Source organism: Papio anubis, chromosome X, assembly GCF_008728515.1.
Source record: "Papio anubis isolate 15944 chromosome X, Panubis1.0, whole genome shotgun sequence".
Classification (NCBI taxonomy): Eukaryota; Metazoa; Chordata; class Mammalia; order Primates; family Cercopithecidae; genus Papio; species Papio anubis.
This window is the reverse complement of record NC_044996.1, coordinates 49,721,954-49,792,696: the sequence shown is the minus strand read 5'-3', so window position 1 is coordinate 49,792,696 and position 70,743 is coordinate 49,721,954. Positions and strand designations below refer to the sequence as shown.

At 38.6% G+C, this 70,743-nt stretch overlaps 1 protein-coding gene across 3 annotated transcripts; it reads right to left on the bottom strand.

The window, feature by feature from the left end:
• Positions 1-21,794: 21,794 nt before the first annotated feature.
• Positions 21,795-53,244, bottom strand: RAB9B (RAB9B, member RAS oncogene family). 3 transcript variants are annotated; one of them, XR_002519433.2, is made up of 5 exons: positions 49,723-53,244; positions 33,508-33,572; positions 31,516-32,408; positions 26,463-26,536; positions 21,795-25,298 (listed from the first exon to the last, which is right to left on the bottom strand). XR_002519433.2 is itself a non-coding variant. In XM_021932489.2 (5 exons), the coding sequence occupies exon 5, from the start codon at positions 25,254-25,256 to the stop codon at positions 24,651-24,653; it is 606 nt and encodes a 201-aa protein (XP_021788181.1). In that variant the 5' UTR covers positions 25,257-25,298; positions 26,463-26,536; positions 32,243-32,408; positions 33,508-33,572; positions 49,723-50,378; the 3' UTR covers positions 21,795-24,650. The 3 variants fall into 3 exon arrangements, 2 of the variants coding, with proteins under 2 accessions (XP_021788181.1, XP_009196302.1); XM_021932489.2 differs by having other exon boundaries at positions 32,243-32,408; positions 49,723-50,378; XM_009198038.3 differs by lacking the exons at positions 33,508-33,572; positions 49,723-53,244 and having other exon boundaries at positions 31,516-31,733.
• Positions 53,245-70,743: the final 17,499 nt, after the last annotated feature.

The following is a 70,743-nucleotide window of genomic DNA, read 5'->3' as shown; positions in this document are numbered from 1 at the left end:
TTCTTACAGAAAATTCAAACATACACAAAAGTAAAGAGGTTCCTTAAATGCAAGGAGCCTCATGTAACCATTACTCAGCTTCAGTAATTATCAATATTGAGTAACATTTTAAAATGAGTTTCTATTCTGTTGATGTCCACACAGATGAAGACATATCATTCGTTCATTTTACTGACAATCCTTAGTGTTCAGATGGATGCCAGAGGGGAGACTCCTTGCAGCAACCACCTCTCATTTTCTTGTCTTATCTTTCTTTCTTTCTTTCTTTCTTTCATTTCTGTGGAAGTGTGAAAGGTGGTCAGAATTGAAAGAAGAAGAAAGAAAGAAAACAGTTCTAGGTCTCTTCTTCCCTCACCCTCATTTCAAACTCTAGAATTCAGAAAACATTAAAACACTGTACTTAGATGTGGTTTTGTCAGTAAGTTAACAGATGGATTCAAGTATGGTGAATTAACATCTTCTCTCGATCATATTTGTATACTCCAGCCCTAATAAGAACTCTAAGCTCTTTACTCATTTTAATACATCGGCGTGAGAGATCTTGTCTGGCAAAAACTTGGAGAAATAGGTATAAATCTGACTTTAAATGGCTCCATGTCAAAAGTTTTTACTTTCACAGGTAAGAAAGTCTTTCGATATCGTTCACTATCTTTTTTTCCCCACAGTAAAAGCCTAGGGTAGCTCATTTCCAGGGCTGTTTTCAACATGCTGGGACAACTCCAATTGTTTCAAGGAGTATTAGGAAAATGATACAAATAAGATTTTAATGCAATTCAATTTTAAATGCATATACCATACACCTTTAGGAAAAGAGAATGAGATAAACTAAAATAGAATAAGTGATAGTTTTCAATTCTGAAGTATTTGGTGATTATTTCTTTAAAACAGGGTTACCAACAGGCATAGATCCATTGTAAGCTCTGCCTCATTCTCTCCCCTTCTGTCTCCCTGGGCTTACAGTGGGGTACAATGATGTTTCCAGGACTGGGTTTTCTGTTACTGTGGACACTCATGACTCCTTCTCCACAGTGTTCCAGCACCCCATTCTCCTAGTCTGAGTGCCCACCTTGTTTACCATTTATAGTAGGGTTGTCCCCACTTCAAATCACTTTACACTTATTGCTCCAGTCCCCTCCCAGGAGTGTGGCTCCTAGGCTCCTATCATTTGGTCCCGCCACCTTCCCAGGTATGCTGTTCCTGCCAAGTGGTGACAGGCCTCCTAAAGACCACTGCCTGATGTTCTCTAGATTTGTTTGTCATTGGGCCTAGCATCTACACTCTGTCCACCTTACTGAGTGTGAATAAATTATTGTTTCACCAGAAGATCCTGGAACTGACAACCTGGGAATCCAACAATGGCAAACAATATGACTTTGATTATGTACCAGCACTGTTGTTTGTACTTTGCAGATATTAACTCATAAAAGCCTCATAACAATCCAGAGGTGAGCACTATTATTATCATCATTCTAATTTTAAAGATGAAGCAACCGAGGCACGGATAGGTTAAGTGCGTTACCCAAAGTTACAGGCTGGTAAGTGGTAGAACTATGTTTTAAAGTTAGGTAGTCACATTTCAGAGTCTCTTTACTTAACTACTGCTCTATGGTTCTCCCAGCACAGGGAAACATCCTATCACAGGGGAGGAAGTCTTTAAAATGAAAGAAAACATTTTATATAACAAACTGTCCTGTTTGTCCTGGGAGAGGAGCCTGTCAAGGACAAAATGAGATTAATGAGAACAGAACACTGAGGGCCAGAACAGGCTAATCAGAACTTGGAACACCTAGTCTCTACCATGAGGGGAGTCAATGCCACTGTGCAAATTATGTAGCCACTAAATACAGAACAAATTTTATCAAGAAATTAACAGCTAAAAAGTACGTAATACATAAACACCAGCAGATAACTTACAAAGATATCAGCATGTTTAAGGACAATATTAAATAGATCAAAGTGGGTGCCTGAGGTGGGAGAAGAAAATAGGGGTAGGGATCATAGAAGAAGAAAGAGAGAGAGAGAGAGAGAGAGAGAGAGAGACAAAGAGAGACAGACAGAGAGAGAGAGAGAGAGAGAGAGAAATGGCGGTGAAGAGAGAGAGAGGGACCTTGCCTGTAATGATAATGAAAATATACTAAGAACTCAGAAATATGATCAACTCAATTCTCAGCCACCTGAGGTCCAAATTCAACAAACAAATGATTGCCCTGGAATGGCATCCTTTGCTCTTGAGGGCACTGATAATTTTTCTATTTGGACACATAGAGTTTCTGATACATCTTAAGGGTAAGCAGAACTACAGTTTAGGAAATGGCTACATAAGAATGAACCTTGATGTAGCCTTTGCTTTACTGGGAAATGACTAGGTTATTCTTTGCCTCTGCTTTTCTTTGCAGTTACATGTGAAAATAAACTCATATCACCGGCTATCAGTGTATGCTAGGTTACTTTTTTACAACTTTATGATTGTATAATTCATACACAATTGACCAATTTAAAGTGTGCAGTCCAATGAGTTTTATGAATAGTATGCTCACAGAGTTGTGCAACTATGACAACAACCAATCTTAGAACATTTTCATCACCCCCAAATGAAGATCCATACCCATTAGCAATGATTCCCTATTCTTTCACCCCCACACCCCCAACACTAGGCAATCGCTAATCCACCTTCTGTCTCTGTGGATTTGTCTATTCTGGGCGGTTCATATAAATAGCATCGTATACCATGTGGTCTTTTGTGACTGGCTTCCCTCCCTTAACATAATATTTTGGAGGTTCATTCATGTTGTAGTATGTATCAGTACTTTGTTCCATTTTATTGTCAAATAATATATATTTCAATTGCTGAATAATATATATTCGATTGTATGGGTATGCCACATTTTGTTTATCTATTCTTCAGTTAATGAGCATTTGGGGTTTACCCATTTCTTTGCTATTAAAGTAGTGCTGCAACAAACACTCCTGTACAAGTTTTTGTGTGAACGTATGTTTTCAATTCTAATGGATTTATGCCTAGGAGTAGAATTGCTGAGTCATATGATAATTTTATGTTTACCTTTTTGAGGAACTGTCAGACTGTTTTCCATAGTGGCTGCAACCTTCTACATTTCTAACAACAATGTATGAAGGTTGTAATTTCTCCACATTCTTGTCAACACTTGTTATTACCTGGCTTTTTAATTATAGTCATCCTACTGGGTATGAAGTGAAATCTTATTATGGTTTTGTTTTGCATTTCCCTGGTGACTGATGATGTTAAACATCGTTTCATGTACTTATGGTCCATTTGTATATCTTTAGAGAAATGTGTATGAGATATTTTGCCAATTTTAAAATTATTTGTCTATTATTGTGTTATGAGTACTTTACATATTTTTATTTACTTATTTATTTTTGAGACTGAGTCTCGCTCTGTGGCCCAGGCTGGAGTGCAGTGGCGAGATCTCAGCTCACTGCAACCTCCGACTCCCTGGTTCAGGTAATTCTCCTGCCTCAGCCTCCCGAGTAGCTGGGATTACAGGCATGTGCCACCACGCCCAGCTAATTTTTGTATTTTTAGTAGAGACAGGGTTTTACCATGTTGGCCAGGATGGTCTCGATCTCCTCATCTCATGATCCGCCTGCCTCAGACTCCCAAAGTGCTGGGATTACAGATGTGAGCCACTGCATTTGGCCTACTTTACATATTTTAGCTACCAGCTCCTTATCAGATACATGATTTTCAAATATTTTCTCCCATTCTGTGTGTTGTCTTAACTTTCTTGATGGTGGCTTTGAAGCAAAAAGATATTTAACTTAGATGAAGTCAAATTTATCTATTTTTTCTTTTGTTGCTCTTGTTTTTGCTATCATGTCTAAGAAATCATTGCCTAATCTAAGGTCACACAGATTTTCACCTATGTTATCTTCTAAGAGTTTTATAGTTTTAACACTTACCTTTACATCTATAATTCATTTTGAGTTAATTTTTGTTTATACTGTGAGGCAGGAGTTCAATTTCTTTCTTTTCCATGTGGATATTCAGGCATCCCAGCACATTTGTTGAAAAGACTACTCTTTCCCCCATTAAATTATCCTGGCAGTCTTTTTGAAAATAGATTGTAATGTAAGGGTTTATTTCTGGGTTCTCAATTCTATCCCATTGATCTATATGTGTATTATTATGTCATTACTACACTGTCTTGATTATTGTAGTTTTGTAGTAAGTTTTGAAATTGACAAACTGAGTCTTCCAACTTTATTCTTTTCTGAGTTTGTATTAGCTATTCTGAGTTCTTTGCACTTCCATATCAATTTCAACATCAATTTCAGCATCAGTTTGTCAGTTTTTGCAAACAGAACAGAACAAAACAAAACAGCTTGATTTTGCCAGAGATTGTATTGATTCTATAGATCAGTTTGGGGAATATTGCCACCTTAACAATATTGAGCCTTTCAATTCATGAAAACAGGACACCTTTCCATTTATTTAGGTCTTATTTAACTTATTTCAATGAAGTTTTGTCATTTTCTGTGCACAACTCTTGCGCTTTTTTGTTAATTTGTTTTCTAAGTATTTTTGATGCTATTATAAATGAAATTATATTTTAGTTTTCTTTTTGGATTGTTTCTTGCTAATGTATAGAAATATGACTGATTTTTATGTGTTGATCTTGTGTCCCTCAGTGCTGCTGAACTCATTTATTAGCTCTAATAGATTTTTGGGGTTTCTTTACAATTTTTTAACATATAAAATCACATCATCTGTGAATAGAGATTATCTTACATCTTTCTTTCCAGTTTGGAGGCCTCTTGTTTATTGCCGCTGCCTAATTGACCTGGTTAGAACTTCCATTACAAGGTTAAATAAAAGTGGAGAGAGTGGACATCTTGTCTTTTTCTTGATCATAGAAGGAAAGCTTGCAGTCTTTCCCCATTAAGTAGAATGTTAACTGTAGATTTTTCATAAGTGCCCGTTATGAGGTTAAGGAAATTCCCTGTATTCCTAGTCTGTTGAGTGTTTTCTTTTATCAAGAAAGGGTGTTCAATTTTGTCATCTATTAAGATGATTATACACTTTTTTCCCTTTATTCTAATAATATGGCGTATTCTATTGACTGACTTTCATATGTGAACCCGCCTTGCATTTCTGGGATAAGTCCTAGTTGGTCATGGTGTATGATCCTTTTTATATGTTGCCTGACTCAGTTTTCTACTACTTTATTGAGAATGTTTGCATCTATATTTGTAAAACTTATTGGTCTGTATTTTTCTTTTCTCGTTTTCTCTTTTACCTGGCTTTGGTATCAGGAGATTACTGGTCTCATAGAATGAGTTGCGAAATGTTCCCTCTATTTTTGGAAGAATTTGTGAAGAACTGGTGTTAATCCTTTTTTTAAAAGCCTGGTGGAATTCACCAGTTAAGCTGTCTGGTCCTGGACTTTGTGGGAGGTTTTTTCATTACTAATTTAATCTCTAAAATTTTCTGTTTCTTCTTCAGTCAGGCTTGGCAGTGTGTGCCTTTCTAGAAATATGTTTATTTCATCTAAATTATTTAATTTGTTTATGAAATTTTTTAAAAAAATAGTTTTCTTTATAATTAAAAAAATTCTGTAAGGTGATACTTTATTCCTGATTTTTGTAAGTCAACTCCTGTCTCTTTTCTTGGTAGGTCTAGCTAAATTTTGTTGATTCTTTCAAAGAACCAACTTTTGATTTTGTTGATTTTCTCTATTGTTTTTCTATTCTCTATTTCATTTGTTTACCTCTAATCTTTTTGTTTGATTGCTTTTGAGAAACAGGATCTCACTCTGTCACCCAGGCTAGAGTACAGTGGTGCAACCAGAGCTCACTGAAACCTTGAGCTCCTGGACTCAAGTGATTTTCTCACCTTAGCCTCCCAAGTAGCTGGGATTACAAGTGTGACTCACTGCACCCACCTCTAATCTTTGTTATTTACTTCTTTCTGCTTGCTTTGGATTTAGTTTACTCTTCTTTTCCTAGTTTTAAGATGAAAAGTTGGTTATTGATTTGAGATCTTTCTTCCTTTTAAATATAGGTATTTACAGATACAGTATAAATTTCCTCTAAGCACTGCTTTTCCTGTATCCCGTAAGTTTAGTCAGGTTGTAATTTCATTTTTATTCATCTCAAGGTATTTTATAATTTTTCATGTGATTTATCCTTTTATCTGTTGGTTATTTAGGTGGGTGTTAATTTCCACATATTTGTGAATTTGTGAATTTCCCAAATTGCCTTCACTTGTTGATTTCTAATTTCCTACCATGATCAGAGAATATTCTTTAGATAATATAAGTCTTTTAAAGTTTATTGAGACTTTTGTTATGGCTTAACATATAATCTATCCTGGAGAATGTTCATTCTGCACTGGAGAAGAATATGTATACTGCTGTTTGGGGGTGGAGTTTTTTGTAGATGCCTATTAGGTCTGGTAGGTATATAGTGTTATTCAAGTCCTTTCTTTGTGGTTTAGTTGCCTAGTTTTTCTACTCATTATTTCAAGTAAGATATTGAAGTCTTTAACTATTATTATTGTTGAATTGTTTATTTCTCCCTTCCATTCTATCAGCTTTTTGCATTATGTATTTTGGGGCTCTATTGTTAGGTGCATATATGGGATAGATTTTTGAAGGTTGTTCAACCTGTTTATCCAAAGTGATAAAAGAATGCACTCAGACCTTAGGAAGAGATTTAACCAGATCTCTTCATGTTGGTCTCAAGGCTAAGATGGAAAAACATTGACTGTTTGGTAATATAGTTATGTGGGCCTTAGCAAATAAGTTCCTGAGGAAGGAAAAGTTAAAAGATGGGGCAGACAGGGGGCGGTCCTCGTGGCCCAAAGTCTGCCCTATCTTCTATATGCCAGGACATAGGCTGTCACTAGATTCCATGCTGGTGGGAAAAGCAGCTCATGGTTGCATTTTACTGTTTCATGTTCCAAACACTCCGAAAATGACATATTTTAAGAGAGAAATGAAAAATTAGAGTTTGCTCAGAAGTGCTCAGAAACCAAAGAATCATTCTAGACTCTTCCTTCATGATACATACCTAGTTCTGTCAGTCCTACCTTTTTCCTCTTATTATAACTGAAACCTGAATGATTGAAACAGCCCAATCTCTGCTCCTCGTGCCCCCTTCTAGCCCCAAGGCTGATCTATCTCCTCACTGCAGTCACAGTACTCTTTAAAAAGGCAATTCTGATCTCCAATCACTTTTCTGTTGAAAACTTTTTACTGAAAGCAAGCATGGTCAGTGATTCCTGTGGGACTTTCCTCCTCTTCACCTCTCTCTACTGCTGTCACCCCAGCCCCCACTGCTCCCATAAGAAGAAGCAGACCTTCCCTGCCTCTTCCACTGTCAAGGGACTCTTCTCTGAAAGAATAACATTCCCTGGGCTTCTTCACTGAATTATTCATCTTTGTTGCCTTGGTATGGCAAAACTTTTCATTAAAAACCCTGGTTGGGAGTGACCTACTCAGTCCAGCCCTCACAACTAGACAGAGAGAAGCCAAGGGGAGGAAGAGATGCAATGGCAGGGATGGGAGGCTCCCCCAAAGGGGTTGTGACAGGGCATCCCCAAAACCCAGGGACTTGGGAAGCTGAACGGCACCTCTAGAGACTCATGGCCATGGGGTGACCATGGTGCTCATCTGGGCTGTCATCTTTCTCCACAGTTGTGGTCAAACCCAGAGACCTATTTCCACCATTGATTCTCAGTCCTAGAATCTTCTGAGTACTGAGCAGTCATAGAAAATCCAGTCATGGGATGGAGGAGACCTCAGCTTTCTGTCTAGGTCACTGGGACTCTAGTGGCTGGGTGAAATGGGATGAGTTATCCCTATTGTACCTTGAGTGACTGAGGTCATGTCAGGAGGAGAGCCAGAGTGGGGGAGAGAAGACCGCATTTCTAGTTCTAGCTCTGGTATTAACTGGCTATGTGACCCCAGGGATATTGCTTGCCTTCTCTTTCAGTCTTTATTTGCTAGTACACAGAAGGTAACACACACGCTGCTGCCATAAAGATCATGGGCTCTGTTGCCAGGCTGCTGGCCTCTGCTTCTTTCAAGATATGTAACTCCAAAAAACCATTTAGCTTGACAAAGCTTTAGTCTCCTCATCTGTAAAATGGGGACAACAACAGTACCTACCTCAAACGATTGTTGAAAATGCATGTAAAACACTCAGCACATGGCCTTAATAAACACCCAATAAATGTCAGCTATTGGTCTCTCATCAGAGAGCCTCGTTCTCCAGAACTTGGTTTGTTGAGCTGTAAACTGCCAGGTCTGTCTTTCTGGAAGGAACGTGACATTCTGGCCATATCGTCTCCCAGAAGAGGCTGTTTGCAGGTAACCTGAGCCATCCCTTCAGAATATGTTTAGATCGATACACATCTCACGTGATGCCATGCAAAGGTACATGGCCCACCCCTCGTTTTCTCTGCACCCTTGAAAACACTGCCTTGGAGCCCAATGCTCCTGAGCTTCAGAAGCCACCTTCTCATGATTCTGTGCACAACAGCTGTAAGAGAAACTCTGAGGGCCCACTCTCAGGAAGGCAGGAAGGCTGGGGAGCCAGAGGCCAGATGAACTGGGGCCAGGGCAAGAGGGTCAGTAAGAAACAGGGCCTCCTTCCCCCTGGGCTTTGGGGATCCAGCTAACTGGCTGGAAATGCACCTTTGCCTGTGGCTTCTTTCCCAAGACCTGGCTAGCTTGGCTTTCCTGTTTGCTGTACATGTTGGGATTGACTTCATATTCTGCCTAGAGACTAGGACCCATGAAGAAGGGGCCCAGGCTCTTTCTTTGTTACCTTTTAAGCCTATTAATGGTTGTTATGGAATGAATGCTAGTGAAATTCATATGTTGAAGCTCTAACCCCTAATAGGATGGTATTTGGAGAAGGAGCCTTTTTGAGGTAATTAGGTTTAGATGAGGTCATGAGGGTGGTGTCCTCACGATGACATTGGTGTCCTTATAAGAAAAGTGAGAGACCAGAGCGTGATTTCTCTCTCTCTGTCTCTCTCTCTCTCTCTGTTATGTGAGGAAACAATAAGATGGCGGCAATCTGCAAGCTAGTAAGAGGGCCCTCTAGAGAGCCTGACCACCCTAGTCTGGGATTTCCAGCCTCCAGAACTGTAAGAGATAAATTTCTGTTTTTTTTTTTTGTTGTTGTTGTTTTTTATGGAGTTTTGCTCTTGTTGCCCAGGTTGGAGTGCAATGGCTCAATCTCAGCTCACCGCAACCTCTGCCTCCTGGGTTCAAACAATTCTCCTGTGTCAGCCTCCCAAGTAGCTGGGATTACAGGCATGCGCCACCACACCTGGCTAATTTTGTATTTTTAGTAGAGACGGGGTTTCTCCATGTTGGTCAGGCTGGTCTTGAACTTCTGACCTCAGGTGATCTGCCCACCTTGGCCTCCCAAAGTGCTGGGATTACAGGCGTGACCCACCATGCTTGGCTTAATTTCTGTTGTTTTTAACCACCTAGGCTGTGATATTTTTTATTGCTACCTGAGCTGACTAAGACAGTGATGCTGCAAGAAACCTTACCACCAGAGCAGCTAAGATGAGCCCCCATGGAGCCACTGCCACGCAGCATGGTGGTTCAAGCTGAGGCAGGCACCAGTGCCTCCCATGCATTCTTTCATGCATTCATTCTATTTTTTTTTTTCTTTCCTCAGAGGCAGGGTCTCTCTTTGTTGCCCAGGCAGGTGTCATACTCCTGGGATCAAAAGATCCTCCCACCTCAACCTCCCAAGTAGCTGGGACTGCAAGTATGTGCCACTGTACCTGGCTTAATTAAAAAATCTTTAGCTGGCATCTACCCTACGCCTGGCACTGTAGTAGGTGCTGTAGGGTGCACAGCAGGCCCAGGCCTCAACTTCGTGGCGCTTAGTGGCTAATAAGAAGGAGCATTGCTGAAGAATCACACACATGGAAAATGAGACACAATAGAATTTTTTAAACCCCAGGATGTTGTGAACACCTGTAAGACTGGGTAAGGGGCCAGGAAAGAACTCCAAGGGGGTGATGTTTAAGTCTGAACACCAAGAAAAAGAAGGCACCAGCTAGGCAAATAGTGAAGGGGAAATTGGTGCAGGTGGAAGGATGAAGTGAGTTCCTGCTTCCCAGCCAGGGCATTTCCAAACTCTTTTGTCTTAGCAGAGTGTGGTTCTCTGAGGTCTGGATGCCTGTTGGCTTCTATTGCCTTAACAAATTCTCTGACTACTGCCATCTGGGCTTTACATCAGAGTCACCAGAAAAACTTCATAAGATGCAGATGCCTGGGCTGCGCTACCCTTAGAGACTTTAAGCAGGTCATGGTGGGGTCCAGGAATCTGCATTTTAACAAAGCCCGCAGGTGGATCTGCTACAAGTGGTCTGCTGTTCTGTGAATGCTTCTTTGAAGGTATTGGCAGGATAAAGTCTAAATGCCATGGCATAACCTGCATGGCTCTTCAGCTTTTCCTGTCTATTGTTCTGGCCGTCACGCTAGTCACCTTCCTCTAGGCTTCTCATACCCAGTCCCACCACCCCTATCCTCCACAACATTAGAGTAATCATTCTCTAACCCAAACCTAAGCTTCCTACCCCTTTGCTTAGAACACCTTCTTTTATTCCTTGTTCCTTTCACAATAGATCCCCATTTCTTAACATCGTATCAATCATGCTTCTGCCACTTCCCATTTACTCTCTTCACCTTCATACCTCAAACAGTACCTAATGCTGGGAAGACACTGAACAGATATTTATTTAATTGCTGCAATAATGAGGGACTTAAATACGTCATATTTCACTGAAGAACCTGGGGATATTTCAAGTCATAAAAATCATGTCCAGAAGGGAAAGAGCTGTCTTCAGTTATTGGAAGTCCTGTGTCATGTGGAATCCTTGTTTTGAGTGGCTCTAGGACCAAGCAGTAGAAGTCATAAGAAGTCAGAATTTACTCAGTATAAGGGATCATGTGCCATTTTTGCAAGATATAATGATCTGCTTCAAAAAATGGTAACTTTTCTGTCACTTGCCCTCTGTGGCAGGCATTTGATGAAAATACTCAAGCATTGGGTGAAAATACTCAAGCATTGGGTGGAATTTGGACAAAACAACCTACTAGTGAAATCATAGGAGTCTATGAGGAAGTAAAAGTGAAGAGGGGAAGAAAACAATCTCTCCATTCCAAGGAAATAGAATGTTGTGGTTAATTATCATGTCACTACGCGACATGCATGAAATGCTTCTTCTCCATACCATAAAATAGAATAATAATAACCCTTATTTTTTCTTTGATGATCCAGAAATTAACTTGGGCTCTTGCGATGTCTAGGGGTCCCCGTTATAAACATTAATTTTTATTATAATAGTGACATGTGGAAATGCCAGTTAAAATCTCCACCAGAATGTCAAATAAACATGCATTTATTACTGTAACTAAAGAAATATTCTAGAAAAAAAATTTTAAAATGTATCATGCAGAGACACAATAGCTCTCCAACTCAATTTAGTATATACGAAAAAATTCCCTTAGGACAAAGAACTATGCCATCACAATCTAAAGAATAACACTACAGATTGGAAGACTCATTTGGCTGAAATACAGCTAATAACAAAAGCTAATGACTTAGTCTTCTTAGGTTGCTATAAAAATACCATAGACTGGATGGCTTAACAAGGGAAATTTATTTCTCATAGTTCTGAAGACTGGGAAAGAACCTTCAAGATCAAGGTCCTGGCAGATTCAGTGTCTGGTGGGGCCCCCTTCCTGATTTGCAGACAGCTACCTTTTTCTTGTATCTTCAAAGCAGAAAGAGAGAGAAAGAGAGGTCTCCTATCTCTCTCTCTCTCTCTGTTTTATGGAAAGTGGGGGCAAGGAGTTTCTCTCTGTCACCCAGGCTGGAGTGCATTGTCATGAACATGACTCATTGCAACCTGGACCTCCTAGGCTCAAACAATCCTCTTGCTTCAGCCTTTGAAGTAGCTGGGACCACAGGTATGTGCCACCATACCCTCTTTCTCTTCTTATAAAGGCACTAATCCCATTATGAAGTCTCCACTATCATGAACTAATAGCTAACTCTAATAACCTCCTAAAGACTCCACCACCAAATACCATCACATGGGAGATTAAGGCTTTAACATATTAATTTGGGAGATACATTCAGTTAGTGGCAACCAAAAACTGCTGCATAGTTGTCAATTAAACAGCAATTTCCACAGTTGATTGCCGATAGCTATTTTTCTTATTTTATCTCTACATGAAAGAAACAAGAAGAGTGTGGGACTGAGTAGTAGGATCCTGGTGATCCTCCCTGTCAAGTATCTCTTTGTTCTATTTAGTAGGGACACTTAGATTATATCATTTAGGTAATTTTTAATCAGACTCTTAAAGACTTGGGTCACTAACAAAAACCAACAACTGATTTTAACAACAATTTTCTGTAGCTTTTGTTTATTCAGTAAGTCAGAGACTATTGCGGAGGCATAACTTCTCAGTAGTTCCTAAGGTTACTTCCTGTTGGGAGGAACAATAAGGATACGACAGACTCTAGGAAAATTTCTTTCAGGCCAAAGCTGCTTGCTACTGTTTGCTTCTGCTCCCTCCACTGTCTGATGCCTAAACCCTGCTTTGCTTTAAACCAAACCTTTCCTTTTTTTGCATCTCAGGTTTCATTACTTCCCCATCCTTATCTCTCTGTGTCCTTCAAACTACAGTGTTAAAACCATAGCCCCAGATTGCCTGTAGCAATTTGCTCAGCTTCTCGGTTCCTTAGGTTTTTTTTTTTGAGACAGAGTATCGCTCTGTCACCCAGGCTGAAGTGCAGTGGTGTGATACACCTCCTGTGTTCAAGTGTTTCTCGTGCTTTCAGCCTCCTAAGTAGCTGGGATTACAGGCACATGCCACCACCTCTGGCTAATTTTTGTATTTTTAGTAGAGACGGGGTTTCACCATGATGGCCAGGATGGTCTCGATCTCCTCATCTCGTGATCCGCCTGCCTTGGCCTCCCAAAGTGCTGGGATTACAGGCTTGAGCCAGCAAGTCCAGTGTCAGTTTTATTATCTATAAAAAGATGGGATTGGATCAAAGCACCTTAGAGTCTGTTCCAACATTTGACCTAAAATGGCACACATCTCACCGTATTTTCTGCACCTCACCCCTAAACTGGACTCAACCTTCCTTTTCTAGAATTCTTCTAAAAAAACTGTTTTTTTTTTTTTTCTCTAATTCTAAGTGTTCTTTTATTCCAGATCATATAGAGCAGTTAAGGCAACTGTAACAGCATTTTTTGAAATACATTGTAAAATAATAAAAGGCAACATAATTAAAATTGAGTGGATATTAAAAAGAAGAAAACAAGCATCAGTATATGCGAGACACTAAATACACTAGAAGAACTAGTATCTAAGAAAAAGAGTTAATATAGCATCTATTAAATACTGCAATCTGTCACCAATGATATCACAAGAACTGTTTTTTTTTTGTTTTTGTTTTTGGTTGTTTGTTTTTGAGATGGACTCTTTCTCTGTTGCCAGGCTGGAGTAGAGTGGCGTGATCTTGGCTCACTGCAACCTCTGCTTTATTCACACATAACAATATTAACCTTAAATGTAAATGGGCTAAATACCCCAATTAAAAGACAAAGACTGGAAAATTGGATAAAGAGTCAAGACCCATTAGTGTGCTGTATTCAGGAGACCCATCTCATGTGCAAAGGCACACATAGGCTCAAAATAAAGGGATGGAGGAAGATCTACCATACAAATAGAAAGTAAGAAAAAAGCAGGGGTTACAATCCTGGTCTCTGATAAAACAGACTTTTAAACTAACAAAAATCAAAAGAGACAAAGAAGGCCATTACATAATGGTAAAGGGATCAATGCAACAAGAAGAGCTAACTATCCTAAATATGTATGCACCCAATACAGGAGCACCCAGATTCATAAAGCAAGTTCTAAGAGACCTACAAAGAGACTTAAACTCCCACACAATAATAATGGGAGACTTTAACACCCTACTGTCAATATTAGACAGATCAATGAGACAGAAAATTAACAAGGATATTCAGGACTCGAACTCAGCTTTGGACCAAGTGAACCTGATAGACATCTACAGAACTCTCCACCCCAAATCAACAGAATATACATTCTTCTCAGCACCACATCACACTTATTCTCAAATTGACCACATAATTGGAAGTAAAAGACTCCTCAGCAAATGTAAAAGAACAGAAATCACAACAAACTGTCTCTCAGACCACAGTGCAATCAAATTAGAACTCAGGATTAAGAATCTCACTCAAAACCACACAACTACATGTAAACTGAAAAACCTGCTCCTGAATGACTATTGGGTAAATAACAAAATGAAGGCAGAGATAAAGATGTTCTTTGAAACCAATGAGAACAAAGACACAACATACCAGAATCTCTGGGACACATTTAAAGCAGTGTGTAGAGGGAAATTTATAGCACTAAATGCCCACAAGAGAAAGCAGGAGAGATATAAAATCAACACCCTAACATCACAATTAAAAGAACTAGAAAAGCAAGAGCAAACAAATTCAAAAGCTAAAAGAAGACAAGAAATAACTAAGATCAGATCAGAACTGAAGGAGATAGAGACACAAAAAACCCTTCAAAAAATCAGTGAATCCAGGAGCTGTTTTTTTTTTGGAAAAGATCAACAAAATAAATAGAATGCTAGCAAGACGAATAAAGAAGAAAAGAGAGAAGAATCAAATAGATGCAATAAAAAATGATACAGGGATATCAAAACCGACCCCACAGAAATACGAACTACCAACAGAGAATACTACAAACACCTCTACCCAAATTAACCAGAAAAATCTAGAAGAAATGGATAAATTCCTGGACACATACACCCTCCCAAGACTAAACCAGGAAGAAGTTGAATCCCTGAATAGACCAACAACAGGTTCTGAAATTGAGACAATAATTAATAGCCTACCAACCAAAAAAAAAAAAGTCCAGGACCAGATGGATTCGCAGCCAAATTCTACCAGAGGTACAAAGGGGAGCTGGCACTATTCCTTTTGAAACTATTCCAAACAATAGAAAAAGAGGGGATCCTCCCTAACTCACTTTATGAGGCCAGCATCATCCTGATACCAAATCCTGGCAGAGACACAACAAAAAAAGAGAATTTTAGGCCAATATCCCTGATGAACATCGATGCAAAAATCCTCAATAAAATACTCGCAAACCGAATCCAGCAGCACATCAAAAAGTTTATCTTCAGCAATCAGGTCAGCTTCTTCCCTGGGATGCAAGGCTGGTTTAACATATACAAATCAATAAATGTAATCTATCACATAAAGAGAACCAATGACAAAAACCACATGATTATCTCAATAGATGCTGAAAAGGCCTTTGACAAAATTCAACAGTCTTTCACGCTAAAAACTCTCAATATCAATGGAAGGTATCTCAAAATAATAAGAGCTATTTATGACAAACCCACAGCCAATATCATACTGAATGGGCAAAAACTGGAAGCATTCCCTTGGAGAACCGGCACAAGACAAGGATGCCCTCTCTCAATACTCCTATTCAACATAGTATTGGAAGTTCTGGCCAGGGCAATCAGGCAAGAGAAAGCAACATAGCATATTCAAATAGGAAGAGAGGAAGTCAAATTGTCTCTGTTTGCAGATGACATGATTGTATATTTAGAAAACCCCATTGTCTCAGCCCAAAATCTCCTTAAGCTGATAAGCAACTTCAGCAAAGTCTAAGGATACAAAATCAATGTGCAAAAATCACAAGCATTCCTACACACCAGTAACAGACAGAGAGCCAAATCATGAGTGAACTCCCATTCACCATTGCTACAAAGAGAATAAAATACCTAGGAATACAATTTACACAGGATGTGAAGGACCTCTTCAAGGAGAACTACAAACCACTGCTCAAGGAAATAAGACAGGACACAAACAAATGGAAAAACATTCCATGCACATGGATAGGAAGAATTGATATCGTGAAAATGGCCTTACCACCCAAAGTAATTTATAGATTCGATGCTATCCCCATCAAGCTATCAGTGACTTTCTTCAGAGTTGGAAAAAATTATATTTCATATGGAACCAAAAAAGAGCTCGCATAGCCAAGACAATCCTGGGCAAGAAGAACAAAGCTGGAGGCATCACGCTACCTGACTTCAAACTTTACTACAAGGCTACAATAACCAAAACAGCATGGTAGTGGTACCAAAACGGATATAGATACCAATGGAACAGAACAGAGGCCTCAGAAATAACACCACACATCTATAACCATCTGATCTTTGACAAACCTGACAAAAACAAGAAATAGGGGAAGGATTCCGTATTTAATAAATGGTGCTGGGAAAACTGGCTAGCCATAAGTAGAAAGCTGAAACTGTACCCCTTTCTTACACCTTATACAAAAATTAATTCAAGATGGATTAAAGACTTAAACATAACACCTAGGACCATAAACATCCCAGAAGAATACCTGAGCAATACCACTGAGGACATAGGCATGGGCAAAGACTTCAAGTCTAAAACACCAAAAGCAATGACAACAAAACCCAAAACTGACAAATGGGATCTAATTAAACTAAAGAGCTTCTGCACAGCAAAAGAAACTATCATCAGAGTGAACAGGCAACTTACAGAATGGGAGAAAATTTTTGCAATCTATCCATCTGACAAAGGGCTAATACCCAGAATCTACAAAGAACTTAAGCAAATGTACAAGAAAAAAGCCAACAACCCCATCAAAAAATGGGCAAAGGATATGAACAGACACTTCTCAAAAGAAGACATTTATTCAGCCAACATACATATAAAAAATGCTCATCATCACTGGTCATTAGAGACATGCAAATCAAAACCACAATGAGATACCTTCTCAAGCCAGTTAGAATGGCGATCATTAAAAAGTTGGGAAACAACAGATGCTGGAAAGGTTGTACAAAAATAGGAATGCTTTTACACTGTTGGGAGTGTAAATTAGTTCAACCATTGTGGAAGACAGTGTGGCGATTCCTCAAGGATCTAGAACTAGAAATACCTTTTGACCCAGCAATTCTATTATTGGACATATACCCAAAGGATTATAAATCATTACACTATAAAGACACATGTACAAGTATGTTTATTGCAGCACTATTCACAATAGAAAAGACTTGGAAGAAACCCAAATGTCCATCAATGATAGACTGGATTAAGAAGACATGGCACATATACACCACGGAATACTATGCAGCCATAAAAAGGGATGAGTTCGTGTCCTCTGGCAGGACACGAATGAAGCTGGAAACTATCATTCTCAGCAAACTATCATAAGATCAGAAAACCAAACTGCATGTTCTCACTCATAAGTGGGAGTTCAACCATAAGAACACATGGACACAGGGAGGGGAACATTACACACCGGGGCCTGTGGGGGGTGGGGGGCTAGGGGAGGGATAACATTAGGAGAAATACCTAATGTAGGTGATGGGATGATGGGTGCAGCAAATCACCGTGGCACGTGTATACCTATGTTACAAAACTGCATGTTCTGCACATGTAACCCAGAACTTAAAGTATATATAAAAATATATAATACATATATACTACATATATAAATATATAATATGTACTATAGATATGTAAATATGTTCTATAAATAAATACATACATAAATAAAGTTTATATTTATAAAGTATATATATATAAAGTTTTATATATAGAGAGTTTAGGCTACAGCAGAACACTAACCGGTCTTTATTGCCCCCTTGTGGTTGAAAGTGGAACTGTTTTTATCTCTGCATTTATATTTAACACAAGGCTTCAGAATAACCTGTTTATTACAGCAATAAACTCAATTCAAACCAGTCATTCGACATCATGCAATTAAAGCACCTGGATGAATGAATATTTTTTATTTTTTATTTTTAGCAATTCTTGTATCATGGCGACCGAAGCTTAGATTCATAACCTTTTTAAACAAAAGCAGTCTCAAGTATAATCAGAAACAAAGAACAAATCAAATAAGCACTTCTCTTTCACATAGTTTTCTAATTTATCAGAACATAACCTTTTCTATAATATGGCAGTATATTTTTAAAATACCATAAACAAAATTAAAAGGCAAGAGCTATGGGAGGGCATTGCAGAAAACCAACAATGTGGATAAGATCAAAGGTTAATACCCACAATATAAAAAAAGATTTCCTTGGAATCAATAAGAAACAAAAAAGAATGTTCCCCAACCCCCATAAGGTCCATTCACTCAAGGAAAAATAAAAATGGCCAATAAATATATAAACAATTACTCTCAAAGAATTAAATAAATGTAAATGACAACATGAGATCGTGTTTTCACCCATTGGACTGCACATATGAAGTTAAAAAGGAAGATAATAGTCCATACGTTTGGGTGTTGGAAAGATAGTCTTCCTCTTATTCTACTGGTGTTGATGTCATTTGGGATAAGTTTCTAGAGGCCAATTTGCCAGTATACATTAAAATTAATAAAAAATTCATACTCTTTGACCTAGAAATTTTACTAGTAGGAAATAAACAGAGGTGAGAATTAAGATTGATATTAAGGAACTTCACTGCTGCTTTATTTTATGAAAAGAAGGCAGCTGTAAAACAACCTAAATGTCTAGCAATAAATGCTTTATTAAATGTTTAGCAATATGGGTAATTGTGGTAAACCCTTCAATACAATATTATGCAAACAGCAAATTACAGGACACACCCTTGGATATGTCGTTTCTAAGGCAGCCAGGAACAATGTAAGAGAAAAGAGATGATATGAGCCTGTTTCTTCCTTCCTCATGAATGCACCACAGGAAGGCATGATTTGTATTTTTACTCTAATCAATATAGCTAACGTTGAACTAAGAGCTATTTCTTTCATTAAGGCAGCATTTCCCAATTCTTTTTATCAATCAATTAACTAGAGGCGGCACAGCTTGGCAGGTCTGATTAAAATTCAGGAGCGCTATAGTGAGACACATTACACATTTACCCATAGTTCATAGAGCACGAAAGGAACTGGCAGATTACTTAAAAATACACATGCTTGTACACACAAAACCCACCGTTTAAAAAGGCTTTTATATATAACTGAATCATCATTCTCTGTGTTTCCTTGGAGAAGGCAAAGAGATTTATGAAGACACAAAGATCACTGCAGCAGTTCCTATATGGCTACAGGTGACGACACCACATCTTGAGCTGTGAAGATGCTTGTTTTCACTGGGAAAATATTAAGTAACTTCTTGCCCCCTTAAAAAAAAAACCTTTCACACATTATTACCACTACTATCACTAGCAGAATAAGAGATCCATGCTCACCAGTTTTTGCAAGCATATCAGTAAGAGGGCATTTAATAATTTTTCTTTTATTTCGTAAACATGCGTAGCTTTTGTCATTATCCCTTCCTTCTCTTAAAGAGAAAGTAGTAAAGAATGAGAGTTCTTTTGGTGATGGAAACTTGAGTAAATTAAAGTGACCAGTTTGGAAAAATAAAACATTAGTGAATATCCCAAATCATGCACATTATAGTTTTATCAAAAGGTGTATGCTATGGTCTGAATGTTTGTGTCCCCCCCCAAAATTCATAGGTTGAAATCCTAACCCCCAATGTTATGGTATTATAAGGAGATGGGGCCTTTGGAAGGTGATTAGGTCACAAGGGTGAATCCCTCATGAATGGGATTAATGTCCTTATAAAAGAGGCCCAAGAGAAACCCCTTCCCCCTTCCACACAGCTAGAAGGTGCCATCTGGGAACCAGAAATCAGGACCTCACCAGATTCTGAATCTGAGGATACCTTGATTTTGGATTTCCTAGCCTCCAGAGCTGAGAAATAAATTTCTGTAGTTTATTGCCTACCAAGCTTATGGTATTTTGTTAAGGCAGGCCAAATGGACTAAGACAGTATATTACAGTTTATCTGCCCTAAAATCAAGTGTAAGAAAAACACTGCACTGTAGTAAATTTTACATTTCTACAGCAAGGACAGAAAAAAAGTGAAATGATTATCTAGATCACTGAGGAAAAAAATTGCTGCAAGATCTACTTTGGGTAACTCAAATGAAAGCAGAGATGTCCATCCCACCTCCCAGCTTGAAATTACTCGAATCGATACCTCAATTTTCCAGTGTGTTTTAAAAATACAGTTACAAGATGGAAGACAAATTATGTATTCCACACCTTCCTCTTTCTGGAAGGACTATCGCCAAATCATTTCCAAAAAATGAGACCATACTGTTTCTTAAGACATCATGAGGAGATTTCCCACTGGGTTATGAATCAGGCAGAAAAACAGCAAGGACAGGAAGTTAGTATTCTGTTTTTAAAATATCAGTTATTGGCCCCGGCGCATTGGCTCACACCTGTCATCCCAGCACTTTGGAGGGCCAGGTGGGTGGATCACTTGAGGCCAGGAGTTTGAGACCAGCCTGGCCAACATGGTGAAACCCTGTCTCTACAACAAACACAAAAATTAGCCAGGTGTGGTGGTGGGCGCCTGTAATCCCAGCTATTAGGGAGACTGAAGCATGAGACTTGCTTGAGCCCGGGAGGCCGAGGTTGCAGTGAGCTGAGATCACGCCACTGCACTCCAGCCTGGGTGACAGAGAGAGACCCCATCTCAAAAAAAAAAAAAAGTCAGTTACGAATGAGCAAATCCTTATTAAGTGGCTTATAAATCTATGACTTTCTATATTCTAAAAGTTGCATCATTATAGACTAGTCAAAATGATTTGGGGTGCTGCATTTGAAGCATGGTCTGATAATGTGTTAAATTATAAACCTCAGAGATGGAAATGGTACATGTGGAAAAAAAAATCTGTTTCCCAACAAATTCCCCACCCCCAATTTCGACTGCCCAAAGTTGCAACAGGCAAAAGTAGACAGAGAAGAGAAGAGAGTGAAATCTGTGGCAGATGGAACCAATGTAATGAAACTATATACGCTGTGGAAAGACTTGTGTCCAATTTAAAAACTGCCATTATGTATATTCAAGTCATTGGGTGCTAATATATCTTTAAAATCCAATATGTGAGAGGCAAGAGAACAGAATATTTAACAAAATTATTCTTTGCTTTTCTTATTTGTTTCACCTATATTTTCATGTTTTCCTAAGGTCTGGACAATTCACCAGTCAGGAAAATAAAGGGAATATGTCTACTCTGTTTATATTTTGCGACGGTTTAACATTTATTTTTTTTTATGTAACATTGTTTATTATAATTTTTTTCCTTTTATTTGTATAAATTTAGGGGGCACAAGTGCAGTTTTGTTACATGGATATATTGCAGATTGAAATCTGGGCTTTTAGTGTACCCATCACCAGAATAGTGTACATTGTATCCATTAAGTAATGGTTTTAAATTATAATAAAGAAAAAAAGTGGAAAGTTAAGATTCAATTTCCAATCCCAATATATATCATGCATTAGAAAGTGGTTGAGCCCATGAGTTTGAGGATGCTGTGAGCCATGATTGTGTCACTGCACTCCAGCCTGAGCAATGGAGAGACCCTGTCTCTAATAACTAAATAAATAGAAATAAAGTGGTATAAAATAAAAAGGACCTCCCTGCCCCAATCTTTAGAGTTTGCTTCACAATCAGTATAGCAGTATCTGATCACTAGGTAGTGGCTGCTTGGAGTACCACATGAAACATGATCCAGAGGCCACATCCAGTGCAGCCTGAAAGAGTGACTTGATTAATAAGTACTGTCCACCACACCCACCCATTGCTCAAAAAGACAAAGGGAGGGAAGAAGCACAAACATTGTGTGTTGGTTATTCAAAATGCACTTTTTATTCACTTTAACACAGATGATTTTTTACAGTTGAAAGAAAATATTGGTACACAATTTTGAGATTCCTTTTTAGCAGCACCTGCAACAAGAGGATTGTGGAATACCTCAGAATAAAGTAGAGATGGCTGGGGCAGGCACAAATTAACCTGATATTCATCAATCCACTGAAGACACATGGAATCTGAGGCCCCTGAAAGTTAGCCAATACATGACAATAAACTAAATAAATATTCTGTATGATGTTTTAACAGACCATTGAAAAAAAGTATAGTCCTAATTAGAAATATATTATTCCAAAAATCTAGTGTTCTTAAAAAAACACCTATTGAAAATATTACACTGCACATTCTAGGGTACACAGTCAATTTCTAAACCTATATGCACAGTTCTTGGTACTCACAGATTTCAGCCTTTGGTGTTTTTTAATCTTACCCAAACTATATGTCAGCACCCCACTGAGTGTTGCTTACCCAAATGCCACTGTTTATGTCACTTAATGTTGAATGCTTTCATTAAGATATTGAGTGGTAATTTGGCAGAAAACAATGGTATGGCTAAGAGGAAAGGGGCTCCAGTTGATAGACCAATAAGATTAACACTTGTCTTAGATGGACAGGATGCCTATGAATCTGACACCCATGTAATTTTTTTTTTTAACTCAAATGACCACATGCCACTCTAACAGAGACAAGTACTTTTGTGAGTTGATGGAGGTCTTTATGATGAAGACCTGAGATCTACAAATAGAAACTAGTATAAGCAGAGTGCAAGTAGAAAGAGAAGGCCCCAGGTCTCATGCACTTGAAAATAATTAGCATTTAACAGTTCTGACGTACAGATTTTCACCCTAACATGATTGTAGCAAAATGATCATAGAACTTGGAAACCAGTGTGGCTGGCTATAGGCATAGGCAGGATAGGGACCAGTACTTAAGAGCTGTGGGGCCCCAGTTCTGGCTTTGACTTCTGGCATCAAAGTTAATTGAACAATGGGGTAAGGATTATATCTTAATTGGAAATATTGAGTATGACTGGGTTGAAATACTGTCCTCTTTTTTCTATTTTGCCAATATGTCCCAGAGCTCTTAAAGCACAAAGGTCCTACATGTAAGTAAGGCTGATTCCATATGTGGCTACAATGGAGAGTTCTAGGCTGTATTCCTATGAAAGCTCCCACCCCCTTCCTGGCCTAGGTCTCTTTTTGGGGTAATTTCTGTCTGTCACTATTTTTTATCATAGATGTTTTAAAGTACAGATTAAAATCTATGCAGGATAAACAGATCAACCAAGAAGAACCACACTGCATATTCATAATACAGTATATAACTGGCAGTCATGGTAATCAAAAATTGTCAAACCATTTTTATATTTAACATGGGAGCTTTAAGATGTTTTTTATCAGTGCACATAAAGATTACTCAGAACTCAAGAATTTTTCCTGCCACAGTGCAAAAGCAAAAGGAAGAGCTATGTAGTTGCTGTTAAAGATTGATCATAAAATGGTTTGAGAATTTTAAAAGTCCCTCTCCATAGTCTTAGCTGTTATCATCAGATAAATCTAACCACAGCATGGCACTGATGTAATTTATAGATTCATAGAACTTAGAGCCAGAAAGGACTTTATACGGAACATGTAGCCAGTACAGAAAATCTTTTTATGGTATTCTAACAGATGGTCATCCAGTGAATATTTTCAGAGGCAGGGAGCTCATTATTAAGGCAGTCCATTCCACTGTTGGACAACTCTGATTATGGGAAATTCATTCTAACACTGGGTTAAAATCTGCTCTTCTGTCACTTTCAATGTCCTAATTAGGCTAGTTTAACATACAGTGCAACATATAAGAAACCAGTTCCTTCTTCTACAATAAATATTTGAGTTAAGGAGCCCTGTGAGAAAAGTTCATTATCCCCCAATCTTTTCTGAAGCCTTCTCCATGAGCCCAGCATGTTGGATCGAAGGACCATCTAAATTATGAGCAGAGAGCACTGCATCCAATTTCATATACTAAGCAGCATTGCTAAATTGGTAAGAGGTTGTCAGAGAAGCAACGTCTCTATGCAGCAAAAGTAGACTTAGGAAGGAAAAGCAGACCAACCATTTATTTGCAAAGGTGGTTGGCATATTTAAGCATAATCCATTCATTAGTATCCTATGACTTCAAACACAAGAAGTATAATCAATTGCCAGGGTCATTAGAGTATCTCTTACTGAGATGGTATTTTTTGAAAAGCTCAGATGGGAGCAAACCATACATAAGGATTTAAACAAGTCAGTGTATATCATTATACTTTTGCACTCCTAATCATTACAACTTCTTTATAGTTCAAGCCTAGGAATCCTTATTTGCATTATTATTTTTATTGTAATACAGCTCAAAGTCTGATTTTTTCCCCTTTGGCAGAAATGTCAGAAACTGCTTGGCAAGAGTCTGATAGTGACATTTGTTAGTTGATTAATGGAACACTTTAAGAAATAGTTGTAGCTCTTTAACTCCTTCATGCAGCTGGGTTCTAGGTCTAAACTGTGATTTAAAAAATATTTAACTGTCTCAGGACTAAAACTTTCTGATATGTCCTGAGACACACATGAAGGAGAAATAGCAGAAATTACACAAAATACACTTGGCTTGATAGAGCTTTTTTTTTCTTTCTTTTTTTTTTTTATAGATCTACACTTCAATTTGAAAGGCTCTGTTTCACAATCAGAACCTTGTCTCTTACCCTCATGTGTGTGTGTGTGTGTGTGTGTGTGCACTCTTAGAGGGGCACAGTTATTCTTACACTACTGACTGACCAATTTGGGGCACATTTTTAAAAGGCTCCCTATCTTTAACAGCACGAAGACCCTGCTTTGGAGCCACTGTTCAAGTCAATGGTGTGACCCAACATGCAATGCTCCAGCTGTTCCTCTACAGCCAACACCTGCCTGACAGCTTCTTCAAAGGCCACTGTCACATTAGTATCATCTTTGGCACTAGTTTCTAAATAAGGGTAATCCCCATTCTCCATGCACCAGGCTTGCGCCTCCTCAGTAGTCACTTGCCTGTCCTCTTTGTCTACCTTGTTACCCAGAACTACAAAGGGGAAATGCTCAGGGTCCTTCACATCTGCATAGTAAATAAATTCTTTTTGCCAGTTACCAAGATTCTCGAAGCTCTGCCGATCATCCACGCTGAAGGTCAAGAGGCAGCAGTCTGCTCCCCTGTAGAAGGGTGTCCTAAGGCTCTTGAAACGTTCCTGCCCTGCAGTGTCCCAGATCTGGAGGGTTACAAAGCGTCCATCTACCTCCAGATCTCGATTTAAGAACTCTACCCCTATGGTGTGAAAAGCCTGGGAGTCAAATTTGTTGGTTACATAACGGTTCATAAGCGAACTTTTCCCAACTCCACCATCACCCAAGAGAATGACCTTTAAGAGCAGGGATTTCCCACTCATTTTTGCAGCACCAGAAGGGAAGGAGTTTGTAACCAAGAGAACCTGAAAATAAAAGGAAAAGTAGGAGGGAAACAGTTAAACCTGAAACTGAAATCAACTTCATAGCAAATTTCTCTGAATTATGAGGCCTTCTCATTCAACTTCTCTTGATTTATGCTCATTATTGATGTAGTACAGCAGAAGAAATAAAACTAATTTTGCATAAGGGGAAAAATAGGTCTTGTTTTTCTGAGGTCTTTTGTCGTGCCAGGAAAATGGCTAAGTGCCATGGGTAAATGGACTAGCAGATGGTCCTATAATTTGGTTCAGTTCTGACCCTATTCTAGGAGAGGAAGCCTAGAACAGGAATGCCACTCAAATGTGTGACAACTTTAGCTTCCGGTTTGGACAGTTCCAAACAATAGGCAAATAGGATGAAATTGACTTGGGGGTTGAAGTCTGCTCCTGATGGATACAAGAATTACTGAGAAGAGAAAGCTACATAAACTGGATTCTTGATTCTGTTGGTAGAGGTCTGGGCCAGAATTAGACTGGACCCCAGAATTTGAAAGAGAGAACAAGGTTTCATTTCTTCAGGCATTTACCCCATTATACTTGCATTGATAGGAACACCCTCTCAAGTAATTTTTTTCTTCATGGAACAATGGCATTTAAGTTGATGATAATTGACTGATATCAATATAACAGCTGTCATGAAGGAAGGAAATCTTGAATAGCTTATTAGTTTTTGGATTTAGGTTTTAATTCTATAATAGCAACACTTGAAAACATACTGTAAAATTTAAAGTGCTAATGTTTATACAGTAACCTACTTGTTACCTCCACAACATGTCTACATATGGAATACCTACAATGTATCTTAAAATAAAAAGATCAAATGCTTACTGAATGAATACTACCTTTTCCTATATTCTGTTAGGTACTTTCACACTAGGCCTATTGTGGGAACTCAACAGTGATGAAGTTAATTGGATGATATTTATACAATAGACCCAAAGGGATGAAAACGAACCACCAATCAAAGGAGTGCATGCAAAACAGTTTCTGGAAGCACACATATTTGAATATAATTTTACAAAATTTAGTTTCCCTTAAAACGATTTTGGAATGCCTGTGTACTAACTATATATTTTTCTAATATTCATTTTTAAGAGATCAAATATTAAAATATCCCAAATCCACAGTGTGTCCCCTTGAAATACCTACCCAGTGGGTTTTTGTCACAATTTAAATATTTTCCTTTTTTTCCTGTTGTTGTTTTATTCTTTCTTTTTAGGGTGCTATAAAACAGAATAGAAAACATTATTTTAAAAAATCTATAATAAAATAATGTTAAGTCTATATATAAAAATATATTCAAGTCAGAAAAAAAGAACCCACAGCAACCTGAGGTAACCTATAGAGGGTGCTTTTCAAAAATAAAAGTTCAAAATACTACCTAGGCTTAACATAAGCAAAATAATTTTATTCCAAGAACTTTAACTTGTCCTAATTTGTAATTTATATAATTTTTTTACTTTTTATATTGTCTCTCAATTGAATTCTCCATTCAAAGTAAAAGCAAATTAAAGAAAGTATACGATATTCATAATAGATGACATTCAGGAAAAGGAAAGTACAGAGCAATCTAAGATATGTTTAAATCCTAAGTCAGAGATGAAACTTCTTCCTTTTATACCTACCAACGTTCCCATCTCCAAGAAAGTTGTTAGTGCACTCACCAGTCTGTCTCAAGGTTGTCTCTGCAATTGATTCCACATAATTAGCAGAAAAAAGTGTTTGTGGGCTTCCTGTTTACAATAAAGTATATTATCTGGGCTAATTATTTTATTAATTAGTTTAGGTCATTTCTCTTTTATTTATTATTTTTTAAAATTTGAGACAGGGTCTCATTCTGTCGCCCAGGCTGGAGTGCAGTGGTACAATCATGGCTCACTGCAGCCTTGACCTCCTGGGCTCAAGTAATCTTCCCACCTCAGCCTTCCGAGTAGCTGGGACTACGGGCGCGCACCACCATGCCTGGCTAAGTTTTGTATTTTTTGTAGAGATGGAGTTTCAACATGTTGCCCAGGTTGTTCTCAAACTTCTGGCCTCAAATGATCTGCCAGCCTCATGTTCCCAAAGTGCTGGGATCACAGGCGTGAGCCGCTGCACCCGGTAGGTCATCTGTCTTAAACACCAGTTTTAATATTTAGCTAGTGTTACTGAATTTAAATATACATTCATTTAGTATTATAACATTATGGCAAGAGTCTTATTTAAGCAGCATCAAGAGTACTAGTCTAAGAAGAAAAACAGTGCCTAGATCTGTGTAGTGTTATTTCTTACTGAGGAAGAACGAAGCTTTAAAAAAAAAAAGAAACTGCTGCTTAATAATCTCATGTTATTTTCTAAATACAGATAAAACTTATAATAAGGATTCATTAGATATCTAAATCAGTAATTATGAATTTAAATAATATCTCCTAAATGGATAGGCTTTATACTCCTTCTCAGTTTATATACACTCTACAGAATTCTCAAGTTTCCTACAATTCCTGATTGTTGTTCTCTTTTTCCTGCTCCCAAATTGCTGTCTTTGGAATTAGCTCAAGTAACAAACATTTCTTTAAATGGAGATGAAACAAGTGTTAGCACACTTTTTATTTTTTTATACCGGTCTGTAGGATAATTTTACAGAGCAGAACTCTTGAACTCTCATTTTAAAAAGTAACAGAAGTACAAACTTGGGCATGATTCTGATGGCATTAAGCATCCGTGCCACATGAGCTTCCTTAAGTTCCTAGCAAACAGGTGTTCACATCATTAAAAGACTCACTGACCCTATTCTCTCAGTTGCAGATAAACTCAATAGACAGGTCAAGGACTGAGTGAATATGGAAACCAAATGCTCAGCTCCAGGAATAATGATGATGTATTAATAACTGTCTGAGATAATGCTGCAGTTGCTTGTGCATTCCCTATTTGGTTTTGTGCACACATAACTTCTGGGCCTATAGGCTCTATGCCAAGAAAAAAAGAGGAAAAGCAATGTGGTTCAGTGTCAAGAGCACTGAGCTAGCTGGCAGCAATCAGGACGCCAGGGTCTTCCTCACTGTTACACCATTCATTTATTTTATGAACTTGGGCAGGTCATTTAATCTTTCTGTTTCAGTATCTTCTTACATAAAAATAGAGCAGATAATACCTGCCCTACTTAACAGGATTTGGGGGAGAATGAAAAGTTATGAAGTTTGCAAAAATTTGTAAGCATGTTTTGAAAAATTTGGTTTGAGATTTTTATTCCTCTGGCTCCTCCACATCCTTTCATGCACTGGTGCGGGCCTTATGGCTCTGTATTAACCCTTCTCAGAAAGGGCCTGCTAGTGAAAGCATAAGAATTCTTCCTTTTCTCTTTCTTCCATATTTGAGAATGCCTTGTTTCTCAACAAGCTTGAACATCCGCATATGGCACAGAGTCTCAGCATTGAAAGGACCTTCAGGGTCTTCTGGTCCAATCTTGCTACTGATATTTGAGAAAACACTATAGTGCCTATTGTGTGTTGTGTCCTTACTAAGGAAACCCTCCACTCTCCTCTACTGTCTCCAATTCCCATTTATTTGCTAGAAGGAAAAATGAATACAGTTTAGATTTGTCTCTTTGCCTTCATTCAATCCTGCTGATTTTCCCTTGAGGTATCATTTTTCTAGTCCTGTGCTACCATCCTCATTTTGGCCCACACCTTCTCACATCTAATCTATTGTGAAAGTTCTCTCCCTGCTTCTGGTTTCTTCCCACCCAATCTACTTTGCAAAGCTTCATCACTCAAACATCCACTGGGTGTAGATACCTTTGGGAATTAATAAATATTTAAGGCAAGGTCTTGCCCTCAGGGAGTTTACAAATTAACATGCAAGCTCAGGATCTCATTGTTTACAGTTGAAATAATATCATTATACTGCCTTATTTTGTTAACAAACTGTTCCTGTCTTTCTTACATGATCAATTTTAAATTCCTGGATAGTAAGCTCACTGTTTACATCTTTGAAGTCCCTTCAGTGTGCAGCACCAGGATCCTCCACGGAGATAATAAATATTTGTTTACCAATTAACTGATTAGGTAGGTCCCCAGAATGAATGCCTCTGAATTGATACCAAGGTACAATAGATCCATAGTTCTGTAAGATGTCCAAATACTATCATTTATAAGGTGACTAAAGAGCAGAAGTTATGAACTTGACTCGATCATTTTCTGGATGGGACGTAATGGGAATTCCACCTGTTGAAAGTCAAGGGAAATGCTCGAGTTTTCCTCCCCTTACTCGTACATTTAAAAATAAGTATATACATTTCCCCATTCCTACCAAAAACAAGAGCAGAATAATGATCTCCACTTGATGTTGTCGGTGGGCGCTGGCATCTCCACAATCATTCATCATTGTTTGAAAATGAATGTGATGTCCTTTAGTACGTACTTAAATTAAAAAGAACTAGCACAGTATAAAAGTAAATGAAATCATTTTTTCCTCCCCCAGAATATGCCAGATTTAATCCAAACCTTTAAACAAGGTAGCATTAAGCAGGCAAATGAATTCTTTGATAACACTAAATATGTAAATAGGAAAGTCAAATGCCTTATGCATCCCTTATGGGTCCTCTATCGGGCAAGCATTTGGACCAAAATGCTTATTCTGATTTTGATCCCAGAGAAAGATCTGGCTCTAACTGAGTCAAATATTAGAGAGATGCAATTGCCCTTTCCTACCCCCACAAACTCATTAATGAGCATGCTCTAAGGATAGTTTATTGACTTTTTTTTTTTTTTTTCCCCATCAGGGTCTCAGTCTTGGACAGAAAGGTGAATTAGGAATTTCTGTAACCAATACTCCCCAGCTCTTTGTTCTTTAACACACTTGAAACCTTCTGAATCTGCAGTGCCTGCCTGCATCCACAAAGCCTTATTTAAATTATTGTATTTAGTTGGGAATGCTTAGAGGTGGGGGTGGAGGTGGGGGAGGAGGCAGTACAATGAAGAAAAAGAAGTTGAACCTTTGAAAATAGTACATTTTAGTATGATAATGGAGAGAAGAGAGGCAGAAAAGCAAATTGGCATCAGTTCAGTTGCCATAGAGTGGAATGATGCTCAAAATCAGTAGTGCAGATTGCTCGGAGGCAAGTCTTGAAAGGCATGTGCACTGCAGGGCTCGGTAAGGGAATAGCAACTGGGGAGGGCTAGGCACTGGATGAGAGTGGCACTGTTGGAAGTCTGTACAGGGGAGGAGCCATGGTTGGACCTGTGGGGAAAGCCCATCTTGTGGCGACACACTGGTAAGGATTACTCAACTCACTGTTGAATACTGGTACAATAATTGGAAATACTGCACTGAAGAATTGGGCGCGGCTATCTTTATGTAAAATTCAACACGGATGAGAAATGATCGAATGTTTGAGTGTGTTTCCAATACAACCCAATACTTGGCGTTGGTGGTGGTGGTGGGTGCTTCGTAGCGGGGAAGCCCTCTGACGCACTGGATTCATTTTGCAGAGCTGACAAGTTATCAGCTACATCCATGCCGACTCCAAATGCCACAGCTGTCATGCCACTGAAACGCTATTCCTACATTCATGCCCACATTTATATTCTATATGCAACTCAAAGGGTCCAATGTGGAATTTCACGTCTAACCTTTCACTCCTCACAACGACAGCTCTAGGGCTATAAGCCCAAAAGCACACTAGATAGCAATTTAGCATCGTCCCCAGGCCACGTCTTCCCCAGTAGACTGCCCAGGGACAAATAGGTAGATAAGGTTTGGATGACATCAAGCGAGCTGAACACAAGGAAAAGAAGCTTCCTTAGGAGACGAGAATGCTGGCATCTCTACGACAGGGGCACTGTTAGCATGACGGACCTAGAAAGTGAGATGTCACACATAGTCCCAACTACCTCCGACCCAGGTCCTCTCACCTCACCCCCAGCTCTTAGAGAGAGTCGGCTGTGGCGCATGCGCACTGAGCCACACCCGCTCCCCACGGAGCCCTGCGCCTCTCTGCCCGGCTCTGGCAGCAGCTCGGGATTACTCAGCAACGCCCCCCTGCACTGTCACCTGCCCCCAACTCCGACCTCGGGAGCGGCTCAGTCCCTTTTCCCAAGCTATGAGTGGTCATCGGGATCAACTACACTTTCCTTTCTCCCTCTTCTCACAGGCCCCCCACCTCCCGGCCTTCCGGGTCCTCCAGCCCCTAGCCCCTGTTCCTGCCCACGCACAGGCACCTTACCCAACACAATGGGAAGGAAACAGTAGAGGGCCGCGGGTGCCAGGTAGGTCAGCTCTGCGTGCCGGGAGTCCGGCTTCTTAGTGTCACCGTCACTGCTCCTGCTGCCTCCTCGTTCTCAATGGGGCAGCAAGTGCGGCTTGGACCTCGGTGGCCTGACAGCTGCAGCTCGCGCCCGCTGCTGCCGCCGCGCAGCGTCTCGCGCCCGCGCCCGCGCCCGCCAGGGGGAGGGGGCGGGGCCCGCGCCGCCTCCTCGTGCCCCTTTCTTGGCGCTGGGGACCCAGTGTAGCTGCCTCCCGCCCTCCGTGTGGCAAGCGCTCCCTGGCTCGCCCACTCTTCTTTCATGCTCATCGTCCAACCCTGGTCTCCCTTGTCCTCCTTCTCCTCCCCTAGCCGATTACTAGGCGCAGTGGCAACAGACCGTCAAATATTGCTCTCCCACTTAGCTCCTCTGCAGCCTGGGGCCTAAGCCCTCACGCAGGGGTAGCCACTGCCCCACTTCCTGCAATTACCCTCTGATCTACCTCATTTATCCTAGCTCAAAATCCTTTAATTTTGCCAAGAGGGTAGTACATACACCCTCTTGTTTCAAATAACTCAGGAAAACACATGATCACAACACATTGCTAGGCCCTCTAGCTGGCTACTGCTCATGAAATTCTCAGGCCATTAAAAAAAAAGTCTACATCTGTAGCGCAGACATAGAGGACACACTGCCCTTTACTCTTACCAGGTAGGGTTCTAGAGGGCCACACAGGGAGCATTACTTTAAGTTCCCGGAATTGCTGCTGGGGCAGAATTCGATGTTTTAATTGTGCCTAGCCGACCAGCTAGTCTCTTCTTGTTGTTTTCTGTAGCCCTCTGGTACCTCCAACTAGTTTGTGATTTTTTTCCCCCTGGAATTGAAGAAGGACAAAGCTTCTGAGGTCATTTAGCCTGCACTCCACCTCTCTGTCAGGCAGATCCATCTCTGAAGCTTCCCTATTGTCTGAAACCCTGTGCCATTGTGGCACAGGCCCTCACTCATCTCATGACCCCTGCAGGCCCTCACACATACCCGCTACTTCCATCTAGGCCACTTTTCCTCTATCTCTTGACAAGGCAATCGTGCGATCAATCTCCGCAGGCCCCAGCTTAAATGTCACTTCTCAGGATAACCTTTCTCGATAATCCCAGAATAGAGATGATGCCCCAGTTTATACTCTTGTAGCCTCCTGTAACTTGCTGTGTTTTTCCTTCATAACACTTACCTATTTTTGGTGGTACATTTAAGTGTATGATTATTTGGTTGATGGCTGTCATCCCTACTAAACTATAGTGGGGAAGGACTATGAGGTCAAGGACAACGTTTATGTTCACCACCGTATGCACAGAGCCTGGGGCAATGCTTGCTGCATAGGAGATGCTCAGAAAATATTTGCTGAATATAAATGAATGCTGTATCACTAATAATGGTTATATTTAAATAAAATAAATGGATGTAGCTGAATCTCGCGTGCTCCTATTTAAACCAATCCCGTTTCCTAACATACACTCTAAAACACTCTTCTGATGAAGAAGAGATTCACACAATCCTCTAAATCAATTTTTCCGCATACATTTTAGTCTATTAAAAAACTATTGAGCATGGGCCCCAATATATGTATATGGATTTATAGATTATATACATGTACTACCGTACATGTATACATTACACATTACTTTAAACATACATTTTAATGAATAAACATTAAAATACTCCAGCACAGAAAATTTAAAAGAATGAGAAAAATAAATATATTGATGTTCCAATGTTTTCTTTTTGCACCTCAATAAATAGTTTTGTGAAATGCTTTAAATAACAATCCTTCATATTAGAGTAACTCGTCTTTAGGTGTAACAATCTAGACTACTTTTTCATTTTCTCATAGATGCCATTTTCCAACAGTTTAATCATCTCTGAGAAACCCCCAAACCTACTGGCAAGTTTTAAGGATCTTTTAGTTTCCAAGCTACCTCGTTCTGTAGTCAGGATCTCACAACTGCTGAAAGCACCACACGTTTAGTGAATGTTGGAACACCTAAGGGTGAGAAAAATCCTTTGTTAGACCAAAGATTACTACACAGAAATCCTATATTAAAAGAGTCTCTAGAGGCCACTTAAAAAGCAACTACTATTGTCTGCCTAGAATGGAAGCAACATGACTAACACTAGTTGTGAGGGATCAGCACAAAATGGACAGCACAAAGATTCAAAGTAACAGCTGTGGATGGTTTTGTGGCTCTCAGATATTCCCAATGGTCAATCATTGAGACCTGTCAAATAGCGCCCTCTACACATAATAAAAAATTCTATTTTTATAACACAGTTATACACACACACACAAAATAGAATTATAGTGTAGTCAGTAGATAGAAGGCCAAACCAAGATTGCTTTTGGATACCAGAGATAGAGTTACCTTCAGAGTCTCTCTCTCTCTCTCTCTCTCTCTCTCTCTCTCTCACACACACACACACACACACACACGCTTTTCAACATTCAATGAACAAGATCTCCCAAAGTCTCATCCTGATCAGTTTGAAATAGATTGACCTGAGCTTCAGGAGTACATAATTGTAATGTGATTAATTTAAAAGTACAGCTTCGTCCAGCATTCACAAGTTGTTATGTACAAAAGGGTTCCGTGAAGCATTCAAATAAGTGTATAAACACTGCATACTATTTCCCTTCCAGAAGAGTCACGTTGCATATTAAAACATTAATGTCTCTTGGAGTCCTGAAGTAAAGAAATCTGTTGTGTTGTTTTTCAATCCTACATTTCCAAAACTTTTGTGAACATGAATTTCTTTTGTTTATGGAACATCTATTAGCAGGACTAGAACAGCTCAGGACCCAATTTAGCAACTGCTGTCCTAATCATTAATATTGAACATGTTCATAGGCCAAAGTATTTGTCATCTTTGGCCTAGAATATTTATGTGGCAACTATACAGGTTATATTTTCCAGATAGTCCTGATTTCAAATACTTTGTCCTATTGTCCTCATTTTTACAACAATATTCATGAGATCATCTAATGTTTTATTCAGAAATTATGGCAGCAATAGGTATGTAAAAAGGAAATTAGACAGTAAGAATTTGTCAACTATTTACCTATCATTGTCCAAGAGCAAGTCACAGTTTCTGGTGATACAATATTTTTTTTAAAAAATCATTTGACACAGGGATACTCTTATGGAATAGGAATACTTTGCCAGATTTTTCATAGCCTGAAGGAAAGACCTCTTAAGATCATCCAATTATGGAAGGCATCAGAATGAACTCAGTTTTGTCATTTAAAAAACATTTTTAAGCTCTGTCCACTAAAAATACTTAGAAACAATGAACATCTCAGTGCCCAAATTCACCTGTAGTGCCCATAGGATGGTTCTAAATGCTATTTCCTAATAAAAGGACCCAGGATTACTTAAATAAATGGCTGACTTCAGATATGTGGCAAGAAATGTCCAAGATGAACATAAAATCTCTTGTCACACCATATAGCAAGGAAGCTAAAAACGCTATTAGAGTTGAGTCAAAAGGACTTGAAGAGACTGTCATCAGTCAAACATGGGGCAATTTGAGCATCAGTAAAGATAATAACTACAATGGATTGAAATATAACAAATATGCTGTAATCCCAGCACTTTGGGAGGCCGAGACGGGCGGATCACTGGATCAGGAGATCGAGACTATCCTGGCTAACACGGTGAAACCCCGTCTCTACTAAAAAATACAAAAAAACTAGCCGGGCGAGGTGGCGGGTGCCTATAGCCCCAGCTACTCGGGAGGCTGAGGTAGGAGAATGGCGTGAACCCGGGAGGCGGAGCTTGCAGTGAGCTGAGATCCGGCCACTGCACTCCAGCCTGGGGGACAGAGCGAGACTCCGTCTCAAAAAAAAAAAAAGAAAAAAAAAAGAAATATAACAAATACGTTTAAATATACAAATTCATAAAAACACTTAAAAACATAATTGCTCAATTTGGCCAAACCTAGAAAGCCAGCTCATTATTTTAAAACTGGTAAATAAAGAGAATGACTCGAACATTTAACCTGCTTTTTTTTAAATACAAACTCTTCCTTGGTGTCATGAAGGAGTTGGCGAGGAAAGTGTTTTAAAAAGATTCCCAGCTAATAAATTACGAAGGAATGATAAAATTACAACCTTTAATGAATTAGTGGATCTAGGTAATAATAATTAATGTCTTCTAACATTACAAAAAGAGTATTAACCATATATCATAAGCCTGTTGATGGAAAAACATAGCAGCACATAGAAAGCATTTTTTGTCAAAAAATGCAATTTGAACCCTGTCAAGCTCCTAGATATAACTGTGAATTTTTAGAAAAATACAAGGAAAAATATGTTAACATTGTAGTGATGTAAGTAACAACATCCAGACTTAGGTTTAGAGTGCAGGTGTGTGTGTGTGTCTGTGTGTTGAGGGGGAGAAACTCTGCAGAAAAACAACATGGTTTCTTCAACAAATACATTTTAAGAGAGAACCCAAAAATAAAAGTTCAAAAGAATGCATTTACAATGACATCAAAGAGAATGAAATATTTAGAAGTAAATTTTAAAAAAGAAGTGCAAAATAAAAACAAGTGCAAAAGTAACACTCTTAAAAACACAAAACTTTGTTAAAAGAAATTAAAAAAGATCTAAATAAATGGAAAGATATCACATGTTTGTGGATTGAAAGACAATATTTATAAGGTGGAAATACTCTTCAAATTGATCTACAGATTCAACGCAATTCCTATCAGAACCCCAGCTGGCTTCTTTGTAGAAATTTCCAAGCTGATCCTAATATTCTTATGGAAACTCAAGGAACCCAGAATAGCCAACACAATCCTGCAAGAGAACAAAGTTTTAGGACTCAGGCTTTTCAATTTCAAAACTTACTATAAAACTACAGTTACCAAAATAGTGTGGTACTGGCATAACGCTAACATGTAGATCAGTAGAATAGAATCGAGAATCCATAAATGAACACATGTGTCTATGGTCAATTGATTTTCAATAAAGCTGCCAAGGCCATTTAATGGGGAAAGAATAGACTTTTTTCAACAAAGTGTGCTGGAATAACAGGATAGCCACATGGAGAAGAATGAAGTTGGACCCTCACCTCACAGCATATACAAAATTAACTAAAAATGGATTATACTATAAAATTGTTAGAAGACAGCAGTAGTAAGTCTGGTCTTGAGTTAGGCAATGAATTCTTAGATATGACACCAAAAGCAAGGGCAACAAAAGAAAAATAAAAAAATAGGACTTCATGAAAATGCAAAACGTTTGTGCTTCAAAGGACACTATCAGAAATGTAAAAAGACAACTTACAGAATAAGGGAAAATATTTACAAATAATATACGTGATAAGGAAGTTACCTAGAACATATTTTTAAAAATCTTACAACTCAAAGGTAAAAAGATAACCCAATTTAAAAATGAGCAAAGGATCTGAAAAGACTTCTCCACAGATGTACAAATGATCAACAAGCACATAAAAAGATGCTCAGCATCACTAATTATAAGGGAAATGCAAATCAAAACCACAATGAGATGCCACATCTCACTTATTAGGATGGCTATAAAAAGTTAGATAATACCAAGTGTTGATGAGTATGTGGAAGAAATGAGGAGCATAACATTCATACACTGCTGATGGACTGTAAAAACGCTGCAGCCACTTTGGAAAACAGTCTGACAGTGTCTTAAAAAGTCAAGCATAGAGATACCATAAGATCCAGTAATTCCACTTCCAGTTATAAACCCAAGAGAAGTAAAAACAAACATCTACACAAAAACTTCTACATGATAGTTTATTGCAGCATCATTCACAACGGCCAAAAGGTGGAAAAATCCCAAATGTACATCAACTGATGAATGCCTAAATAAACTGTAATATATCCATACAATGAAATATTATTCAACCTTAAAAAGAGATGAAGTACTGATACAGGCTATAACACGTATGTATCTTCAAAACATTACGCTAAGTGAAAGAAGCCAGTCATAAAAGACTGCATCTTATATGATTCCATGTATATGAAATGTACAAAACTGGCAAATGTATAGAAAGAGAAATAGATTAGTGATTACTTAGGACTAGGAGACAGGTTAGATGGGGATGTTGGGGGACTGGTAGCTAAAGAGTAAGGAGTTTCTTTCTTAGGTAATGAAAATGTTCTAAAATTGATTGCTGTGATGGTTGCACAACTTTGTAAGCATGCCAAAACCCATTTAACGATACATTTAAAAGGATCAGTGGCACAGTATATGAATTCTATCTCAATAAAGTTGTACTAAAAGAACTCTAAGGGGGAAAATAAGAGATCTGGAAGTGGAGCCTATAGACAAATCTATAGATTAAAATAAACCTAAATAATTCCTTAGGGTTCTCTTTTAAAGCTAGCCTGAACATTGCCTCTCCATTAAACTCTCTAAATCATTAAAACAACAACAACAACAACTCTAGCGACAACCTAAGAGACACATTAACCAATTGAATGTTATTTCCTTTCCTCGAGAGTTCTAATCCTTATTTATGTATGGATCAAACAAGCTTAGAAAAAAGATAGTCAGGAAAATTTGAACACTGGCTGTATATTTTATGATATTAAGTAATTGTTCATTTTCGTTCAGTTGTGATAAAGGTATTGTGGTTACGCTTTAGAAAAAATTCTTATTTTTCAGAGATACGTACGGAAATGCTTGTGGCTTAAGTGACGTGATATCTTGGATTTGGTTAAAATAGTCTGGTGACTAGTGGTCGGTGGTAGAGGTTTAGATAAAGCAAGGCTGGACAGGTGTTGAAACTGTGATAGGTGTATACACGATTATAGTATACTCTTTATTTTTGCATATATTTGAAATGTTCATAATAAAAGAAATATGAAAACGGATGATTTGATTCTATTTGCTTCAGCCTATGCTTGCAAGATCTCCTCTGACTATTGTTACTTTGGTGCATTAATTCTGGAATGGGTTATCTAGAGAGTGGACATGAGAATCCAAGTCTCTGTAAAAGATGATTCCCCATTGTACATGTGGATAAATTGGGCACATGACCATCATGAGCTTGATTAACATGTATCAGTCTTCTTTAAGCTTTTGAAACTTGCAAAACTAAGGATAATATTTTGGCAGTTCACCAGTTTTCCCATCGTTTGAAGTCCCCCTTTAATAGAAAACCTGCCACAATCTGGTATCTTCACAATTCACTATATAGACTCTTGGTTTTGCAAGGATATTAGAGATCATCTAATCCAGTGATTCCCAAACATAGCTGCATGTCAAAATCACATAGAGGATTTACCAAAAGTGCAGATTCCAGATCCCTGCTCTTGAAATATGTGCAGTGGGGCCCAGGAATCTATATTTTTAACAAATTTTTAAGGGGGTTCTAATAAGCTGGCCCATATTCAAGCATTTAGGAACCATGGATTTTTTTCTAGCTTCTCATGGATTGCAGGAATTCCTTCTACAACTCCTTTACTTGTGGGCTGAGCCTCTGTTTGAAAAATGACCTCAGGAGTAGCCCATTCCATTATTTAGATAGTTTGCTTTGTTAAGAAGTTCTTCCTTATAAAGTGATGAAATCTGCAACCTCTAACTCCCATTCATTTTGGTACTAGTTCTGAACTCAGAGATGGCAGAGAGGTTTTGTAGAAGTCTCTCTTAAGGAAAAATAAAGTCAAAAATACAAGTTTCTTCTTTGAGGATGGTGAGTAGCTTCTAAAGGTAGGTTGCTTGCAAGCAAGAATGCAGGTTAAATAGAAAAAATTCAAAGGAAATACAAAGCTTAGTGCATTGTGCAAGAAGTCATTGTTCACTAAGACACTAACAATTTCTCTTTTTTTCCTCCTTTGTTTTTGTTGCCATGAGTCCATAGAAATGCATTTTTCTTTTAAAAGATAATAATTTTTTAGGGCTGAAACATTCAGTATTTTACTTTCTTTTCCTTTTGAGAACATTACAGATCTATTGTTTCATAGTTTTTCCAAATGCTGCAAAACATTGTTCAGATGAATATTTAAGTCATAATGTGATGTTTTGTGTGAAAATTAATGTTTTAAAAATTGTGTTGGCTAATGTAAAACATCCAAAGTAAGCCTGTGCAAGTTTTATTAAAGAAAGCATTGTCTTCAAAGCCTATAAAATGTCAGTTTATCTAGATACTAAAGTTGTAGTTAAGATAAAATTTCATCTTCCTATTGCCTTGGAAATAAAAATGGTTTTCCTAAATTTTATATACAGTATAAAAGTTTGTTGCTTAATTATCTTTGACAGCTCCACCTAATTTGCCAATTTAGATTAATTGATATGTACTACCTAGATTACAATGGGAAAAATGTTGTGATATCTGCTGTGGGGATAGGAGTAGGATGGTGGCAATCTGCACACCATCTACTAACCAGTGCAATCCCTCTTCAACATAACAGACCTCCAAATATCTGGGCCGCTCTCATATACCCTCTAAGTTTTCTTTTCTCTAGGTTAAGCATCTGCGAGAAGACACTAACCAGTCTTCGCGTGGACCTGGTTTTTAGATAGTTCATTTTTCTCTTCCCTACCAAACACCCACAATTTTGTCACTCTTCCTCTGGAAATATGGTGCCTAAGCATGAGGTCAATACAAATATGTTTCTACCACACATATAATATTAACAATCATTTCTGACAAGTTACTTGTCTTGCCTTGTCAATACTTGTTTTGTTTCATTTCTGGTCATTTCTCCCATTTGTCATGGTCATATAAAATTATTATTATGTATTTTAAGATTCTAGCCTTCTATCCCAGTTTGGTTTCATTTACAAATTTAGTGAGTATATATATATATAGATAGATAGATAGAGAGATATTTTTTTTTCTTTTTGAGACGGTGTTTTGCTCTGTTGCCCAGGCTGGAGTGCAATGGTGCTATCTCGGCTCACTGCAACCTCTGCCTCCCGGGTTCAAGCGATTCTCCTGCCTCAGCCTCCCAAGTAGCTGGGATTACAGGCGTGCACCACCACGCCCAGCTGATTTTTGTATTTTTAGTAGAGACGGGATTTCACCATGTTAGCCAGGCTGGTCTCGAACTCCTGAGGTCAGGTGATCCACCTGCCTCGGCCTCCCAAAGTGCTGGGATTACAGGCGTGAGCCACTGCACCCAGCTGAGCATGTTTGTTTTTTTCCTCCTTCATTTAAGTAATTAATTCATCCATCTAATCAACAAATTTGAGTGCCTATTCTGTGGCTGACTCTGCTCTAGAATCTAGGAGTATGATGGTGAGCAAAAACAGGCACGGCACCTGATCTCCTGAGTTTACAAGCTAGTGGATAGAAATCTAAATGCCATAATGTGTATCGGACATCAACAACATCAAATAACATCAGTTATTACAACAAGGAAGCTGGGGCAGTGCTGTCTTGGAAAACCATAAGGATGCTTTAGAGGAGAAGTCTTGGAAAACCATAAGGATGCTTTAGAGGAGAAGCAGCTCTGTTTAGATGGGAGATGTTTTCATTGACCTGTAATTCACTGTAAAATTTAACACTTGCTGAAAAAAATAAAGTTTTACTTCCCTATCAAAGAAAATATATTCAATCTTCTGTCAGTGCAATAACCCAAACACTCAAGCATTCAGTTCCTAGAGTAGGAAATACTATGTATAAATTCTATACTGTAGATAAACAGCAGACATACAGTACACTAAGCCACAGACTGGAAGGGATGCTGAGGGATTCATAGTTATTGTTAATTAAATTTATTAAGGGGGCTAGGATAGAATATGGGTGAAATTTGTTTCTATTGCTACTTGGAAGAGGCAGTTGACCTCATGGAAAATGCATGGAACCAGTTGTCAGCATGCCTGGGTATTGGTGCTGGCTAACTTTGCCATATAGGATATATGAGAACTCTGCTAAATCACTTGACTTCTTGGCCACAATTTCTTCATTATAAAATGAGACTAATATTACCTACCCTGACATCATTATTATGTTACTGGGACCAGCTAACTGAGACAAAGTCTACTAAGCACCTTGGAAAATGAAAAGCAGTACAAATATAAATTTCTTACATTAATTAGTCATTGTGTTTTAATTCTAGACAGGGTAGAAAGATGCCATCCCCATTAAAGAGTTCTGTACTTCTTCCATAAGGGAATTTTACAATTTGTATAATGCTTTAAAGTTTTGAAAGCTATTTTTGAAAAAAAATCATGACCCTCTTTCCCCAAAATCATGCCAACACATGACCAAATGAAGATCAAGTAGAAATAGTTATTTTTCTGATGAATTTCAGTCAAAGGTAAAATAAAGTAATAAAATACTTCATCTTTTGAAATACCTCTTACTGCATAATTATTCCAGTTTGTAGGAAAAGTGTATGTCAAGATCTTTTTGTTAGTATTCTACGTTGTCTATACACTTTTGATACATTTGTTTGAAGCTTTTCTAGGGCCAACATGAGCAGAAATATCACAGAAGTATTTTTTGAAATAAAAGCAAAATTTAACATAATATCACTGATTTTGGGAGGACAACTGTTGGCACCGAAATTACTGAGGATGAGTAAGTTCATGGAAAAACTCAGTCTTCAAAAATAATGAAAAGCTTCAGGGTTTGGAAGATATAACCAGTGGCCTTCAAATACATCCCTCTTTCGAGATTATCTGTCTTTAGCATTCTGAGTTATGAGCTCAATGCCTTCTTGGTCATTTGCAAGGTATCAGACAGCAAATACCAGGAAATATGACGTTACTTTGAACTTGTGCATTATATGGTATTAGTACTGGTGATGATGCCAACAGTTTAAAATAAACTTCAGGTGCACCCACTGTCCCCTTCTCTCTTTTACTCCCAACTGCTACCACAAGATAGAAGAACTAGCACACTAGAACAAGCAATGCAGATTTTGAAAAATGATAGCTATAATCTGAGCCAGTGGTCAACATCAGCCTCACTTAGAAATTGATCAAGGACTTGCATCAATTCACAGAGCATTTATTAAAAAGATCATCTGAATCTCAGTAAGACCAAGGAGCTTTCTGGCATTTTAACTCATCCTATTCCCATCCTCTCTCCTCACTTCTATGGTAACCTTGAAAACCAACAACTCACAATCGCACTGAAAACCAGCAGTCTTGCAGTCACTGGAGGGGTTGGAACAGGATTGGAACACTTCCAAAGCCTCATTCCCAGAGAACTGTCATTATTTGACTGGTCTGGCAGTTTCCTGGAAATCCCCACTCACAGAGTTTCTCTGTAATTCACCTGACTCAGAGCTTGCTCATAGCAGAATACTCTTTTCCTCAGAGCATTTGTCTAAAACAACCAGTAGCAATTGCTTAACACTGCAGTTGCCTGTGGTAATGATAACAATGGGAGAAAACAAGAAATTGACATAAAAACATAGAAGGAAAATCTGAGGAGTGAGATGTCTGTAGGCGGCATTAATCATTTCAATAGACACAGGAAAAGTAGCTGACAAAATCCAACACCCTTTCCTTGATTAAAAAAATCAACAAACTAGAAGAATAAAAGAAATTCCTCAATCTTATAAAGGACATATATGAAAAACCCACAGTTAGCATCACACTTAAGGATAAAAGACTAGATGCTTTTCATCTGAGGTCAGGAATAAGACAAGGATGCCCACCCTCATCTCCAACTTAACTTTGTGTTGGAGGTTGTAGCCAGGGCCATTAGGAAAGAAAATGAAGTAAAAGGCATTCAGATTGGAAAGGAAGAAGTAAAACTATTTTTATTTACAGATTACATGTTCGTAAATACAAAAAAATCCTAAGGAATCTATTAAAAAACTACTAAAGCTTGCAAAGAACCTGAACAGACATTTCTCCAAAGAAGAATAGACATTTCTCATAAGAAAACATAAAAATAGCCATCAATTATGAAAAATTGCTCAACCTCACTAATCATCAGGGAACTGCAAATCCAAACCACTATGAGATATCACCTCATACTCACTAGGATGGCTATAATAAAAAAGACAAGCGATAACAAATCTTGGTGAGAGTGTGAAGAAAGGAGAACCCTTGTGTACTATTGGTAAGAATATAGGTTGGTGCAACCATTATGAGAATCAGTATGGAGAGTCCTAAAAAATTAAAAACAGAACTACCATATGACCCAGCAATCCTACTCCCAGGTATAAACTCAAGGGAGATGAAATCACCACGTTAGAAAGATATCTGCACTCCCTTGTTCATTGTAGCATCATTTGTAATAGCCAAGATATGGAAACAACCTAAGTGCCCATTAATAGATAAATGAATAAAGAAAATGTGGTACCTACACACATGGAGTACTATTCAGCTATAAAAAGGAGACTCTGAGGCCGGGCGCGGTGGCTCAAGCCTGTAATCCCAGCACTTTGGGAGGCCGAGGCGGGTGAATCACGAGGTCAGGAGATCGAGACCATCCTGGCTAACATGGTGAAACCCCGTCTCTACTAAAAATACAAAAAACTAGCCGGGCGTGGTGGCGGGCGCCTGTAGTCCCAGCTACTCGGAGGCTGAGGCGGGAGAATGGCGTGAACCCGGGAGGTGGAGCTTGCAGTGAGCCGAGATCGCGCCACTGCACTCCAGCCTGGGCGACAGAGCGAGACTCCGTCTCAAAAAAAAAAAAAAAAAAAAAAAAAAGGAGACTCTGCCATTTGCCACAATATGGATGGTACTGGAGTACATTACGCTAAGTGAAAGAAGCCAGACATAGAAAGAAAAATATTGCATGACCTCACTTATATGTGAAATCTTTTTTTAAAAAGGTCAAATATATAGAGATAGAGAATAAAACAGTGGTTACCAGGGGTGGGGAGATATAATTCAAAGGATACAAAGTAGCAGACATGTAGGATGAACAACTCTAGAGAGTGAATTATACCATAAAGACTATATTTAATAAAATTGTATTGTATTAGAGATTTTTAATAAATAGATTTTAGCTGCTCTTGTCACACACACATAAGAGTAACTATGTGAGATAATAGGTATGTTAATTTGCTTCACTATAGTAAGTGTTTTTCTATCTATACATATCCCATAACATCATGTTTTATACCTCAAATATAAGCAACAAAATTTATTTTAAAAATGATTAAAGATAGTAAGTGTGTTCAGAAAGGTTTCAGAATAAAAGCCAATATATAAAAATAAATTGTGTTTGCATAGATTAGCAATGAACAATCCAAAAGGAAAATTAAGAAAACAATTCCATTTATAACAGCATCAAAAGGAATGAAACACTTAGAAATAAATTTAACAGAAGTTCAAGATGTGTACACAGAAAGCAACAACACATCACTGAAAGAAATTAGAGAATACCTAAATAAATGGAAAGACACCCCATGTTTATGGATTGGGAGATTTAATATTGTTAAGATGGTAATACTCCCCCAACTAAGCTATGGATTGTACACATTCCCTATGAAAATTACATCTGCCTTTTTTTTTTTTTTTTTACAGAAATCGACAAGCTGATGCTAAAATTTATGTGGAAATACAAGGGACCAAATTAGTTAAAACATTCTTTTTTTTTTTTTTTTCATGTACTGGAATAACGTCCGTTGTTGTTTTTTTTTTTTTTTTAATTATTATACTTTAAGTTCTAGGGTACATGTGCACAACGTGCAGGTTTGTTACATATGTACACGTGTGCCATGTTGGTGTGCTGCACCCATTAACTCATCATTTACATTAGGCATATCTCCTAATGCTATCCCTCCCCTCTCCCCCGACCCCACAACAGTCCCCAGTGTGTGATGTTCCCCATCCTGTGTCCAAGTGTTCTCATTGTTCAATTCCCACCTATGAGTGAGAACATGTGGTGTTTGGTTTTCTGTCCTTGTGATAGTTTGCTGTGAATGATGTTTTCCAGCTTCATCCATGTCCCTGGAAAGGACAGGAACACATCCTTTTTTATGGCTGCATAGTATTCCATGGTGTATATGTGCCACATTTTCTTTATCTAGTTTATCATTGATGGACATTTGGGTTGGTTCCAAGTCTTTGCTATCTTGAATAGTGCCACAATAAACATACGTGTGCATATGTCCCAGTAATGAGATTGTTGGGCCAGATGGTATTTCTAGTTCTAGATCATTGAGGAATGGCCACAGTGTCTTCCACAATGGTTGAACTAGTTTACAGTCCCACCAACAGTGTAAAAGTGTTCCTATTTCTCCACATCCTCTCCAGCACCTGTAAAACACTCTTAAGAAAGAAAAACAAAATTGTAGGACTCACACTTCTTGATTTCAAGGCTTACTACAAAGCTACAGTAATCAAGATAGCATGGTACTGACATAACAATAGACATATAGACCAAATGAAGTAGAATTGAGAGTTCATACATAAATCATAAGATTTATGGTCAATTAATAATATTTGTGATACAGAAAACTTAAAAATACCAGGCATGAGGGTTAGAGTAACAGAATCTATCAAGAGAGAGAACATGGAAGACATAGGAACTTCAGATAGTAAGCTCAGTTATCTAAGCAAAGAGTATTCATTCCTTGACCCTCCCCACTCCTAAGGAGATTCAGCATTGCTCTATTTAGCCAAGGTCTTTTAAGGCCTGTGGCAGAGGTTTTTGGCCTAGGGTCTACGAATAGGATCAAGTGGCTCATGAAACCTCTAAAATTCTAAATAATAATTTATGAATGTGTTAATCTCTGCATTTTTTCTAGGGAAAATTTCTACAGCTTTCATCAGATTCTCAAAGGGGTTCATGACCAGAAAAGGTTAATAATCACTCACTGAAGGGTCCTTCTCTGGGATTTAGGCCAGCCACCAGTCCTGAACTGCCCTAACTGAAATGTAACTGGGTAACTTACTTGAAGCAACTATTTCCTTAGAGCTTTTCTTGGTGCTATGAACAGACCTGCTTGACACTGGCTTTGGGGCACATTTTAAGTATTATATAATGTGCCGGGCGCGGTGGCTCAAGCCTGTAATCCCAGCACTTTGGGAGGCCGAGACGGGCGGATCACGAGGTCAGGAGATCGAGACCATCCTGGCTAACACAGTGAAACCCCGTCTCTACTAAAAATACAAAAAATTAGCCGGGCGTGGTGGCGGCGCCTGTAGTCCCAGCTACTCGGGAGGCTGAGGCAGGAGAATGGCGTAAACCCGGGAGGCGGAGCTTGCAGTGAGCCGAGATCGCGCCACTGCACTCCAGCCTGGGCGACAGAGCGAGACTCCGCCTCAAAAAAAAAAAAAAAAAAAAAAAAGTATTATATAATGTACCTAAATCCTACCTGGTCTTGTTCTGCTGCCATGACTTATGCAGACCTGGTATTGCCCATTACTATGATGGTCATTTCCTGCCTCATCCTGAATCCTGACTAGATCTGTGGTAGTATCACTATCATGCTGATGTCACAAGCACAACCTTTTTCTGACTATTCTGTCAGGACACTTCAGTCATCCTAGATTGATGAATTAGGAAAATTATTATGTCATTGACAAAAAAATTTATAAAGCAGGAGTGGAGGGAGAACTGCTTCAAAAGAAGTTGCTGAGTTTCTTTGTAGACTTTAAATGATGGTGGGACGTACGATTAGAAAACACCAGCCGATGCTGAGTCATTTATGTCTATTGCCTGGCCCCTGTGAGAACCTGAGTTTGTGAGCACTGGCTATAACTGAATCCTTGGGAAAATCCGTTAGGGGACTGGAGGAGAAAGAGGATTGTTTGACAAGATCAAGAAGAAAAAGTTATACAGGTGAGATCCTAAAGAAGGAGACACTGCAATAAATCTTGGATAAGGGTTCTAGAAGAGCATGAGTGAAACAATTAGCTTTGGATAAAAGGAAGAAAGTTTCCAGTATCTAATTAGAGACAGAGACTCTTGGAGTTCCGAAGACACCTAGCCCATCACTGTCATTTTCCAGGTTCATGGTATATTAAAAGAAAATAATAAAGACATGTCAATACAGGGTCTAAACATTGTGAGATGTTTAAAATGTTTATACTTAACATACTGACACTTCTATCACCACCAAAAGTTCCACATAATGTAATATAATATATTTATGAAATAAAAGATTTAAAATGTAACCAGTAATATTCTTTACTGTCTATAGTTTAGTAATAAGACACAAGTTTAAAGTTGTCTAATAAATTTCATTTTCTTTAATATTGTCAGTTTATGTTGGGAATGAGGACTAGACTTTCTGAATTTATAATCTTTCTGAAAAAACATTAAAAGTCTAAATAGAAGCCTTCAATAATATGAGACTGGTCAAAATGATTTTTCCTTTTTTAGAGATGTGAGGCTTCTGAAACTGTAGGAATAAAAGGGATGAGGGAATGAGTATGCTGGTCTTTTTTCTGATATATGATTTATGAACACAGTATATCTTTTTTTTTTTTTTTTTTGAGACAGAGTCTTGCTCTGTCTTCAAACTGGAGTGCAGTGCAGTGGCATGATCTCGGCTCACTGCAACCTCTGCCTCCCAGGTTCAAGCAATTTGCCTGCCTCAGCCTCCGGAGTAGCTGTGACTACAGGTGTGAGCCACCACATCCGGCTAATTTTTGTGTTTTTAGTAGAGACGGGATTTCACAATGTTGGCCAGGATGGTCTCAATCGCCTGACCTTGTGATCTGCCCACCTCGGCTTCCCAAAGTGCTGGGATTACAGGTGTGATCCACCACACCTGGCCAGCATATAGATTTTTAGATCTTAAAGGAACCTTAAAACCTGATAATCAAAGCTAAATTTGGTAATTCAGATTCTCGTTTTATCACAGACAAGGAAACTCAGAGAACTTCTACAAATTTATGTTACTAGTCTAGACTCAAGATGAGAAATCAAGTCCTCTTCAGAGTTCTCCAAATTTGTTTGATCATATGAATCACCAGGGGCCTTGTGAAATATGGATAAAACAAATTCTATCCACTCTGACCTACTAAATCGTAATCTTGAGGCATGGTGCCTGGGAATTTGTGTTTTAACAAGGCCCCACAGCAACATGAGTGTTTATGATCAGGTAATTTTGGGGGACATTGCATCTGGTTTGCAACTCACTCATCTTTCCATCTTGACACTTGCCCTTCATAATTGCCACAATTTATGGCATTTTAAAGACTAAAATGCTCACATTTTATACAATTAATTAGGCAGAGGGTTTTGAATAGTGAATGAAGGCAAAGTTGTGGACTTAACCTTAATCATCCAATTTGCCCTAATTTATGTTCAAGTTGAAGCACTTCAACTTTCAGTCTGTGTCAAATTATTGTGAGGTTGATTTTCATAAGGGTTCTTTTTAGCATGGCATTTGGTTTCTTGAAATCTGAAGACCTCTTGGCTACAGTTAACCCAGTGTATGCTCAATAATCTCTTCCTGGAGAATGTAAACATTCCATTATCCAGTCACCTTTGAAAAAAGACCACTTTCACCAAAAAAGAGCCTCATAACTCACATTTTATAGATGATGAAATGGGCACTCAGAGAAGCTAACTGATTCACCCAAGGTCATATAGCTGTACTGTGGCAGGGCCAAAACACAAACCTGTTCATCTATCTTGTGTTGACTGAGCATCTGCTTCCCCTGGGAAATACACTCACTGATGGGGATACAAAGGTGCAGAAGACTTGGTCTCTACCCCAAAGGAAGCCCGGGTCTTCAGTTGCAAAATAAGTCAGACAGCCTGAAGATGCTGGGCCAACACTAATGTCACTTGAACTTCATCAGAGCAAGTAGCTTTTAATTTTGACTCCCATATTTATTAAAACAGTCCTTGGGACTGTTTCAGAAGAAAGAGATGTTGCAAAGTGTTATCCTAGAGACTTGCTTTGCTTGATCTGACGACCCTTACATATATTTATATTGTCAGTTAAAAATTGGGAAAGTTCACATTTAAAAAATCTAGACTTCTGGATTATATTGAAAAAAGAAAACAAAAACAAAAACACCTCAAGATCTCTTCTTACTGGACCAGCGTTCCCTTGCTGTGATAATTCTTTGGAGGTAAGGCGCTATTGCCTACTTTATTTGGGCTGGTGCTAGCCAATTCAACATAGTTCCTAACCAGCACCTTTTACTCACTCCTACTGCTTACCCTATTCCCAAAGTAATTAAGTTGGCTAAGCCTGGCAACTAACTTCCGGGGCCACAGTTGTTGTCTGAACCATGCTTGACGGCAGGTGGCAGCAGTAAGCTGTTTTATTACCGTTTCTCCTCCAAGTTGGAAGGATGTACTGCAGCCCCAATCGGCTTCAGCGATTTTTCTTTCATTCCTCTGAAAAAACAAAACGAAAACCCAAGGTCATCAGGTTTTAGTTGAATCATATTTTGACAAAGTAAGTTATGAAAAAGAGATTTAGTGTTAGTAGTGAGAAAAAGCCCATTGTGTGTAATAGGAATCTACCAGGAAAAAAAGCTGGCTGGCTACCAGGAAGAAAAGTCTTGAAGCTGAGAGACAGGGTAAGCTGACTTGCAGCCACTAGTTGGGGAATCTCTTTCTCACACCACATAATGAAAATTAACTCAGATGAGTCATAGGCCTAAATGTAAGAGCTAAAACTTTAAAACCCTTAGGAAAGAAAACCATAGGAGTAAACGTTTGTGACCTTGGATTAAGAAATATTTTTTTTAGACATAACACAAAAGCACAAGCAACAAAAGAAAAAAATAGAAAAATGAGACATCAAAATATAAGACTTTTGTGTTTCAAGGTACATCATCAAGAAAAGAGACAGCCTCCAGAATAGGAGAAAACGTTTGTGAATCATTGATCTCATAAAGGACTTGTATACAAAATATATAAAGAACTCTTGTAACAGTACAATAAAAAGAAGACTGACCCAATTAAAAATGGTTAAAAGATCTGAATAGACATTTCTCCAAAGTATACAAAACTTAATAAGCATATAAAAAGATGTGCAACATCATTTGTCAACAGAGAAATGTAAATCAAACAATAATGAGATACCACTTCACTCCTCATGGTTAAGGATGGCTACTTAGGATGGCTAAGATACAGACAATAACAAGTGCTGACACTGATGTGAAGAAGTGAGAAACTTCATAACTGCTGATGAGATTGTAAATGGAGCAACTGTTTTGGAAAACAGTTTGGCAATTTCTCAAAATGTGACCCGGCAATTCCATTCCTTGATATACAGCCAAGAGAAATGAAAACATGTACACGCAAGAGTTGTACACGGAGATAAATAGCAGCATTTGTTAACAATAGCCAAAAGATGAAAACAACATGTCTATCAATTGGTGAATGGATAAACAAAATGTGGTAAGCAGTGCCCCCTTATCTGTGGTCTTGCTTTCTGTGGCTGCAGTTATCTGTGGTAAACTTCAGTCTGAAAATAGTAAATGGAAAATTCTAGAAATAAGCAATTCATATGTTTTAAATTGCATACCATTCTGAGTGTGATGAAATCTGGCATCATCCCACTCTGTCCTGCCTGGGACATGAATCATTCCTTTGTCTAGCGTCTCCACACTATATGTTACCTACCTGCTAGTCACTTGGTCATCTCAGGCATCATAGAACTTATGTTCAAGTCATCCTTATTTTACTTAATAATGGCTCCAAAATGCAAGAGTAGTCATGCTGATTCAGATATGCTAAAGAGAAGCCATCAAGTGCCTCTTTTGACTCAAAAGGTAAAAGTTCTTGTCTTAATAAAGAAAAAAAAGATTGTATGCTGAGATTGCTAAAATCTATGGTAGGAATGAATCTTCTATCTGTGAAATTGTGAAGAAGGAAAAAGAAATTTATGCTAGTTTTGCTGTCACACCTCAAACTGCAAAAGTTATGGCCACAATGCCTGTTAAGGGCTTAGTTAAAGTGGAAAATTCATTAAATTTGTGGGTGGAAGGCATCAATAGAAACATGTTCTGACTGATGGCAATTGAGTTCGGTACCATCGAGGTTTCAGGCGTCCACTGGGAGGCTTGGAATATATCCCCTCCAGATAAGGGAAGTCTACTGTGTATCCATACAACAGAGTATTATTCAGCCAGAAAAAGAATGAAATACTGATACATGCTACAACATGGATCAACTTTGAAAACATTAAGCTAAGTAAAAGAATCCAGTCACAAAATAGTTCTATTTATGTGAAATGTTCAAAATAGGTAATTATACAGCAACAAAAACTAGATTAGTGGTTGCCAGGGGCTGCAAGAAGAAATTGGAGTGACCCTAATGGATATTTATTTTTCCCCAGGAGAGTTGCGAAAATATTCTGAAATTAGACTCAGCGAACATACTAAAAGCAACTGAATTATACACTTTCAAAGAGTGAATTTTATGGTATGTGAATACAGTTATTCACATACAGTTATTTTTTAAAAAGGGAATGAGATGTTAGTCCCTTGCAGTGTGTCAGGATCAATGGTAAAAAAAAAAAGTTTTATGACACTGAGGAAATATGGTTCAGTGTGGGTGATTTTTAGGTGAATGGATATGGGTTAAAGCAGCTGTGACTCTGGCTCAGACCCCCTTCTCCGGCTTTTGGAGGGTCTTTCTTATAACCTGGCTTTCTGTTGGGTTCCATCTTTGAGAAGTCCTGGCAGGAGATCTGTGAAAGGAAGGCAAAGGTCAGGGTGTTTAGTCACTCAGCTCACTCCCTGCAGGGTCTCTGTGGGATGGCTAAACTCACAATATTTAATAGATGACTCTCACAATATCTCCACCTCTCATCAACTAACTTTGCCCACGTCCTCTCCTCCCTCCTACAGGACTAGCAGTAGTAATAACTTCACCATTATTCATCTGGGGTCCTCTACTATCCCTCGTGATTTTCCTATGCCCTACCCACATATTTCATAATAGTCCTTTTATTAAATTTTCCTAAATTGTCTCATATGAATGTGCTATCTGTTTTTTTGCTACCACTCTGACTAATACACTCATTAGCCTTCACATCCATTATCTCAGTTAATTCTCACCACAACGTTATGAGGTAGATATTACTATTAACCCTGTCTTACAGATTTGCAAATATGAGGCTAAGAGAGTTTAAGTAACATGCCCAAGGACCTTCTGACTCTAGGACTGTGGCTTCAATACACTATATGAATTTGTTTCCTTTTTTTTCCCACTTTGGTGGTATCCCTGCATCCAGATCCAAGCAATCTGATACACTCTGACCAGTTTATTCTTCCCAAAACATTCATCCAAGGCCCTCTAGGATCTGGCTCCTGTCTATTTTTTATCTCCCCCTGCTTCTTCACTGTACAAGTATTCCAGTCAAGCTAAACTGAGCTATTCAATTTTTTCTAAACACACCTTATTAGTCCTACCTCATTCTTGTAATCATAAGGTGCCCCAACCCTGGATTTCTCTCCTCACCCCAGTCCCATATTCTTCTCTGCGGTTTTCAATTTTCCTTTTACTTTGAGGCCCAACTGAAATCCTCCTTCCTCCACAGAGTCTGGCTAATCCTGGTCTGCCACTTTCTAGTAAGTGACCTTAAGCAAGTCATCCTAACCTCTCTGAGTCTCAGAGAGTTTGAGCGTTAAATCAATTCTTGGTCCACTGATCTCAAAATACTAATATTTACTGTTCTCAAAATGGCCACCTAGCCTAGGGACTCTTCTTCTGTTCAACAACTTGGTCAAGTTTTCACAGTGTTGTCTTGTGTTAAATATCTGCCTTTTGAAAATGGTTGCATAGTATGTGAACCGCTTTCCAATTTGGAGGACTTGTCCATTGCATTTTTTTTTTTTTTTTGAGACGGAGTTTTGCTCTTGTTGCCCAGGCTGAAATACAACGGTATGATCTTGGTTCACTGCAACCTCCACCTCCTGGGTTCAAGCGATTCTCCTGCCTCACTTGGCCTTCTGAGTAGCTGGGATTACAGGTATGTGCCACCACGCCCGGCTAATTTTGTATTTTTAATAGAGACGAGGTTTCTCCATGTTGGTCAGGCTGCTCTTGAACTCCCAGCCTCAGGTGATCCGCCCGCCTTGGCCTCCCAAAGTGCTGGGATTACAAGCATGAGCCACCACACCCAGCCCATTGCATACATCGTGATGAAAGAAAAGGCCCTGCCTGCCACTACAGAGACCAAGAGGAGCCAGACATTCCTACTCCCTTCTCCCAACTACAGGCACATGACCTAGGTTCAGCCACATGACTTAGATGTTTAGCTCCTTCCCAGGACTTTGAATGTGGAGGAGGTGGATACAGGGACAATTGGAAATTTCTCTCTAGCCATAGTTTCACCATCCTCCACAGGCTATAGCATGGTTTAGTATTAATAGTTTGAGAACTTCAGTGTGCAACAGAAACTCCTTGGCATGATATACGTATGTGGGGGTAGGGGGGCAGGGAAGTGTCTGTTAAAATACAGGTTCCGGTGCCCTACATTGACCTGCTAAATCCGGATCCCTGGGAGAGGGGCACAAACATCTTTATTTTTCACAAACTCCTAAGGGCCTTGATGATGCTGATACCCACTAAAGTTTGAAAACCGCAGCTCTAGGACATCTGTAGATAATATGTATAATATGTTATTCGGGTCATATTCATTCTTTCCTTCTTTACCCGTAGCTGTACAGTATCTCTCATTATTTGGTTCTACAGAAGATTAGATCTGTTTTCTCTTTAGAGTCTTTTGCTTTATTTTTCCCCTAAGAATACTCTTTACATAACCACCACCCAGCGTACGTTAAATACCCACCCCCACACACACACATCCTGCTCTGACATGTTGAGATATAAACAGGGCTTATATGCCATCAATCATTCCTCTTATTTCTAATTCTTCTAAGAGCAGGAATTTGCTCAGCTTACATAAACCTCTTCCAAGTTCCCAGTCTTTTAAGAATTTAATTTACATTCTTGACACAGCATGGTTGGAAATGATGACAATTTTCAGTGCACTTTGCAAGACTTTTGTTATTTCTTTCACATAAATCCTATCGATTTTATGGGCATCTTTAATTTTTTGGTTTAGTGTAAACTGGATTGATGGTATGAATTTATCTCAGTGTTTCCAATCCTTTATCATACTAATGTTAACCACTTGATTTCATAGGTCATTCTGATTACTTCTCTTTCCTAAGACATTTGAAAATCTCTCCCCAGTCCCTGATCTTTCTTTACATATTGGAGGAAGACATTACTTTCTCTGCTATAGATCTTTTCAGGGGCACGTGCATTCTTCATAAATTGGATCTTTTATTACTTTGAATACAAAACCATAATCAGCCTTCTTGCCACACCTCTTGTCTTTTTGACATTTTTATTATAATCTTGGGTAAGTTAAAAATTAACATGGGTCTCTGTTCCTACTCTAAAAGAAGAAGATTGAAATTAAGGCTCTCTAAAGGACTTTCTAGACAGTTTATGCCTACAAAGCACTGGGGAGTTAGACATCAGAACTCAGCACTGGCAAGCAAATATGAAAGTTTCAGTAAGTCAAAGCATTCTTGAACATTATAGAGCAAGGTTTATAAAACTTGCCTCATACCAAGAATACATTCAGAAGATTGTTTTTTAAATGATGATTCTCTGCACTCTCCCATGCCCATAGATTCTGATTCAGCAGGTCTGGGATCAGGACTAGAAATTTACGTTTTTAAACAAGGGCCCCAAGCAATTCTTATAATCAGGTAAGCTTAGGAGACATTACTAAAAGAATGGAATATGATGCAGAGTTCTGTTTGTAAGCTTTATTTTTTATTGAAGTATAACATACGTACAAATTGCATTTTTACAAAGTGAACACACCTGTGTAATCCACACCAAATCAAGAAAAAGAATATTACCAGCACCCTAGAAGCTCTCCAGTGTGCCCATGCTCCTTAACTACTTCATCTAATAGTTGCCACAATCCTCATTTCTCCCATCCAAGTACTAACCAGGTCTGACGCTGCTTAGCTTCCAAGATCAGATGAGACTGGGTGCGTTCAGAGTGGTATGGCCATAGACAGCACAATCCTCATTTCTAACACCATTGATTGGTTTTGGCTGTTTTTGGACTTTGTGTGAATGGAATAAAATACCATGTACTCTTCTGTGTTTGATTTCTTTCTCTTACTGTTATTTTTGTGAGATTCGCATTGCTCCCTGAATGACAGTTAGTTATTCTTATTGCCATTCTGTTGCATGAATATACTACTATTTATTTATCCATTGTATTGTTGAATTGTTTCCATTTTGGGGCTACCATGAATAGTATGACTATAAACTTTCTTGTACATGTCTTCTGGTGCACAAATACACTCATTTCTTTTAGGTATATACTCAGGAATGGAATTGCTTGGTCACTGGATATGTGTATTCTTAGCTTTAATAAATACTGCCAAACAGTTCTCCAAAGTGGTTGTTCAAATTTTCACTCCCTTGTGCAGTGTATGAGAGTTCCAGTTTTTCCACTTCCTTGCCAACACATGGTTTTGTCAGTTTTTGATTTTAGGCATTTTATTGAGTATGCAGTGGTATCTAGTCATAGATTTAATTTGCATTTCCCTGATGACTAATGAAGTTGTTACTGCAGGGTTTTAAGGTCTGAAGAAAACTAGCATGTTCTCTGAAACCAATGAGAACAAAGACACAACACCAGAATCTCTGGGACACATATAAAGCAGTGTATAGAGGGAAATTTATAGCACTTAATGCCCACAAGAGAAAGCAGGAAAGATATAAAATTGACACCCTAACACCACAATTAAAAGAACTAGAGAAGCAAGAGCAAACATATTCAAAAGCTAGCAGAGGCAAGAAATAACTAAGATCAGAGCAGAACTGAAGGAGACAGAGACACAAAAAATCCTTCAAAAAATCAGTGAATCCAGGAGCTGATTTTTCGAAAACAGCAACAAAATTGATAGACCGCTAGCAAGACTAATAAAGAAGAAAAGAGAGAAGAATCAAATAGACACAATAAAAAGTGATAAAGGTGATATCACCACCGATTCCACAGAAATACAAACTATCATCAGAGAATACTATAAACACCTCTACACAAAAGGATATGAACAGACATTTCTCAAAAGAAGACATTCATACAGCCAACAGACACATGAAAAAATGCTCAGCATCACTGGCCATCAGAGAAATGCAAATCAAAACCACAATGAGATACCATCTCACACCAGTTAGAATGGAAATCATTAAAAAGTCAGGAAACAACAGGTGCTGGAGAGGATGTGGAGAAATAGGAACACTTTTACACTGTTGGTGGGATTGTAAACTAGTTCAACCATTATGGAAAACAGTATGGCGATTCCTCAAGGATCTAGAACTAGAAGTACCATATGACCCAGCCATCCCATTACTGGGTATATACCCAAAGGATTATAAATCATGCTGCTCTAAAGACACATGCACACGTATGTTTATTGCGGCACTATTCACAATAGCAAAGACTTGGAATCAACCCAAATGTCCATCAGTGACAGACTGGATTAAGAAAATGTGGCACATATACACCATGGAATACTATGCAGCCATAAAAAAGGATGAGTTTGTGTCCTTTGTAGGGACATGGATGCAGCTGGAAACCATCATTCTCAGCAAACTATCGCAAGAACAGAAAACCAAACACCGCATGTTCTCACTCATAGGTGGGAACTGAACAATGAGATCACTTGGACTCGGGAAGGGGAATATCACACACCGGGGCCTATCATGGGGAGGGGGGAGGGAGGAGGGATTGCATTGGGAGTTATACCTGATGTAAATGATGAGTTGATGGGTGCTGACGAGTTGATGGGTGCAGCACACCAACATGGCACAAGTATACATATGTAACAAACCTGCATGTTATGCACATGTACTCTAGAAATTAAAGTATAATAATAAAAAAAAATCCAGAAGAAATGGATAAATTCCTGGACACACACACCCTCCCAAGACTAAACCAGCAAGAAGTGGAATCCCTGAATAGACCAATAACAGGTTCTGAATTTGAGGCAGTAATTAATAGCCTACCAACCAAACAAAGTCCAGGACCAGACGGATTCACAGCAGAATTCTACCAGAGGTACAAAGAGGAGCTAGTACCATTCCTTCTGAAACTATTCCAATCAATATAAAAAGAGGGAATCCTCCCTAATTCATTTTATGAGGCCAACATCATCCTGATACCAAAGCCTGCCAGAGATACAACAAAAAAGAGAATTTTAGACCAATATCCCTGATAAACATCGATGCAAAAATCCTCAATAAAATACTGGCAAACCGAATCCAGCAGCACATCAAAAAGCTTATGCACCACGATCAAGTTGGTTTCATCCCTGGGATGCAAGACTGGTTCAACATATGCAAATCATTAAATGTAATCCATCATATAAACAGAATCAAAGACAAAAACCGCATGATTATCTCAATAGATGCGGAAATGGTCTTCGACAAAATTCAACAACCTTTCATGCTAAAAACTCTCAATAAACTAGGTATTGATGGGACGTATCTCAAAATAATAAGAGCTATTTATGACAAACCCACAGCCAATATCATACTGAATGGGCAAAAACTGGAAGCATTCCCTTTGAAAACTGGCACAGGACAAAGATGCCCTCTCTCACCACTCCTATTCAACATAGTGTTGGAAGTTCTGGCCAGGGCAATCAAGCAAGAGAAAGCAATACAGTGTATTCCAATAGGAAGAGAGGAAGTCAAATTGTCCCTGTTTGCAGATGACATAATTGTATATTTAGAAAACCCCATTGTCTCAGCCCAAAATCTCCTCAAGCTGATAAGCAACTTCAGTAAAGTCTCAGGATACAAAATCAATGTGCAAAAATCACAAGCATTCCTATACACCAATAACAGACAAACAGAGAGCCAAATCATGAGTGAACTCCCATTCACAATTGCTTCAAAGAGAATGAAATACCTAGGAATTCAACTTACAAGGGATGTGAAAGACCTTTTCAAGGAGAACCACTGCTCAACGAAGTAAAAGAGGACACAAACAAATGGAAGAAAATTCCATGCTCATGGATAGGAAGAAACAATATTGTGAAAATGGCCATACTGCCCATGGTAATTTATAGATTCAATGCCATCTGCATCAAGCTACCAATGACTTGCTTCACAGAATTGGAAAAAACTACTTTAAAGTTCATATGGAACCAAAAAAGACCCTGCGTTGCCAAGACAATCCTAAGCCAAAAGAACAAAGCTAGAGGCATCACGCTACCTGACTTCAAACTATACTACAAGGCTACAGTAACCAAAACAGCATGGTACTGGTACCAAAACAGAGATATAGATCAATGGAACAGAATAGAGCCCTTGGAAATAATACCACACATCTACCACCATCTGATCTTTGACAGACCTGACAAAAACAAGAAATGGGGAAAGGATTCCCTATTCAATAAATGGTGCTGGGAAAACTGGCTAGCCATATGTAGAAAGCTGAAATTGGATCCCTTCCTTACACCTTATACAAAAATTAATTCAAGATGGATTAAAGACTTAAATGTTAGACCTAAAACCATAAAAACCCTAGAAGAAAACCTAGGCAATACCATTCAGGTCATAGGCATGGGCAAGGACTTCTTGACTAAAACACCAAAAGCGATGGCAACAAAAGCCAAAATAGACAAATGGGATCTAATTAAACTAAAGAGCTTCTGCACAGCAAAAGAAACTACCATCAGAGTCAACAGGCAACCTACAGAATGGGAGAAAATTTTTACAATCTACCCATCTGACAAAGGGTTAATATCCAGAATCCACAAAGAACTTAAACAAATTTACAAGAAAAAATCAAACAACTCCATCAAAAAGTGCGCAAAGGATATGAACAGACACTTCTCAAAAGAAGACATTTATACAGCCAACAGACACATGAAAAAATGCTCATCATCACTGGCCATCAGAGAAATGCAAATCAAAACCACAATGAGATACCATCTCACACCAGTTAGAATGGCAATCATTAAAAAGTCAGGAAACAACAGGTACTGGAGAGGATGTGGAGAAATAGGAACACTTTTACACTATTGGTGGAACTGTAAACTAGTTCAACCATTGTGGAAGACAGTGTGGCGATTCCTTAAGGATCTAGAACCAGAAATACTATTTGACCCAGCCATCCCATTACTGGGCATATACCCAAAGAATTATAAATCATGCTGCTATAAAGACACATGCACACATATATTTATTGCGGCACTATTCACAATAGCAAAGACTTGGAACCAATCCAAATGTCCATCAATAATAGGCTGATTAAGAAAACGTGGCACATATACACCATGGAATACTATGCAGTCATAAAAAAGGATGAGTTCATGTCCTTTGTAGGGACAGGGACATGGATGAAGCTAGAAACCATCACTCTGAGCAAACTATCACAAGGACAGAAAACCAAATACCACATGTTCTCACTCATAGGTGGGAACTGAACAATGAGAACACTTGGACACAGGATGGGGAACATCACACACTGGGGACTGTTGTGGGGTAGAGGGAGGGGGGATAGCCTTAGAAAATATACCTAATGTAAATGACGAGTTAACGGGTGCAGCACACCAACATGGCACATGTATACATATGTAACAAACCTGCACGTTGTGCACATATACCCTAGAACTTAAAGTATAATAAAAAAATAAAAAAAGAAAACTAGCTAAAATAACAGCTTGATAAGCATTCCATTAATCAAATTTTGTTTTCCTGACGGCTCTTAGTAGAGTATATGCCACATTTGAGTTGTTAAATAAATGTTTGTTGGATGAGTGTCCAGTGAGTAAAATAAAGGAAAGGATTCTTAACTGTTGCTTATAACTCTTCAGTTGACTTCACCAAGCCTTCAGAGCTTTGTTGAAGGGAAGAGCTGTGGAAAACCATTATTTAATGATGTAAAGGATCACAGCTGTTCAGCGATTCAGAGTTATTTACATAAGGGGCCTAGAAGACTGCAAGGTAAGTTATCAATAATTAAAAGGCCAGATTGGGTAGTGAAGAATCAGTTGAGAATTGCAGTGGAGAATTAACAAGTAGGGACTAAAATGTAAACTTCTTGTTTGTATCTCTTTAAATTATTGCATATAATGTGTATATTTCATATGTATAATTAGAGGCTAGTGAATACCACCAGTGCTCTAGTCATTTTTCAACAGATACTTATTGAACACCTACTAGATGCCAGGCATTGTGTTAAATAATGGTAAAATGAAAAGAGTATAGGCTTTGGACATCAGTACACCTGGGTTTGAATCCCTGATATTCTGCAAGTTATTTGGCCTCTCATAGTCTTAACTTCCTCATTTATAAAACATAATTGTAATGCTTATCATGCAGGTTGTTGTGAGGATTAAAGAAAGGAAAGCATGCAAAGTGCCCAGTACATCTAAGGCACACAATACCTTAGTTCCCTACAGCACTTATCAGAGTGTGATTTATATTATAATAGTATGCATTCTGTCTCCCCCTTCAGATCGTGAGTTCCTTAAGAGGAGGGGGAATCCCACTCATCTTTGTAGCCTTCAGACCCTAACAGAGTTCCTGGAATGTACTGAAAGTTAAATAAATGTTTGCAGAATTAAAGATCCACTCCCTTCTGTCCAGAAACTTACAAGCCAATAGGCAAGCTAAGAGATTCACATAAATAACTATAGTAGAAGGCAGAATATAATGACTAGCATGTGAAAAGTACAAGCAAAGTGCTTTGGAAGCTGAGAAGAGGGAAATGAAAACGTCTGAATGTCTGACTGTGTAGGTCAAAGAAAGCTTCATGGAGAGACCCTGAAAGATAAGTAAAATTTTTAATAGACAAATATAATAGGAAAGACATTTCAGGCAGAGGGAGCGCTGTTAGCCAAGATTATGAAGTGTGTTATTATAAAATATAAGCTTTTTATTTTAAAAGTTTTATATTTTCAGAAAAATTGCAAAGCTAGCACAGAGAGTTCCTGTATACTCTGCACCCAGTTTTCCCTATTTTAACATCTTACATTAGTATGTTATATTTGTCACAATTAATGAACCAATATTTATATATTATTATGAAATAAAGTCCTTTACTTTATTCATATTTTCATAGTTTTTATCTAATATTGTTTTTCTGTTCCAGGACCTCATTCAAGATACCACAATACATTGAGTTGTCAAGTCTAAATGTTGGGCTTCTCTTGTCTGTGATATTTCTCAAATTTTCCTTGTTCTTTATGAAGTTGACAGCTTAATGGAGTACTGGTAAGGGATTTTTTAGAATGTCTCTCAAGTGGGATGTGTCCAGTGTCTTTCTCATGATTAGATTGGGGTTACGTGTTTTGGGGAGAAGGTCACAGTGGTAAATACCATTTTCATTACATTATATTAAAGGTGCATACTATCAACATGACTTATTCCTGTTGATGTCAACCTTGATCACCAGGTTGAGGTAGTATGTGTCAGGTTTCTTCACTATAAAGGAATACTTTTTACCCTCTTTTCATACTCTACTGTTTGGAAGGAAGTCACTATGCACAACCCACACTTAGATAATTGAGAGCTATGCTTCACCTCTTTGAGAGTATCTACATAAAATATTTGGATTCTTCTGCATGGAGACTATTTATTCATCCATTTATTTATGGCAGTATGAACACCTACTTACTTTATACTTAGAGTTATAATCCAATAATACATTTTATTCTGTTGTTTAAATTGCTCCAGCTTTGGTTATGGGGAACTCTTTCAGTTGGCCTTTATATCTCCTTGAGATACCCTCATCATTGTGGGATTTTTTTAGTGCTTTGTTACGGAGAATGGTTTTGGAAACCATGATCTAGGCACTAGGCGTGCTCATTGCTACTGGGATGTTAGGTTCACTTTTAAATAATTTGCAGCAGTGGAAGAGCTTTCTATTTCCTCTTCCTGTCAGATGAGAATTTATTTGGGTCATATGTTACTTTTTTCTACTTTATGATCTGTGATGCCGTTTTTCCTTTCCCTAAGTAATCAGCCTCATTACCTAGGTTTAGTGACTTCAGAGTAGCAGGGAAAGGATTGATAAAAACCTTTATTTACACCAAATGCATGCATGTACATCACAAGTATTTTATCCTTGTTTGTCACCTGTTCAATAAGATAAGAGGGATTTTCCTTAGGTGCCAACAGCTTTGTCATTCAACTCCCTGTCCCAAGAAACAGGCACCAAAAAGTTGTTTTATTTTATTATTTGCAATTTTATAACCTATTCTATAACACAGACCTCTTAGAAATACATTTTGCAAAAACCACACTAAATTGTTCAATTTGCCTATTTTTCTTTTAAGAAAACATTTTAACTATCAGAAATAGAATGGATTTTCTGCAGATTCAAAAGAACTCCTCTTTCTCTCATACCCATTTGAAACATTTGTAGATGCAAATTTATCTAAGATTTAGATGTTATGTATCAAGCAACTACAACATGTATAGCATTTGTAGTCTACATTTTACTGTTTGACCCTGAAAATATCATGTTGGGAGACAGTTCTCCATGAGTTTTTCTTGTTCCTGCATGTCTAATAAACAAAACACCGATTGCCCTTTGTTCTGGACTATCTTTTCAAGGATTTTTATGATACGGCTCACATGACTGGAGGAACACCAGGATCCTTTGTCTCACGCTGATTTAAATAAAACAACACGGATACACGTGGAGTGATTTTAAGGAGTGGAGAGTTTAATAGGCAAGAAAGAAAGAGGCTCCCTGTACAGAGACAGAGGGAGGGGGGCTCCAAGCAGAGAGAGGAAAGCCAGAGTGTGGCAGAAAACGGTTATATTAGGAGGCTGGAGGAGGCGGTGTCTGATTTACATAGGGCCCAGGGGATTGGTTTGACTAGGTATGTCATTCATGTAGCCCGCAAAAAAACTGTGCCTCCCACCCTAGCCTTTTAATATGCCAATGCAGGGTGCCATGATATTCTACACATGTGGGGATATCTGGGGGTGGCTGTGATGCTAGGCAAAAGTGGTGACAAGAAGAAGGTGGGAATCGCCATATTGGATGGACTCAGTTTCTAATGGCCTGTATTTGCATATCAAAGCTTGCCGGCCTGGCCCATCAAGCAGTTTTTCTGCTAGACAAGAAATGTTTCTGGAGCTGGTTTAAAAGGAAAAAAAAAAAAAAGCCTTACCAAGGATCCGTTATCCTCTCTATCTGCCTAAAATAATTTCTTAATAACTCCTTTAATATTTGTATAGGAAACAACCTTACAAGATAGGGAAGGTATCTTCCAAAGGAAGAAAGCCTAATTTGCTTATAGCCTTAGAACACAGAAATAGTGATTCTCTCTGAAGCAAAAGACAGGCATAAAAATTTTGTGTTCCCTAAGCTTAGATTTTTTTTCCTTTTAATGCGACCCAGTGAGTGTGAAAGTGTCATTTTTCCCTCTTCCTGTTACCCTGTAGGAACAGAGGCTTGAAAAACCAACATGAAATGCTGATACTCTGACTACTGCTATTGCCTTAGTAATAAACAGTCCTTTGTCTCTACCCTAGGAGTACTACATAGTTTACCAGCATCTATAAAACTGTGGCAAACTAAGTTTCATAGTTATTCACAGTTCTTAACAGTTTTGATGATGAGGTGGTGAGGAGTTGGCAATGATGCTGATAGAGACAAGATTTTCTATAAGAGGAAGAATGAGGGCCTTATAGGCTAATAAATGGGATTTGGGGGCAAATCTATGTGAATCAGTAGCAGCTTGTTGACCAAATTTTATAGTCAACCATGCAATAAATGGTTCGTTACTTTATTTCCTGTGAGACACTGGGGAGGTGATTATAGGCTGATAATTGGAAAGTGAGTTTAAAGACCTCTGCGTGAATAGTGGTCTGGTTGTTACTAACTCTCCTATGCAAAAGGGATGTCTTCATTAATCTGGTGGTTACCCTAAGGCCCACTCCACTATAACCATCAGCACTAAGATGCAACCTGGATGGGCATGAGTTCTTGCCCTTTTTAGACAACAGTTAGAAAACCACTGTGGGTACAAACTAAACTAAGGGAGCAGACCACCCCCATATTGTCTTATGCCCAGTTTCTGCCTTCAAAGAAAGAAGAAATAAAAACCAAAAGGCAGAAATGAAATCCACAAGCAGACAGCCCGGTGCCACACCCTGGGCCTGATAGTTAAAGATTGACCCCAACCTAATTGGTTATGTTAGCTATAGATTACAGATACTGTATAGAAAAGCACTGTGAAAATCCCTGTCCTGTTCTGTTCCATTCTAACTACCAGTGCATGCAGCCCCAGTCACGTACCCCCTGCTTGCTCAGTCGATCACGACCCTCTCACGTGGACCCCCTTAGAGTTGTGAGCCCTTAAAAGGGACAGGAATTGCTTACTTGGGGAGCTCAGTTATTGGAGATGTGAGTCTTGTTGAAGCTCCCGGCTGAATAAAGCCCTTCCTTCTTTAACTCGGTGTCTGAGGGGTTTTTGTCTGCGGCTTGTCCTGCTACAAAACCAGGTGATTTTTTAAAATGTTGACTGCTTCACTTAGGACATTGGGTTTGTGGGCAATGTAATGCTTGTTAAGGAAGAAAAGCAATAGCTGGGCCATCTTACAGGTCAACCGCTCCTTCAGCCTATCAATTCAACCTTATAACCTGGCTGCTTATAAGAACGTTTAGGTACTCTCTGAGAGATTTCCTTGAGACAACCAAACTCCCATGGAAAACCATAGATGAGGTATTTACTAGTAGTCAGGTTCTTATTGGCCTGGATTTGGTTCATGATGTTGATGAAGGTGATCCACTGGAGAATGAAAAATTGATCCAAATAAATCTAGATAAATTCTGGTGACCAGCCCTGCTGTTTTAGAAAATTCTCTTCACTCTAATAGTGAAATTGGCCCCAAACTTAGAAGATGTTATGGCAATGGTGCTCTAGATGTCCTGGATTAAAGCTGACTTTAAGGCAATTTGCTGTTGTTTAAGTGAAGCCTAGGTCAGCCAGAGGATGTAAACCTCACAGTCCAAACTAGAAAGCAACGTGTCTGTTGCTATGTCTGTGGCTGCTGTTCTTGAGGCTAAAATAAATGGTGTCAGTTATGAGGGACTTGCTACTCAATATAAAGCATTAGACAAATTGAAAACATTGGAAATTCATTTGGTTGAGTCATGAGTTGCTGCCATGCCAATAAAAACTAAAAGTTAATGCAAAGCCTTGTTGAATGACACAGGGCTTCTCTTTCCTTACATGCCATCTGATCCCTCCCCATGCACCCCAATCTCAACTGTTTTAAAAATAAAAACAGAAATGTGACTGATTCCAAGGGGGATAAAAGGCCATAGACACTCATCTGAATATTCTGGGGAATTTGGGGGAGGGGAAGGACTCGAACTTCAATGGTTTTACTGGATATGGGTGCTGAAGTCACTATTCAACCTGAACCTGTGGAAGGAAAATGTGCCCAGATTCAGGTAATAGAGTTTAAGCAGGGTTTGCATTGGGGCCAGAAAAGCAATATCAGCTTCTAGGTGGGACCCTTTAGGCCAGTTCAATATACTATGATGCTGTTTCTGCATCTGAATGTATAGTAGGAATTAATGAACTATATTCTTGTACTTCTTTGTCTCATAAGTGGGGATTCACTAAATTGTAAAGAGCTACATGTAGAGAAGTGGTAGTGAGACACTTTAATTGCTTTCTTCCCCTACTGTGCCGTCCAACAAAGACAGTATAGAATCCCTGGAAGAAGAGGAATTGTCTTGACTAATACCTAAAGGCAGCAGAGGAAGTAAAAGATACAATATTTCAACACAACGTCTTGTATGGCAAGTGAAAAAGACTAACAGAAGCAGGAAGCCTACAGTGAATTATTACCCATCAGATTCAGTTTTTGTTCCCATAGTCCCAACTCTCTAGACATTGTGACTGTAGTTGAATTCATTACATGGAATTATGCCACTTAGTGTACTGTTCTGAACATTGCCAATGACTTGCTCTGGATAGAGCAAGAGGCATCAAAGATCCAAGATCAAGAAAAGTTTGCATTCATGTAGCAAAACCTCAAACATGTATTTGTAGTCTTCCTCTAGGGATACCTAAACTTCCCTGCCATTTGACACCAGCGAATAGGTCAGGATTTAGCATGGTGCCTCTACCCTCTGAAGTCCATAGTTTTCATGCTATAGATGATGTCCTGTTGATTGCTAAGTCAGACGCCTCAGTCTCAATAGCTCTGACTTTGGTGTTATCACACGTTTGCAAATAGAAAGGCTAGTAAACTCCAAAGAAATGTAGGGGTCTACTTGCCAAATGAAGTTTCTTGGGACAATGTGGGCAGATTCACAATGCTTAATCCCTCTGGCAATCAAGAAAAAGCTGTTTTTTCTTAAGCCCCAGGCATCAGAGAAAAAAACTTTCTTTGACTCTTTGGGTATTGAAGACAGTATGTGTCTCTCTTGGGCATTCTACTTGGTCCTTCATATTAGCTATCCTTCAAATCAGCATCCTTTGAGTGGGTCCCTAGTCAAAAGGCTGAATTGGAATCTTTTCAGTAAGCTGTGCCATGCTCTCTATCTTTGGGTCCTCACAATCCTAATGACCCCTTTAATCTACAAGCCTCTGTGACTGATTATTTTTCCAATCAGATCATCTGGCAAAGGGAGGCAACCTATTATCCTTTGGGGCTTTGAACCCACTGTTCCCCTGATAAAGCTACCACACACGCCTCTTTTGAAAAGTAGCTATTAGCTTACTATTGGGCTCTTGTCAAAATTGAACACCTGACCCAAGGAGGCCTTGTGACTATCCAGATTGATATTTCCACTTTGGGGTGAGTCAACTTAGACTCAATGACTAATAAGGTGAGGAAAACTCAACGAGCCTCACTTTTCAAATAGAAAAGGTGAATTCAAAAATGCAGCCAGCCTAGCTCCAGCAGCATCGTGGCTTTACATGACAGACTGGCAGCTATCCCTGAGGGGGAAAATTTATTCCTCACTCTGCCATCTGAAGCAAAGCCACTGGTTCCATGGAATCCTCAATTCACATAGCTTTCCCAAATTGCTGGGCCTGATTCACTTATACTTACAATAATCTGAAACCAACGGTGTCCACTCGTCTGTGACAACTGTTCAACTTCAGTTTCTGCTATACAGAGCTGAAAACGGACACGGCCACTCTACTTAAAGGACAGGACTCAAGGTCATTCTCATACTCTGGCCAATACTGTTCTTGATGAACATTGTTATATTTTTACTGTTGTCAATGGCCTAGCTGTTTGGTCTGCCACTTGGAAAACTAGAGGCAGACAGATTAAAGACTTCCCTCTTTGGGACTGAAAGCTGTGGAAACTATTTGCAGCTACTGACCACACTGTCAGAGTCACACAAGTAGATGTCATGTGAAGGCTCATTTTCTGATGAGACTGACTGTAATCAAGCTGCTGTTCAGGTCTGCACTGACCAGATTGCCAGAAATGCTGCCTGTATCACATGTACCATCAGAGACTGGGCACAAAGTAAAGGACTTGATGTTCGTATTGCAGAGGACACCACTGCATGACATACTTGTGATCCCTGCCAAAAGTTGACCTAGTTGCTTCATGGTGAGGGAGGATACCTAGGATAGGGCCCTGCCCATTTCTGGATTAGCTACATCGAACCTTTGGCCCCACCTCAAGACTATCAATGGTACCTCACCTCTATTGACACGTTTTTCACATTATGGTACTGCTGTTCTAGTCCAACCAACTGACTCCAGCCACACTATTGTGGCTCTTGAAAAGAATCTCAGCATTCCAGACAATTTGAAATCTAACGATAGTTCATCCTTTTTGGCAAAAGAAACCAAGTGTTTAGGGAAACGTCACCAGTGGATAATGTAGCCTTCAGAACACTGCAGATATTGCTCCAAAATGAGAGTAATTTGATTACTCAGAGGAGTTTGCTGGAGGGATAACTGACTTGCTAATTATGTGCATCCTGTGGATAATTTTCTCTACAATGAGAGCCTTTCAATTAGAAATTGTGGTATAAAATTTGTCCTTGGCTTTAGCTAAAGTGATAAATGACACCACATTGGCCCTGGAAGTCATTCGGGTAAAGTTCAACTTATTGGTCAGGGTTGTTATAGAAGATAGACCTGCCCTAGAATTCCTCCTAAAGGACAACAGTAACTCTGTGAAATTACTAATATATCCTGCTGTACTTGTATTAATACTCTAGGCAAAGTGGAAAGGTCAACACAGAAACTTAAGGGGAAAGCCATTTGGCTTTCTAAGGTCGTTTAAAGGATTTGTTTAGCTGATTGGGTTTGGAATTCTGAGGGGCACGGTTGAAGTCAAGACTGCAGGTTGCCCTCATCCTGCTGCTTGGAATCCTGTTGGTGGCAGCCTTAATTAAATGTTCTATGAGACAAATTGAACAGATTTAGTCCCAGTCTCTGTCAGTGAGAGTAGTCAGAGAGGCTGATGGAGTGGTATACTTATGGGGAAATTTACCAGAAGCTAAGATTGTGTAAAAATGAAGAGCAGATATTGTTGGGAGACAATTCTGCATAATGCTCTTGAGTCTCTGCATGTTTTTTCAAACAAGGAGCTAAATGTCTTTTGTTTTGTATTATCTTTACAAAAATATTTGTATAGCAAATGGCCTTAGAAGATAGAGCTAGTTTCTCCATCAGGATCAGAAAGCAGGCATGCTTTTTGTTTAGTATGATAAAGATTATGTCTTTAACTGAGGCAAAAGGGTAGGCATATTGCTGCCCATTGTGAAACATTAAGGTTCTCTAAATTCAGGGTTTGTCTCCTATAATGCAACATGTTATCCTGTAATGCATATAGATGCCATCTGAACCTCTTTACCTTGTCCTTTGGAAATTGGAGCTCTGGGAACTAGTGTAAAAATGCTGATATTCTGGTTACTTCCATAGCTATGAGTAATAAACTTTCTTCACTGGCTGGGGAGTCTCATTTTTTTTGAGACAGGGTATCACTCTGTCACCCAGGCTGGAGTGCAGTAGTGTGATCTCAGCTCACTGCAGCTTCAACCTCCAAGGTTCAAACGATCCTCTAGAAATTTTAAAATTTTTGGTAGATAAGGGGTTTTGCCAGGTTGCTTAGGTTGGTCTTGAATTCATGAGCTCAAGTGATCCATTTGCCTCAGCCTCCCAAAGTGTTGGCATTACAGGTGTGAGCTACTGTGCCCCACCAGGAGTCTCATGTCTTCTACCAGCATCCATCAAACTGTCACCAGATGACTTGTTAACTTGCAAGTAGGGTAAAAATCTCAGACTTTTCTCAGTTCCTGATGAGACCCCTGTGTAGTAGGCATGGCTGTTCCCATTTTACAGATAAGAAAACTGAGACTCAAAGAGACTTAGTAAGTTGTTTTTGATGAATGTCACCTAATTGTTCTCCAGAATGCTTGTATCAGTTTAATCACCAACAGAATGTAATGTATGGGTGTGTCCATTTTTTTGCATCCACACCAATATTGGACATTATGTTTTTTAAAAAATCTTTTCCTTATAACGAAAAAAAGATAACTCATAATTATTATATGTGAATTTTAAAATTACTATTAAAGGTGAATGTCTTTTTGCCCCATGATCTCACATGGTCAAGAATTCTTTTCCACTTGTATTCTTTCTGGGTGAAAAATCCAACCAGAGTGATTCTCTTGGTGAGATGGTGACAAAAAGTTAGGCTTTCCATTTAACACAGGACCTTCATTATCTGGTAGTGAGGGGGTCTCCTTAGGCATAAAACAAACAAGTAAACAAAACCAAAAACCTTGGTTATCAGCTCCTAGAAAATGAAGCCAAGGTTTAGGAATGATAACAGTTAAACATTAAACAATGGGTAACTATATTATTGTGTACCTTAGCACCATGTCAGACACTTTAACATATTTTTAAAAAGGTATTCAGTACACAAATTGAACTGAAACAAATTATCTTATTGATACTTCATTTGATACTTCATGATAACCTCATATGATGGGTATTACTGTCACTATTTTACAGATGAGGAAATTGAGGCTTAGAAATGTTCAGTAAATTGCCTAAGACCACATAGCTACTAAGTGGTAAAACCAGGATTCCAACTAAGATAGGTTTGACTTTGAGACTTGTGCTAACTTTCTTCTAGTGCCTCAGCAACAACCAGTGAGCTAATATTTCTTCTGGGATACCACAGTAGAAAATATTAAAATCTTGATATTATCAGTGTTGTAGTTTCATTCATGTATTAAAATATGTAGTAGTGTTTTATTGTTTGAGATAGTATTTAGAGTTTTTTGTTTCATGTCTAAGAGAATTAAGGAGCATGGATACA

Bases quoted from the DNA above. Each gene is read 5' to 3' on its own strand.
- RAB9B (XM_021932489.2), bottom strand. From the start codon at position 25,256: ATGAGTGGGAAATCCCTGCTCTTAAAGGTCATTCTCTTGGGTGATGGT.